The sequence below is a fragment of the Meriones unguiculatus genome, chromosome 3, assembly GCF_030254825.1.
Source record: "Meriones unguiculatus strain TT.TT164.6M chromosome 3, Bangor_MerUng_6.1, whole genome shotgun sequence".
NCBI classification, from domain to species: Eukaryota; Metazoa; Chordata; class Mammalia; order Rodentia; family Muridae; genus Meriones; species Meriones unguiculatus.
This window is the reverse complement of record NC_083351.1, coordinates 30,195,627-30,252,867: the sequence shown is the minus strand read 5'-3', so window position 1 is coordinate 30,252,867 and position 57,241 is coordinate 30,195,627. Positions and strand designations below refer to the sequence as shown.

Below are 57,241 nucleotides of genomic sequence, written 5' to 3'. Positions count from 1 at the left end.
AGCCTGTGGACACCACTAACGTTCACCATAGGTCAGGCATCACAGGAACAGTTCTGAGCCATCTTTGCTACAAGACTCCTCCAAGATTTCCCGCTGGTTCCCCGGAGGCAAGAAACCATTTACTTCTCCTGGATCTCCTCCCGGAAACCCTTGCACTAAAGGGCTTGTCTCACACTGTGCTTTGGGTATGGAGTTGTGCTAATTCACCCACCTGGCAAGGCCCTGAGTTTCATCTCCAGCAAGTGCACACACATGCACACACATGCACACACATGCACACATGCATGCCCTCATCATCACTTATTTGTGTGTCAGGAAACCTCCAACTCCTCTCTCTCCCAATTATCCTGCATGTACAATAGATTATTACAAATGTGCTCGATTTAGAACGCTAGAGCTTACCACGCCTATCTAACCGTATGCTGACAGTCATGATTCAGCCTTGGTCTGTGTATCTTCCTCTGAGTTTTAATTGTTTTGTTTTCAGACAGCATTTTTTTCTTGTTTCTGTTTGTTTGTTTGTTTGTTTGTTTGTTTGTTTTGAGACAGGGTTTCTCTGTGTAGCCTTCGTTGTCCTGGGCTTTGTTGACCAGGCTGGCCTCAAACTCACAGTCAGATGCCTGCCCCTGTCTCCCTGTCTCTGCCCCTTTAATCCCTGTGCTGGGATTAAAGGCATGCACCACTATGCCTGGCTGGAACAGTTCAGACAGACTACATAGTCTAGGTTCACCTCAAACTCATAATCCTCCTACATCTGCCTCTCGAGTGATGGACTTACAGCCATTTGCAAAATCAGGCCCCACCATGCTTCATATTAAGGGGGAAATGGAGGAGGTCAACTTTCAGCTAAATAAATATGATCTGCACCTCCCCAGGCCCCTAGCCATTAGCCTTTGTTGTTGTTGTTTTGTTTTGTTTTTCACTTTTTGAAACAGGGTTTTTCTGTGTAGCCTTGGGTGTTCTGGTTTGGCTTTGTTGACCAGGCTGACCTCAAACTCACAGGGATTCTCCTGCCTCTGCTTCCTGAGTGCTGGGATTACAGGCGAGTGCCACCATACCTGGCTGCTGTTAGACTTTTTAAAGAACATTCATTATCTTTTCTCCTCTATGTGAGGCAGAGTTGGTTTGTGTGGTCCAAGCTGGCCTCACACTCAAGGTCCTCCTGAGGCTGTGATTAGATGCTTGTCCCAGTGCTTGGCTCTTGCATGTGCTCCTGGTTGTTGTAGTACAAATGCCCACTGTACAGATTCCACAAAATACTGAAAAACTTAAACAAGACAAATAGAATCCCCACTAATGATTCGTATCCAACAAAATGTATTTGTAATTTTGGTGTGCTTTCTCCCATTTTCTGTTTTGAACCTATAAAACAAATACTCTGGTTAGATAATATGTAGTCTTTGTGTCTTTTTTAATTTTAATATATTAAAGCATTGTGTGTGTGTGTGTGTGTGTGTGTGTGTGTGTGTAGATGCCAGAGGTTAATGTCAAGTGTCTTCCTCAGTTGAACTCCACCTTATATTTTGAGACAGAGTCTGTTACTGAACTCAGGTCCACTGAAATGGTCATCATGTTCTAGGGATCTGCCTGTCTGAAAAGCATTTTATTATGTCATGAAACTTTCTTCTCTGCTATTTTAATGGTTGTGTTGAATTTTACGACAGCTACCCTTTTGTCCATCCTTTTTGTTTTTGCTTTGTTTTGAACTTACAGTTTTACAAACACTGTGGCACATGCTCTACCACTGAGCTACATCCCAGCCCTCCTCTTACTCCCTTGAGACAGGGTCTCAGTAAGTTGCCCTAAGCTAATCTTGAAATCACTCTATATGTAGCCCAGGCTGGCATTCAACTTGTGGTTTTCCTGCCTCAGCTTTTCCAGTAACTGGGATTAGAGGCAAAGCATTTTAGTCATTTTTAATATCTATCTACAAAAGTATTAACAATGCTATGCATAAAATCTCTGGATTTTGGTCTTACAAAATGAACCCTATATCCATCGAACAATAACTCTCCTTTCCCCTCCCTCCCTACCCAGCCCCTGGCAGCCACTTTACATCTCTTAAAGCTTGACTGATTTTGATACCTTGTATAAACGGAAGCATGTAGTAATATGTGTGTGCACATGCACACACACACATGCATACGAGTGGACCCTCACGTGATTATGCCCATTTTAAGGTTTTTAAGATCTAGTTCAGAATTGGCCCCCAAAGAATACGACAATTCACACTGAGACTGAAAGCTCCTGAGTGTCCATGTAGGCTTCCCATTGAATGTTTAATCTATAGCCCTGGCAGGTCTGGAATTTGCTAGGTAGACTAGGCTGGCCTCAAACTGACAGGTCCACCCTGTCCACCCGCCTCTGCCTCCCAAGCGCTGGGACTAAAGGCCTGTGTCACCACGCCCAGCTGTCACTTAATTTCTTAATGGCTGTTCCTGTGTAGAATGTGTGTGATAGCTTATTGGTATACAAGTCTGTATACTACATCCTTATCTTGAGGAACAGGGGACTTAATAATGTAATGCTCTAAGAATAGTGCCTGGAATATAGGAAGTCCCAAAGGGAAGCAGCTATTGCTACCCTAGCTGGCTGCTCCTCCTCTTCCTCCTCCTCTTCTTCTGCTAGGATCAAAGGAGTGCAAGCCCGGATAGGGGCTTTGTATTAAATACATACATACATATATATATACACACACATATACATATACACACACACATTTCAGATTTCAAAGCACAGTGGCAAACAGGATCCCATTTGATTCTCCTTACAGACCCATAAATCAGGAAGAAAGCAATCATCAATCCTGACTTTTTGGATTAGAACCTGATGCTCACAATTCCAGTGCTAACCATTTCCAACCCCAGGGATCAGATTTTTGCCTTTCAAAGCCTCGCGCAGTTGTCCCAGAAACTAGAAGGCTGGAAAAGCTTTGGTTACTTGTAAGAACAGCCCTGCTCCAGGCCCCGCCCCTTCTGCTCCCGGTCCCGCCCTCCAACCACAGACCCCACCCTACCCACCTCCAATCCCGCCCCTCCAGGTCCGGCCACGCCCAAGCGTGCTTTCTGCGCGCGCGCAGTGGCTTCCGCAGGAGGGACACCTCAGACTGCGGCCCCGCCCTCCCCGGCGCGGCCCGCCCAGTGGAAGGGGAGCGGGCTGGACGCTCCGGTCCCGCGGAAGGGGAAGGTGAGGGTGAACCCCGCGTGGGGGCTGGTCTGCGACGTGGCGGAGGCCGGGAGCCCGAGGCCGGGTGGGGAAGGGCGCGGACCCCCGAGCCGCCATCTTGCTGCGGAGGGGCCGGGCGGGCGGGCGGGCGGGGCTGGCTGAGGCCGCCGCCGCCGGACCGAGTGGCTTGTCCCTCGGCCTCTGAGACCCGGCCGCACCGTACGCCCCCGGGTTGGAGCTGCTTTCTCAGACCTTCTCATCTGGTGCTCGCCCGGCGTTGGTAGGGAAAGGCCCAGAACATGAGTGCTGTCCCATTGTGCAGGAAACTGAGACACAGAAGTGAAGACGCTCGGCTAGGAACGCACAGCAAGGTGCTGGCAGTGGGACCCCCAGGGCACCCTGCCTCACCTGCCAAGCTAGGAAGTCGGGAGAAAGGCTAGCAAGCGGTTCTCTTTTTGTACCATCAGGTCAGAGCTAACCAAGAAGCATACAGAAACCAAACCATGGATCCACCTGCCCGGAAAGAAAAATCCAAAGTTAAAGAACCTGCCTTCAGAGTGGAGAAGGCTAAACAAAAATCTGCCCAGCAGGAGCTGAAGCAAAGACAACGAGCAGAGGTGAGACTAAGGTGGGGGTTCTGTATGTGTGCCTGAGTTAGCTGGGGAAGGGGCTGGAAGACAAAACAGCAGAGAAAACTTTACTAGGGTCCCGGCTTGTCTCCAGGCAGGACACTGGTCCGTGCAGAGGTAGAGAGGCCGTGCAGGTCCAGGATGGTGAAGTGGAAGCCCAGAGCCTCACGCCAAGTTAGCGTCAGAATTCCAACCTGTACCAGGTCTCTGGATGACTCTTAGCACAGCGCTTTTGTGCTAGGGATCTGAGGAAAGAGTGCGAAGAGGGAAAGCAGCGGTGGATAAGGGAGAGCTCAGAGCGGGGAGGAGAATATGAATGAATGAATGAGTGGGAATGTATGAAGTGCCAGTGTGTGTTTGGGGCACACGTGTGTATTGGTGGGTGAGGTGGTAAAAGTGCCTGTTGCAGAAGCCTGGCAATCCAAGTCTGTTCCTCAGACTCCATACGTAGGTGGAAAAACTACACAAAACTGTCCTCTGACCTCCACACTTGCTGTGCATGCACCCATAAACACACACTCATCCACTCCAACAACAGCATTTTTTCAAGTGTCTGCTTAGAGCAGTGTAAAGGCCCGGGCTCCGATCCCACCAGTGTCTTTCTTTGTTCTCTCAACACTTACGACCATTTCAAGGATAAAAGGCTTAAATGTCTTCATTGCTAATGAGCCACATCCAAACACAAGCATTTTAACATTTAGTATCAGTAAAAAGCATGCTGATCTTTTCTGCCTCATGCGTGTGTTTCTTGAGAAATTTTAAAGTATAGAAAATACCTGGTATTCAGTGTCTCAGACTGGTACGGTAGTGGTTAAGTGCTATTGTTGAATTTTATTAAGATAAACAAAGTCACATATACATTTGACGTCCCCTTTGTTTCTTGTCTTATGCCTTTTCTTCCTCTCTGTGGGTAAGCCGTTTTGTTTAATGATTTTTCACTCAAATAGATGAATCCATTATCTGTGCATTACGTTTTGTTTGTACAGCATTTTGGAGATTTTTCATGTTACTCTTAAGAATCGGTTTTCTTTGTTCTTTATACTGTCTACTTTTAAAAACTTTTTAAAAAAGATTTATGTTTAATTATGTGTATGAGGATATGTGAACATGAATTCAGGTGCCCATGGAGGCCAAAGAGGGCATCAGATGCCCTGGAGCTGGAGTTACAGGTGGCAGCTGACATAGGTGCTGAACTTAAACCAGGGTCCTCTGGGAGAGCAGCAAAGGCTCTTAACCACTGAGCCCTCCCTCCAGCCCCTGAACCACCTTATGTAGGGTCCTTACCTGTTCCTCCCGTGAAGGGTGTTGTAATTATTTACAGTTTTGCTTTTTACAAACATTTGTAGTGGGGAAAAAAACTTTTTAGGTGCTTCCTTGGCACCTGTGCTGGAATTTCTGTCACGTGTTTGACTAGAGGAATTACCAGGTGCTATTTCAGTTTTCTAGACATTGCCAAATAGTTTTCAGAGGGATTCAAGCTTGCACCCCTGTTGACAGTGTAAGACACCCCTTGTTCCTTTTGGCCTGTCAGTTGATACCATCGGGCTTTGTTTATTGGATGCGTTTATTAAACAAATATTCAGCTCTGCTGTGGGTAGGCACCACTTTATGGACTTGAGACACATGACTGGACAAGACTGTTCTGCCAATACATTCCAGTAATCACAGTAATTTCAGAGGTCATCTGAAAGCTGTGCTCCTCTGTTCTATGAACAAATGTGTCCTTTCTTTCCCCAGACCCAAACTACAGATCTTAATTGCTTTGTGCTTTAGCTGGCAGTTCGAGGGGTGCCATAAGAAACAGGCCCCCAAACTGCTTTGTGCACACTGAAAGATAGCTATGTAGGGCATTGTTCCTGTCCATACTGGCATCTTCTTGTCTGGCTTCCATTCATTCATCTCATGTGACCTGGGAAAGGATACTGTGAACATCACTTCCTCTGTGCCTCGTTATTAAAATGAGAGTGAGAGGATCTTCCTCACAGTGTTAAAAGAAATAGACATTATGCTGGTGCCTGGCACGCCGAAGGTGTTTGATAACCAGCAGTGATCACGATCTAGAGTCACCATGCTTCCAAGCAGCAATGTGCTTTTACCATGTGGACTGAGAGGGACCAGCTGGTTGTGTCTGTATTTGCTTGCTGAGGTGTCAGGCTGGCTGTGCACACTGGCAACAGCTGCCACCTGTTAGCTCCTACCACGTCAGCCTCAGCTGGGACTGCACATGTGTGAGCAAATGCCAAAGTAGGTGTTACCATTTCCCACTTTGCCGTTGTGAATCCTTCTGGAATAAGAAGTGTTGTGACCAGTGTCCAGCTGTTAATGAGGGCCAGCCTGTGGTCAGAACAGTGCTTTCTACTTTGTGGCTTCCTGGTTTTGTCTCTGTGGTGCTGGGGCTTGAACCCAGAGCCTGTGTATGCTCTACCACTGAGCCACCCACCCCCAGCCCCAGTCTGCCATTTGCTTTCTCCACAGCTGTCTTGCTATTTTGTCTGTGTTCCCTGGAATGGAATGGAACATAAGAATGTGCCATCACCTTCTCAGAGAGGAATGGATAAAGATGCTGTATTCCAGAAAGTTTGGTGTGAAGGAGAGCTGAGAGGCTCATTTGGTAGTTGAAGCAGCTTATCTGTGCTTCTCCTGGCACTGCTGAGACCCTAAGAGTAGCAGACTGAAAGTCTCACTGCTTGGCTCAGGCACCCTGGACATTTTAAATCTTTTCTTCCTCTGTTTATTTTCCCCTTTCTGTAACCATTTTGCCTCTTAATGGGAGGTTTCCAGAATGCTACTAATATCCCATCAGTCTCAGACAGAAGGTAATATACAGATCACAAAGGCTGGCAGGTACCAAACATATAAGGCAGACTTTTCTGCTTTTTAAATGTATTAAAGTATATGTGCATCCAGCCGTGGTGGCGTACACCCTTGATCCCAGTGCTCCAGGCAGAGGCAGGCAGATTTCTGAATTCAAGGCCAGCCCGGTCTACAAAGCGAGTTCCCGGGTCAGCCAGGACTACACACAGAGAAACCCTGTCTCAAAAAAAACAAAGCAACAACAACAAAACTATATGTGTAGCCATGTATGGTTTAAAGAAGAATAAACACCCTCATGTCTACCACTTAGCCTAAGAAACTCTACTTGAAGCCCAGTGGCACACTGTAGTCCCAGCATTTGGGAGACTGAGGTAGATCAGTGAGCACATGAGTTTAAGACCAGCCTGAGTAACATGTTGAGGCCTTGTCTCAAAGAAAGAGAGAGGGGATGGGAGGGGGGGAAGGAAGTGGGATAGGCCCTGGATGCTCAGTGCCCACTTCTGGTCATGTGCCTGTTCACAGAAGCCATTTTAATATTATGCTAATTGTTCTGCTGCTGTTCTGCATGAATTCATTACCTCGGTAGTGTGCACTCCTACATCTCATAACATAAGTCACTTTTTTGCATATTTCTGAATTTTTAGTCATGTGTTACTGTGTCTGGCTTCAAGTTCTTTTTAGTTTGATTGTTTTGAGACAAGATCTCTCTATGTAGCCCTGACTGTCCTGAAACACTCTGTGCAGACCAAGCTGGCCATGAGCTCACAGAGATCTGCCTTCTTCTGCCTCCTGAGTGCTGTGATTAAAGGTGTAATTCACCACATCCAGCCTTTGTTTGTTTTGTTTTGTTTTTAGTTTTGGTTTTTTGTTTTTTTTGTTTTTTTTTTTTTCATTTTTTTGTTGGTTTTGTTTTAGGTTTTGGGTTTTGTTTTGGTTTGGTTTTGGTTTTTTAACAGGGTTTCTCTGTGTAGCCTTGGCTGTCCTGGACTCACTTGGTGGTCCAGGCTAGTGTTGAATTCACAGAGCTCTGCCTGCCTCTGCCTCCCCAAGTGCTGGGATCACAGGCATATGCCACCATGCCCAGCCAAGATTGATTTTTTTTTAACCATTATTTATATATGTTTGTGTGTGTGTGTCCCTGGAGAATAGGCCCTGGGAACTGAACCCGTGGCCTATTTGAAGGGCAGCAGTGCTCTTAACTGCTAGGTCATCTCTCTGACTCCAAATTCTAGCCCTCTTTTGCCTCTCAGATTTTTGTTTTGACAGAGTCTCTGTTATGCACCACTGGCTGTTCTGGAACTTACTATGTAAACCAGACAGTCCTCAAACTCACAGAGGTTTGCCTCTGCCTCCCAAGTACCTGTCAGGTAGCTATATTTTGATGAGTGTTTTGCCTGCATGTATGTCTGTGCACTGTGTAAGTGCATGGTACCCAATGAGTCCAGAAGGGGGCGTTGAATCTCCTGGAAGTTAACGACAGTTGTGAGTGGCCATGTGGGTGCTGGGAACAAACCCGGATCCTCTGCAAGAGCAGAGTACTCTTAACCACCGAGCCCTCTCTCTAGTCCCCAGTTTTATTTCTTAAATTGGTGGTAGACACTATGTTCTGTGACTGGCTGTCTAGCCTACACATTTTTTCCCTACTACATTTAAGTGTCTGTTTTGGCACATGTGTAGGGGTCAGAAGATAACCTCCTCCATCAAGCTTAGAATGGTCTCAAGATTTTCTCTCTAGTACATGGCCTCCAGCAGGCCGTGTTCCCACTGCCGCCTCCTCGGACGTCTACAAATGCCTGCTAAGTAGTTGATAATCCCTACTTCTGCTGCATCCCTAACAGGCCTCATCATAATTCCCAAAGCACGGATAGTCAGGTTATCCCTGCGTACCAATGTCTGCTGTTCTCTAGAACCTCCAGGAGAAAGTCCAGACTCCCTGGCCTGGCACGTAAGGCCCCAGCATTCTTGTCTTTCTCAGGCTCCCTGCTGTATACTCCAAACTGGCACACTTGAAGTTCCCAGAACTGATCCTGTGGGGTTCCTTCACACCTGCCAGGTGCAGTCCTCCAACGACTGGGCCCCTTGCCTCATTGCTGCCTCTTCTCTGCCTGGATGGAAGCTGCCGCCCTGTCCTCGGCACCACCTCCCAGGGCCCCTCTGAGACAGTCCATTTTACAGCAGATGCCTCTGCGGCTGCTTCCATTGTGTGCTAATGTGTCCATTTCTCCCTTCAGATCTATGCTCTCAACAGAGTCATGACAGAGCTGGAGCAGCAGCAGTTTGACGAGTTCTGTAAGCAGATGCAGCCGTCTGGGGAGTGAGCCAGCCTTCCAGTCAGAGGACCTGGAACCTTTGTCTGTGAGCCTCTTCCCACTGTTAGGCTGAGCTGGCCCACTGGAGCCTTACAGAACTAGACAGACTGTGGAGAACTCTGCACTGAACTTCCTGTAGGTAACTTCCACCACTCTGGTTTCTCCTCTCAGAACTGGCCCAGTGCTTGCTGGGTAGATTTTTCATCTAGGACAGCAGATTTTTTAAACCTTTTTTCTATTGTTTGAGAAAAATCATTGTTTCTTGTGAAACTGTGTGTCTTCCCTAAAAAATAATAAAATACAGAATGTTCATTTGTTCTTACTTTAGGGTGGGAGTGCCTACTCATAGAAAGTGGAACAGAAAAATGGAGTAGGTGAGGACTGGAGGCATGACTCAGTGGTTAAGAGCACTGGCTGTTCTTGCAGAGGACCCAGGTTTAGTTCTCAGCATCCAGTTCACAGCCACCTGAAACTAGCTCCAGGGTATCCATCATTTTCTGACCTCTGTGGGCACTGCATTCGCACACACATAACCACACAAAGACACATATTTACATACATATGTGTAAATATACACATAATTAAAAATAATATAGGTCTAAAAAAAAAAAAAGCTGGGCATGGCGATGCATACCTTTAATTCCAGCACTCAGGAGCAGAGGCAAGCAGATACCTGTGAGTTTGACATCGGCCTGTTTACATAGCAAGTTTCAGGGTAGCCAAAGCTACGGAGTGAGACCCTGTCTCAAATATAAACACACACCACACACAGGAGGAATGAGATCCAGTGTCTGTGGGGACAGTGATGTTGGCATTGCCTTGAGAAAAAGGACAGCTCATTACTTCTCTTGAAAGGAAAGAACACAGGAGTTGGTGGATTTGGTAAGGTTAGTGTGGAAGTTCTTTGGAGAGCAAGAAAGAAGCAGAGTGAAAAGGGGAGGCGATGGAGGTTTGATGGGAGTGGGTATGAGATGATAGTCTTGTTCCACAGAGAGTGAGAACAGACATGGCCAGGGACATGTGGGGTAACAACTGGGTGGCAGTAAGGCCTCACTGGGGACAGCACAACACCAAGCAGCTCTGACCAAGGTGTTCTCTAGCCCTGTTGGGCTTTGCTCAGCAGCTAACGAGGAAGCAGAGAAGGGAGGTGCGTGCTCCCTGTGCACGGATTAGAATGATGGGCCTGGCTCTAAGCTGTGTGAAAATGTAAACGAGAGCCAGACCTGGTGGCACACGCCTCTAATCCCAGCATGTGGGAGGCTGAGGCAGGAGGATCAGTTTGAGGCCCGCCTGGGCCACATAGTGAGACCCTAACTCAGTAAATGAGAACTGACAGAGGGTAAGAGGCTTTGAAAGGTGTCCAAGGCTCATGGGTTAGAGTTTCTGTGGCTGAAATTGAGCTTCTCGAAGTACTGGAAGTGATGATCAGAGAAGAGAATGCCAGGAACAGACCAGAGAGGCTGCTCTTACTGGAAATGACAGAGCCTAGAGAATTACTGTGGAAGGCTGAAGTAAGATGGAGGACTGGGAAGCCAGAGTACTGGGATAGTCATCTTCCAGAACCATGTGTGTCAGGATTTGTCAGGTAACCTTGGGCAAGTGACTTCACTTTTTGTGTCTTCATTTCGTAAGGAGGATGTTACTATTTCTGCTTCTCTTGGTTCAGTAAGATGAAGGGAACCATGTCTGAAGTGCAGTGCTCAGAAAACAGCACGCTGTGTGTTACTTCAGACCCGAGTCCCTGTAAACCCTAAAAGGCGCCTTTACTCTCTAGTCAGCGAAAAATTAGAAGCTGTGGTGGCAATGAGGTAATCTGTGCACTGGGAGACGATTCCCATTGTTACTACTGTTTCCGGTGACAATAGACAGGGAGGACTGTAGACCCTTTCCCTTTCCCTTTTTTCCTTCCCTCCCTCCCCCCTTCAACAAAAGGCAGAAAGCATATTCCCTCCTACATGAGCAGGTGGTAGGAAAAAAAAAGAACATACCTGCCTCCCAGGGTTGTTGTAGGCCCTGCTCATCACAGGTGTCCAGTTACACACATAAATCTATGAGACCCTTTACTCCCATTTGAGCTAGTAGCCAGGGCTGAGGGATGGGAAGCTAAGATCCCCCCTTCCTGTGACTGCAGAGTGCTAACTGCTGCTCCAGGAGGGCAGTCCAGGTACTTTTTGGGTTTCATTCTGGGACTGTCCTACCAGGCCTGGAGTCAGGTTTGTGAAGAGAATGTTCAGACTGGTCCCTTGGGAACCAAACACCCATCACCCAGCTGCCTCTTTAGGGGTAGAGGCATAAAGTTCTCTGCCCAGGTTGTGCTTCAGGAGTGCAGTTCATACCACCGTGTTTGCAGCAGGGTTATTGCAGTGCTGAGCAGGTGCTGGGATTAAGGATGTGTGCTACCATGCCTGGCTAAAATTAAAAATCTATTTTTGAAAAGTTTGAAGAATTCTTAAATTTTTCCTTTTATCCATCCTTCATAATATGGATCCAATTAAATGATGAATTCAAGAATTCAGTGAGAAAAAAATGGGTAAAAAAAAAAAAATCATCTTAGGGGCTGGAGAGATGGCTCAGTGATTAAGAACACTGACTGTTCTAGAAGACCCAGGTTCAATTCCCAGCACCCACATAGCTGCTCAGAACTGTAACTCCAATGTGTGACACCCTCACCTAGGCATACATACAGGTAAAACACCAATGCACACAAAATAAAAACAAATTAATTTTTAAAAATGATAAACACACACACAAACCCTCTGACAGAGCTGGAGAGATGGCTCAGCAGTTAAGAGCACTGACTGCTCTTCCAGAGGAGCCAGGTTCAATTCCCAGCACCCACATGGCAGCTCACAATTGTAACTCCAAGATCTAATAGTCTTCACAAAGATACACATGCAGGCAAAACACCAATGCACATAAAAAAAATTAAAATAAATTTTAAAATACATATCTTTATGAAGCCTGACAACCTGAAGGATGTAAATACTGTTCATGACAATAAACTTTTGAACATTTCCCTAAAAACCTAGAGAAAATTACATAGTAGTTTGTACCCTGGCTAATCCCATTGGGAAATTCTTGGGTAGTAGGAAGGAATTAAGCTCACAATTGTAGACCTGAGTTTTCCAAAATTCCAGTTTTCATATGAAAGCCCACATTAAAAAAAAAAAAAAAATGTATTCCAAGCATTTGTCCGTATGAGTCTAGAGAGGCAAAGAGGGTGTGGTATCCTGAAACTGGGGTCACAGATGGTTGTGCCCTGACACGTTCTGACATGCTGATGCTGGAAACGACACCTAGGTCCTCCTCGAAAGGAGCCAATGCTCTTAATTGCTGAGCTGTCCCTCCAACCCCCAAAACTCACAGTCCCCCACCTCTAGCAACAGGATTTTTCTTGAATTGGCAGGCACACTGGGTTCATACTTCAAGAAAGCCCAGTTCGTGTGTTAGCCTTCCCAGGAGGGAGTAAAGCTTCCATGCTACAAGTGAGAACATTGGCTTATAGAGATTAAACATTGCACTCAGGATACCTACAAAAGCAGGAGGTTTCCCTCATGGGATTCCACTCAGACATGGAGAGGTGCTTCCAAAGGGGAATCTCCACCATCCTGGGTGTAGACCAGAAACCTGCCTAGACTCCCTGACTTCATTCATTCACATTATTTACCTTAGGTGAAAGCCCAGGAAGTCTCAGGAAACACTGCTTTCTGGGAGATAAAGATGCTGAATGGTGAGCTGGCAACTGAGCCCCGAGCTGTACCACAAACACTGCTCTTAAAACTTCGAAGGCAGATGCAGAGGAGCTCAGGCGCCACCATGGGGCAAGTGGCAGAATTGGCCAACAGTCCTTTGGATGTCCCACCTGAAGACAGAATCCAGAGTGATACTGGGGCTCCCTGGTTCTTCTCCATGGGGTGAACTTTAGGATACAATATAATAGTGTGCAGTATTTCTGTCTGGTTTGTATTTTAAAAGGCAAAGTGGTATCTGAGTAGAGTTTAGTGTTTGAGAACTTAGAAAAGAAACATACAGAATGAGATCCTAGAAGCCAGATTCTTGGGCTTTCTGTTGGTAGACAGCCATTGTTGAACTAACTATACCATAGCCTGTAAGCCACATACACACACATACACATGAGTGGTTTAAAGGTTAACAAATCCCATATACATATATATATTAGACTTGCTTACAGACCCAAAGATATATATTATATAAATAATGTATTATATAGAAATTTAATTATTATATAAATAATGTAGATAGATGATAGATAGAGATCCATCCTATCATCTCTGCACCTGCCTAATACACCAGGTGATACATTTAGGCTGCCAATCAATTTTTTTTTTTTTGAGATAGAGTTTCATGTATCCAAGGCTGGGTTTGAGTTTCAGCCCAAAACTTATCTTGGAAATAAAAGTCTATCCTACATGACTGAGACAAGTATTACCCAAAAGGGAGTCTGAACCCTGAATAAAGAGAAAGAAGGCTTATGGGCCCACTGTAGGTCGACGTGATTCAGGACAAGAGAGAGCGTGCAACCAAGCGTAAGACAACACGGGTGCCAAAAAAGCTTTAGTGGATAAGCAGGTGTTGGTACGGTATGCTAATCGTAGAACCCACCAGGCCAGCAGGAGTGGTGAAGGTATGGTTTCCCTGCACTAGATCTTAACACAAACTCCCTTGCCCCACAGGGCATCTGGGAAGAAGATATACGAGAGTGACCATATCAGGCAGTAAACGGCGGTGAGCGAGAACGGGCAAAAAAACAGCATGATGATACCTGTAAAGAGAAAAGCAGACACTCAGTTTCATAGAGGGTCTCACGGCTCCTACCCCACTCTCTGTCCCTCTCAGGTCACTCCCAGAGCTGAGGAAACAGCAACAAGAGAAGCAAGAGCCCCATGTTTGAGTTCAGTGTAGTAAGTATATGTGAGCCCCTAATGGAAGCTACTGCACTCTCAGGTCCATTCTGGTGATCTCAGGTCAGAAGCCAAGTCCTGTCAAGGCTGAATTCAAGTTGACCAGAGCCTTTCTATTGGGAGGTGGGTTACTTCCTAGTTGTTTGGAGTCCAGCATGCATGTTACATGCCTGAGACTGCTTACAGAGCGGCTCGACTCCTCCACCAATGACGGAGTGATCACAGTGGCGCACTGCGCCCGCACCATGCAAGGACTCGGTCTGTGCTGCACACCCCGCTTTCCTTCTGGAGTCTGGAATTTGGTCCCTGCTAGGCAGAGGGTGCCTATGTGAGTCTCCGATGACCCTCCCTGGAAGACAGTGCTTCGTGTGAATGACCACAGCTCAGGGCTTGAGGAACGGAGTGTGACTCTGACACCACCTGGAGAGGCTCTGGGGAGCTAGCATCCTGTTTCCATCTGCTGATTCTGCACCACATCCTTGGCTTGTTTGTCTGTTTGTTTGTTTTAGGTTTTTGTTGTTGTTTGGTTGGTTGGGTTTTTGTTTTTGTTTTTTGAGAAAGCCTTTCTGCAGCCTTGGCTGTCCCGGACTCTGTAGACCAGGCTGGCCTTGAACTCACAGAGATCTGACTGCCTCTACCTCTGTGCTGGGGCATTACAGGCATGTACCACCAAGCCCTGCTTGTTTTGTTTTGTTTTGTTTTGTTTTGTTTTGTTTTGTTTTGTTTGCTCTTTTGGGGGTTTTGTTGTTTGTTTGTTTGTTTAGGTTTGTTTGGGGTTTTTTTTGTTTTGTTTTAGTTTTTTGAAACAGAGTTTCTCTGTTATAGCCCTGCTGTCCTGAAACTGGCTCTGTAGACCAGGCCTAGAACTCAAAGATCCAACTGCCTCTGCCTCCTGAGTGCTGAGAATAAAGGCATGCGCCACCACACCGGGCCATATCCTTGTGTTCTAACTAGTCTTAGCTATGAATACAACATCATGCTGAGTCCTGAGGCCCCTCCGAGAAAATTACTGAACCTACATGTAGTCTCAGGTATGCTCAAGACAATCTGAATTTCAGATGAAACACTGTCAGACATAGGGACTCCAAAGTTACTGGCCCATCTATTCAGTACTAGGTGCCCTGCTAGGGAACATCTGCTCAGTACTAGGTACCCCGCTAGGGTAACATCTGCTCAGTACTAGGTACCCCGCTAGGGTAACATCTATCTACTCAGGACTTGGTACTCTGCTCAGTACTGCGGATTGTTCACTTACACTTCACAACACTCCCATGACTTAGAATTACATCTGTTTTTCTCATAAGAGACAGGGAAAGTAACCTGCACAAAAGCCTGATTCAAGTCCAAGTCTGCCTGATCTTTAAAAACTAGACATTCTGCCTCAGTTAACTCAACAAGAATGTAGGGCATCAGTGGTCTCATGACAGGATCTCATCCAGCCCAGGCTGGCCTCAAACTTGCCGTATAGCTAGGGATGACTTTGAACTTCTGATCCTTCTGCCTCCCCCTCCTGAGGGCTGAGATTACAGGTGTGCACCACCCCCGCCAGTGTCTGCGGTACTAGAGATCAAACCACAGGGATCCATGCAAGCTGAGCAAGTATCCTACCAACTGGACTACGTCCCCAACCTGCTCCCATGTATTCCGTGAGATCCCATTAGATCATGACAGGTAACCTAACAAAAGGTCACTTCTGGGGAAAAGCATCAAGAGACGTTAAGGAGATGTGCTAGAGTTGTGGAACACTACAACTGAAGAGTAGTCAATGATCTGCTGAGGCAAGGAGGTGATGTTTAAAGCCAGAGTTGTCCTAAAAAATAGAGGGCATTCATTCTCCAGTACTGCCCATGAGCCAGCTTCTCAGTCTGGAGCTCTGTAGTCTGTGGTCTTCAGTCTAAGGTGACCACTGTTCCCCAGGCAAGCAGAATATCAGCAGCAACAACTTTGAAACATGCACAATAACTAGCATTAACTGGTGTCAGAGCTTATGAAATGCTGTTTCCTCCTTGACACATACAGCAAAGAAACCTAGGCGTCTCATGCTAAGTGTGTGGGTTTATTTTGAGCAGAAGGGATCAACTCTAGGAGCAGTGATCTCTGAGGGAAACACTTGCTATGGGCTAGGAGAGGGGAGGTGGAAAAGATGGAGCAGGAATTGCTATTTACAGTCCAGGACCCTACCAGAGAATTACCTCCTTGCTTCATTCAATCCTAGTGAGCCTGCAAGCTAGCAACTGGGGGCTTTAATTATAGGTGAAGAAAACTGACTTCAAAATGGTGAGGTATTAGCCCAAGTTTATACAACAACCAGTGAGAGCTTCACCTGAGGAACATTTAGCTACACACCCAGGCTCTCCCAGTCTGCCTCTGCCATTTGGGCATAGGGGAGCCAGCTCCCAGAACTTGGACAAGGGTGTGGTACTAATGCCACATAAGATATAAATCTGAAGGAAGCCAACTGTAACAACAGAGTGGATTCACAGCAAAGGAATAATGGCAGAATCTTCAGCCCCCAGTGACGCTTGTCTTGTTCACATGCACACATTGCAAAAGGCAAACAAATCCTTAAAGGAAACCCTAACTCAGGCCAAATGCTGGGGGCATCTCCCAAGGCTGGAACCTACACTTAGCTGCTTACACCGAACTTCCCTCAGTGTCAGCTCTAGCTCCAACACCTCTCAAGTCCAGTTGATTCTCTTCATCCACCACACCACCATCTCCCATCTCAACACCTTCTGGTACTCTGTTGTCTTTTCCACACCACAGTCCAAGTGACGCCTGGAAGCTGCTGCCTAATTTCACCCAAGGTGCTCATTTGCCTTTAGGATCAAATCTCAAATCCTGCCCAGTCTGCCCACTTCACCGGCCTAAGTTTTTGTCACTGGCTTTCCACACATGCACTCATGCTCCCAGTACCTTCTTGGCCTCCAGTCACCACAAAACAGTATCCTCTGCCCGAACCACCCTTCCTACTCGTCTTTCAGATCTCACTTAAACATCCCTCCTTAAGCAGCATGCCCTCCTCTCACATCCCTCAGTCTAAATGAATCACCATCTGAGACCACAGGGTGACCATAAATATGGGGGCAGTTTTTTAAATTTCACTCTATACTCAGGCTGTCCTGGCACTCATTATATTTTGAACTTGCAATGATCCAGCCTCAGCATCCTAAGAACTGGAATTATACACATAAGCCACTATACCCAGCTTTGTTTGTTTGCAATTATTTTTGGCATTCTTATTTGTTAGTTTATTTTGGTTCTCGGTAACTTCCTCCCTCCCTGAGACAAAGACTACTTTAGCAGACTTGACTCCCAGTACCGGGCCCATAGTCATGTGCTCCCCATACCAAACCCATTAACATTAGGTAGATATTTATTGAGCACAGCCTAATCCTATGCACTGGAAATGAGCAGGAAGGGAACAGTCCTAAATGTGCAGGTGAGCACAGTTGGTATTTTCAGACATTAAAAAAAACAATAATAAATATATGTGCTGTTGAATAACAACAAAGTCGATGGTGAAAAGTGCACGAGAGCGCAGTGCACGGGCAATGCCGCAGCGCGACCATAGTGTGACCATACCATGTGGCAGTTATTTGAACTCACCTCCCAAATAAACTACTTTTTTCCAGTTCTCCGATTCCAGGATTTCATCATGTGGGTAGCAGCTCTGGTCGACCATGAACAGAATCATGAGTGAAGCCATGCAGCAGAGAATGAATGTGTTGCCCTTGGTCAGAAGGCAGGTGGAAGCCAAAACACAGGAAGCGTAGGGGCAGGGTAGGCCCTTGTATGTACAGGGACCTCCTCCTAGGGAAAAACCAGGGATCAGCTGCTTCCCGGCTCTAAGGACTTCTATCACTTTGGGTCTCCTCTCTCCCTGAGCTCAGGAGTGTGGCTGTCCTCTGGTTATCCACAAGTACATGTACAGCTTTGGGTTTGTGTTGTTTTCTGAGGGACAGCAGGCACCCAGTGTAGGTCAGGTGTGCCCACACTTAAAGGGTCCTTGGAAGGCCAGTCTGAGCTCAGTGCTGGATTTGCACCCCCTTTCTGTGTAGCCTTAGAAAGGCAGTTTGGCACAGTTTCTGGTGGGGGAACTGGTGCAAAGCAATGCTCCACTCGAAGGTAATACAAAAGAGACAGAGTTGCCCAAGAAGCAAGGACTGGTATCTCCCAGACCAGGGCTCTGGCAATACAGCCCTCCACCTCCAGCAGGCACAGCACTCATGAGGAGGAATAGGAGTCCCTGAGTGAGCCCTGGCCTCTGGCTCCCAGCAGTTTCTCCTACCCCTTCATCCCCACCATAGTCCCAAGATGAACTGGGTTCCACTCACCAGTTGAGCTAAAGCACAGGCGGAAAGAAGTGGTCAACACATAGATGGTGGCCAGGAACCCATTCAGAGGCCCATCCACACCAAGGAGCAGAGCCGAGGCCAGGCCGAAGGTGGTGAAGACAGCAAAGTCATTCAGTTCGAATCCTGCTTAGAGGTCAAGGTTAATCCTAGGCGCATGTTCTGTACCCTAGCCTATCCTGGAGCAGTGACAACAGGGGTGGTGCTGGGGTCTCCGGGTGCAGTAGCTGCTCCCTAACGGTGGCCTATGGAAGGTGATCCCAGTGAACACATGGAAAGCCAGAAAGTATAAACAGCAAGGAAACTGCCAAGTAAGTCAAAGTGAAATCATTCCTCATAAAACCCACAATGACCACAATAGTGTACTGTGGAGTATAAACAGGAACAAAATCTCCACATAAATCAAAAGGAGAGTAGATGGAATTAAAACAGAGAGGCAACTATGATAGGAACTAAAGAGCAGGGCAAGGACCGGTCGAAGATGGGGAAGAGAGGCAGCCTGGCAGCCAGATGGATCTAGGCTGCAGACAGCCTGCTTCCTGGGACAGGACTGCCTCTGCTATTCATGTGGGCATGTGAACAGCTGGGAGTGACTGAGGAAGGCGAGGGGTGATGGCCTGAGATGGGTGCTCCCCAGGGTAGGGATTACAGGGGGCCTGAGGTCTCGACTCACCCAGTTTTTGGCAGATGTTGAGGTATCTGATCATTGTCCCTATTGCCATGTCTAACAGGAAGCAGATCAGAAGCATCCAGGAAGCACAGTGGGGTTTCCTAGAGTGCAGGCCAGCAGGGTAGCTTCTTATAGTACCCACTGGTACCCCCTCTTCACAAATTCCTAAACCCACACACACAAGCACTCCCGAACTCACGTCCCTTCTAGTATAAACTGCTTTAAATGTTTTATACACACCAACATGCATGACTCCCCCCACCAACTCCCAACACATGGTGGTTTCCTGCCCCCCACCCCCAAGTAATCACCAAGGTCCTTTCTAACTCTTAAGACCCAAGTGTATTTGATAGCACAGGGTCCCTCCTAGTGCCTAGTGCAGCCTCTACCTCCATCGCACTGTGACTTCAAACATAAACTACTCGTCTTTTTCTCCACTTGTGAAATGAAGAATTTACGCTACGTGACTTCCTCTCATTTCTTCTCTTTTCCCCGCCTCTCTCCTTTCCTTTTATTCTGCGGTGGCTTCAATAAGAATGCTCCCCCCCATAAGCTCCTATGTCCAAACACTTGGTGCCCAGTTGGTGAAACTGTTTGGAAAGGATTAGGAGGCATGGCCTTGTTGGAGAAGGTGTGTTACAAGGTCAGACTTTAAGGTTTCAAAAGACTCCTGCCAGGGTCTCCCTCCTCTCTGTGCCTCTAGCTTTCAGATCAAGGTGTGAACTCTCAGTTTCTACCTCATGCCTTTGCTCTGTCACCATGAACTCTGACCCTATGAAACTATAAACCCAATTAAATGCTTTTTTTTTCCTAAGCCGCCTTTGTCATAGTGTTTTATCACAGCAATAGCAAAAAGTAACTAAGACACCTGTTCCCTACTTTTTGAGACAGGGTCTGTCACTGGGACCTGGGGCTCCCTGTTTGGCAAGGCTGGATGATCAGTGAGCCCCACAGTTCCTCCCACATCTGCCTCTCCTAGAGCACACCACCACGGTACCCAGCTTTCTTACATGATGGCTAACTGAGCTATCTCCCCAAACCCTGGCCTTGGATTCTTGATCCTCCTGCCCCCACCACACCACCTAATGGCTGGGGTTCCAAGCTTATGCCACCATACCTGGCTAAATTCAAACTTTCCTACTTTAACCGTGAACTCTAATCCTGTGAAACTGTAAGCCCAATTAAATGCTTCTTTTATAAGTTGCCTTTGCCATGTATGGTACTTTTTTTTTTTCCAGTACTGTAGCCTGAAGCTTGGGCCTCACACATTGTAGGCAAGCGCTGTCCCATTGGCTATCTCAGGGTTTGTACATTCTTCCCGTTTTCTGAGCTTTAGTTTAGTTCCATTTGACCTGAGCTTGCCTTCTTTATGACTTCTAGTCTCTTATATGCCTAGAATGCACTTTATCTTGGTGAATTCTCGAAGAGAGCCTGAGGACGGTCTGTAGTCTGCTCTTCTTCAATGAAGGTGTCAGTTACATCCAGACACTGGACGGTACTGACAAGCTTAATCTGCATGCCGATTTTCTGTGGATTAGCGCTAGGTGTTGGCATCCCCAACTGTGGTATGGATCTGCCAGTGTCTCTCCAATTTCTCTTGAGTTTGATATGTGGTAAGGAGCTATCAGCATCTCCCACATTCTCTCAGATTTGATGCTGGCTCTGTTCTAAGTGATTTCCCAGTGTTCCTCATAGCCCACATTCTCCATTGCACCTTGTCTATCACACTGCTCCCAGGTCCCTCTGTGAGCAGCCACACAGCCAAAGCAAACCTGCCCACAGAGGTGCACGACCAAGCATGCTCTGGATTCCATCATTTAGATGACCCTGCGGAAGCAGAGAGCCTGACATCCCCAGACAGCTTCAGCATTTGTTTAGACCACACCAGAGGCTCTAAAGGGGCCTGAGGCTAAAGAAAAACAACAGAACCTACAATTTGGTTAAACTGAGTTTTTCCTGCCACAGCTGGGCATTCTCCCACCGCATTATACTCTAAAACTCCAAACTTACGGATGAGAAACAGACACACAAGTCACATGCTGGTCATGGAGAATAAAGAACATCAGGAGTGCGTCACTAAGGGTTTTTCTTTAAAGAGCTGATTTGCTAAAGGCCTCGAAATAGAATCCAACCTATAGGAACATAAATTGCTCCTGTTTTCTTGGTGGCACATGTAAGTGTGACAGAATTTCCGGGACAGTGATCATGTAAGACAAATCCTATATTCTGATTCAAGAACCAGAAAATATAAACAAAGCCAAGTGGGGTGGCCCACACCTACAGTCCCAGCAGAACTTGAAGCAGAAGAAGCAGAAGTTCAAGGACAGTCTAAGCTGCATAGTGAGTTCAAGACCATCCCAGGCTACATGGGGAAAAGAGAGGATGAGAGGGAGGGGGAAGAGAAGGAAAAAAAAAAAGAAAGAGATAGAGAGGGAGACAGAGAGAGAAAATGGATGTGAGTACTACTACTATGTATCTTTTTTTTTTCCTCCTACAAGCCATTCTGAATTGCCATAGCTGAGGAAATAAGAAAAATTATAACCACAAACTCCTCATGTTACATGGAGCCTGAAGCTCAGATGTAAGCTAGCTGAAGTCACATATCAGAATGTAGCAACATGAAGGCCAGGACCCTGGTCCCTGACTTTGAAGCCATTATACTGTCCCCATCCCAGGGTTGATCCTTTGCCACAGTGGCTAGGTCTCTGGAGCCTGCCCCTACTTCCTCAAGCCATAGGCTCCAGTTTTAGGCTAAGAGCAGGCTGTGCCTGGGACCTACCTGCTGAAGCTACAGAAGATGGAGAAGAGCCCCAGCACCATGTTGGCCAGGGACAAGGCATTAATTATATCCTTCCAGGAGAATTCAGTCATCTGCTCACAGTTGATGGTGTGCTGACCTGTGGTCCAGGAGAGATATACAGAGGGTTCCCAAGGTCAAGGGGTCTCCAGAGAGGCTCCCAAAGACCCCAGTGCAGAAGTGTACCTTCTCATCTCCATCTCACCAACTGGATTGAGGAGACAAGTCAGCAAAGAGACACCAGAGTTAAAGACAGGTTTGGGAAAGCTTAGCAGTGAGGCAGATGAACTCGCATGGCCATCCCATCCCCCTCGCCCTGGCCCCACAGCACAGACATCCTCTCAGAAGCATTCTTGACATCTCAAATGCCTCCTCTGAGAGATGGAGCCTCTTCGCAGACTAATGGCTGACTTGAGAGAAGCTGTGCATCCTCCCTTAAAGACCTCAGGGCATACCACAACACGTGTCCCATCCTGGCAGAAGAAAGGCAGCTTCACAGAACAGACATGGACAGCACTCAGTGGCTCCCCAGCACACACTGTGTTCTCACCTCTGGGCTGGGCCAGCTCAGAGGATGTACTCTTTCTTCCCTTGTTTTAGGAAGGAGGAAACTCAAATTTGGCAAATTGGAGCCATCTCAAAGTTACATGCCGAGTAGAACCAAATCCCAGCTGCTTGTTCCTCAATCTGCTGTTTATGCTGCGGGTCAAGACTCTAGCAGGAGGAGGTTTGGGGGCTAGGACTAAGGAGTTCTCTGGGATAGCCTTACCAGACAGCCTTTGTGTGCTGGGGCAGCCCTGTCAGGGCCTTTGACCTTCCAGGACCCCTCTCCCAGCAGGAGGGAACTAGCTGGTCTACCCATCTTCACAAGCAGTCTTGGCTCTGTTTTCACACCATGTCCAAATAGATGTGCTCCTTACACATGAACTGTGTTCCTCTCTGACACAGGCAATCCCCACTGAAAGGGGTAAACGCATCACATCAGCCACACATAGGAACCCTGCCCTGGAGTGATAGAAGTAAATTCTCATTCTCATGTCCACTTTCTCTTTAAATCCTTCACTCATTTTGAGGCCCAGCTTGACCTCCAGACAGCCTCTCTGGACAGCTCCAGACTCTTATGGCCTGAGCAAGAATTGAGACAAGGCCAGACATGGCAGTGCACATCTTTAATCCCAGCACCTGGGAGGCAGAGGCAGGTGGATCTCTGTGAGTTCAAGGTCAGCCTAATCTACATAGTAAAAATCTAGGACAGCCAGAGCTACATAGTGAAACCCTGTCTCAAAAAACAGAAACAAAAATTTAATGGACTGAGACAAACTATATTCTTTTCAGGAAACCTTGCCAATGCCAGGCATGGTGGCACACACCTGTAATCCCAGCACTCAGGGAGGCGGAGGCAGGTGGGCAGATCTCTGTGAGTTCAAGGCCAGCCTGGTCTGCAAAGTGAGTACAGGGCACCCAAGGCTACACAGAGAAACCCTGTCTCAAAAGAAACAAAACAAAAACATAAACCAAACGAACAAACAAACAAACAACGCTGCCACTAAGATGGGCAAGGCAGGGAGGGGCTGGACTTGGGTCAGGGACTAGAGTATCCCAAAGCATCCATGAAGGGCTTGCTCTTCCCATAGGCAGCCTTAGTCGCTAAAAGAATCAGTAGCTGTGTGACCAAATCCCTCAGGATGAACACCTAAGACAGGAAATAATGAAAGCCTGGGAAAGCTGGGAGGGAAATGAAGGGCTGGCTGCACCATCCCATACCTACACAGCCATCTCTCCTGCCCCAAGGCCAACCCCACATGGGACTGGATACTTCAGCTCCTGAGCCAGGAACCCGCTCGCCTGCCAGCCCACCTAGAAGAACAGCATCCCTGTGGCTCTGCCCCTCAGGGCAGATCAGCAGACACCCAGCAACTGAACATTGCCTCGTCTGTATGTTTTAACCATCTGCCACGCTGTCCTCCCTGCCCACAAAGCACTTGGACACCCGGGATTCCCACTGGCCCTGTGAGCTCAGTCAGCCAAGGGTTATCACCCCTGCTTCTACATCCCAAGTAAGGCAAACACAATGAAGAGGGGAGCCTCGGGAAGGGACGCTCTGGAGTTACAGGGTGAGACTCAGCTCTGCCTTGCATGTCCTTTCCTCTGTACTCGGCCATCTACCAACAAACAGGACGGGACGTTGCTCGGCCTCTATGCTTAGCTTAAGAGAATCCTTGTCGCCTTTGAAGAACGTGCAGCCAGTCTAGTGTCCAGAACAGTGCTTCTCAATCTGGGGGTCATGACCCCTTTGTGGTCGAATGACCCTTTCCCAGGGGTCGCATATCAGCTATCCTATATATCAGATATTTACACTGTAATTTATAATTACAGTAGCAATATTATAGTTATGAAGTAGCAAGGAAAATGGTTTTATGTTTGGGGTCAGCACACCATGAGGTACTAACTATTGAAGGGTTGCAGCAATAGGAAGGTTGAGAGCCACTGGTCTAGAGAAATGAGCCACGAGCATACATGGGGCCCCTTAATTTTACAGATGGGAAAGCAAGGCTTCCAAATGGGAAAGGACTTGTCTCAGGAAATGGTAGAGCCAGGACTTGAATGAAGTTTCCTCTTCCTCAGTTAAATACTATTTGAAAAAATAAAATGCACACACAGTTTCCGGGAGCAAAAGGATGCAGATGGGTATGAAAGGGCTATTGGAGTCCACAGGAATGGACAGCAATCTCCTCACTCCTGCAGCAGATGCTGGTTTAGGAACAATTCTGATGCTTGGTACTGCCAACACAGAGATCGCTGAACTGATCTTTCAAGGAAGAGTCAAGCAGAGGATGCAGGTCAGCATGGAAGAGACACCACGACCATGTGAGCACAGAGAGGCGCTGGCTTGCCTGGGGGAGGCCTTCAGAGGAAGGTTAGAGCTGCAGCTGGCTTTGTGCCCGGGCCCTGAAGAGGCAGATTTGGTCATATGCAGGCTTCCCCAATCCTTCAGTCTGGAGGCCGGCCCCACAGCCAGGTCTCCAGCTCCCACTCTCTGGCTCTGCTGAAACCCCTCTGGAGCCCTTCGTGGAGCCTGGATTGGTCCTCTCTGAGGAGCCTCTGACACCTGCAGAGCTCGGAAGTGCTCCTCTTGGAAGGCTTCTTGTGCTCACCGTGTAACACCTGGCACTCTTTACTGGCTTCGCCTACCTTGTCTTCTTTTCCTAGAGGGGACACAACTTGAATGCGGACTAGGGTCCCCTCTGCCAAGCATGAGGCCTGACAATAAAAAGCGCTCAATGTTAGTTCATACAGTACACCACTGAGGTTCTCTTGGGGCACTGACTCTAATGTACCCGGAATCTAGTCCTCCTCATTGAGGCCTCTGTAAAGCTATTTTTGATGAACCCCTTCAGTGCATCAGGCAACGGCCCAATCCTTAGCTTTTATTCATCCCATTCTTTCCGATGCCACCCTAGACCATGCTTTGCGTATTTGGTAGGCAGAACAAGACCCAAGTGCTACCCTCAGAATATACAGTCTGGATGGAATGGTCAGGAGCTTGAGGAAATGTGTGGTGTGTGTAACTGGGGCATGTTCTAGTTGCCCTGGGTATTCCGGGAAGCGAAATCCAAGTCTAGGGCAAGGGAGATTTTCACCCATGTGGTAACATTTGCCAGGGGCTCTAAGGATGGGGGCGGAGGGGGAGTTGCCAAAAAGAATTAAAAACAAGACACTGGGTGACTGGAGGTGAGGTCGGTGAGGCCCAAGCTGGGACCCTCTGCAAGGTGACAGGGGAGGGGGGGGAGTCAGCTCTCTGATGTGAACAAAATGGACTAGGGGAGAAATTGAGAAGCAGAAGTTGATGGTGAGTGTAAGAACCCACCCCGCGGAATGGCAGAGCTCCCGAGACTGCGAGACTGCGGAGGGTGCCCCCTCAAGGCAGCATGAGCACCCGTGAGGGTGAAGGTGTACTTTCCAACAGAGGTCCCCGTCGCTCACACTGATAACCCCTTCCCTGGAGGCCGGAGGCCATCTCTCGCAAGCCTCCCGCGCGGGTTGTCCAGGTAACCGGGTTAAACCCAATTCTGTCAGATGGCCTGGAGGTCCCTGACCCTCTTTCTTGCCAGCCCCCCCCCCCCCCCCCCGCTCCGTGTCAGCGGAAAATGCTTACCTGGAGATCAGACATTCCTAGATAGAGTTGGGCACCCCCACCCCACTCCGGCAGTCTTTTCTTCTGCCGTTTTAAGGGGGAGGGTCCAGTCCACGTGAGCGTGCATCTATGCGGGTCCAGCCTCTTAACTTGGCTCTTAGCTCACAATCCAGACAGGGGAGGGGCTGCAGAGCCTTTGGACAGAGGCTTCTCAATTTACAGCTCTTGCAGTGTGAGGGGAGGGGCGGGCCATGGAGGAGTCTCCCGGATGGGGGCTGTTTTCTCCATCTTGAACCTGGATAGAGCCATCATTCGCAATGGGCGCAGTGACTGGAGATGGGCTGTGACTAACTTAAAAGACTGTATAAAAGCAGGCTGGGATCCACATCGTGAAAAGCCCCTTGAGCGCCCGCTCCAAGCACGTTTGACCTTTCACAGGACTGCTTTTTTTGTACCTAAAGAGTGATGTAAACGTATAGTAACATTTCTCAGGGGGATGAGGACTTGTGGAATTGGGAACCAAAAACGAAGACCATGTTTTTAGGTCAAGTTCTTTCTGAAAGGTGGTTCTGGCAGTCACCTTACTGGAAGGAAGTATTAAGACCAAAGCTGTGTCGGTGAATGGAGAGAATCCCAGGGTGTGAGGGAGGCCCTGAGCAAGAGCAAAAGCTTTCCAGACAGGTTCTGAATGCACCAGTTGGTTGGATAGTGTGCTACAGAATTTTTTTTCCCCCAAAACAGGGTTTCTGTGTGTAGCCCTGGCTGTCCTAGAACTTGCTCTGTAGACCAGGCTGGCCTCAAATTCAAGATCCGTATGTCTCTGACCCAAGTGCTGGGATTAAAGGCATGGGCTGGACCACCACATGGGGCAGTAAACTTTTTTTTTTTTGGCTTGTTTCATTTTTGTTTTATAAGACACTGTCTCACACTGTAGACCAGGCTGACTTAAAACTGTGCGGCTAAGGCTAGCCTTGAACTCATGTGATCCTCCTGCCTTAGTCTCCCTCTTACTGAGGTTACAGGTCTGAGGCTCCCCAGGCTTAGAAAGTGCTGGATAATAGTCTAAGGTAGGACCTACCCTCATCTGTCCCACAGCCGAACCACACTGAGGCTAAATTGCAGCAGCAAGAGTATCCAGGGCCCAAAGAATATGCAATAGAAAGGTGAGGCTAAGAGGTCATGTGACAACACCATCAGCAAGGGAGAGGAGCCAGCATGAGCTCAGGGGCCATCTGGCAGACACTGGGCTGAGCAAGTTATCTCCCTGGGTCTTGGACTGGCCCTGCCTCTGTGTATCTATAGTCTTACTCTACTCAAGGATTAACTAGTTCATTTACTGTCAACTCCACCATGAAGTCATCAGTGGACCTGGGTTGGGGATCTGGCTTTATCTTAAGCACCTGCTCAATATGTTCAAAGGCCCTAGACTTAACCCCCAGCACCCAATATTAAAATAACTTACAGAGCTGAGACCTGAAAAGAATCTGACACTAAAGTCAGACCTGGTGTCTGAAAAACCAAAAGAACAGGTTGGGGCCAAGAGTGTGCTACAAGTGCAGCCAACGCCACGCCACGGCCCTCTACCGTCTCCGTGGAGGGTCACATGGAGCCTTGGGATGTTTTGACACAGGTGTTGGGATGACTGTTAGTGTTAAAGGATGCTCCTGACAGCCTATGGAGACACTCAAGGGTGGGGAAAAAATCAAGCAGGCACAACAGAGAGCTACCATCTTGGTTGGGCTAGAGACATAGGTAGTTTGGACCAGGAGGAAAGGGCGGAAATGATGCGAGGGGTCAGACATGGGGCTATATTTTGAAGGCAGAGCTGACTGGCATGGGGAGAATATGGAATAAAGAAATGGAATCAAAGATGGCTTGACTTTTTTGAAGTAAATAACAGTGTGAGAGAGATGATCTCAGGAATGCAGAGGAAGTGCCAGGTTTGAGAGGGCAAATTCAGAGTTATTTTAGATACATCAGGTTTATAATGATTTTGTCAAATAGAGATGTTAAGTACAGAAGCAGGACAAATGTGCATGAAGCTAAGCACAGATCAGAGCTGGAAATATGTAGGAGTTGGCAGCTTAAGGGCACTAAAGCCCTGGGAATGGGTTAGAGCATGCAGGGGGGAGAAAGTGCCAAGCACCCGGCCGAGCAGGTTTGGATTCAGAAAAGGTGAAGTAGGAGATGAGAACAGGACAAAGGCCTTCAAGTGGTGGGTGGCCCACTGAATCAAATCCACTTACAACTGCACAAGTCCAATATCTCCAGGCAGTTAGAGGCTCCTCCCTCCCAACCAGCTCCGGAAACAAACCTTACCTTCCGCTCACAAGCTTGCATGTGAGCTTTAAAGCCAGAGCCATGGGCTCAACTGCTTAGCATAACATCAGGAAGTTATTGCTCTGGCCTTGGCTAACCTCCTCTACACGCCAATCACTAAGGCAGCAGCTCCTGTTCTCATCTTGCTTTCATTTGATTCTGAAAACTGAGTGTGTGCACACATTCTCCAAGAGACTGTCCACTTTTTTTTTTTAAATAGGGTCTCTGTCTAGGGCCTGGAGCTCACCAACTAGGCTAGGCTGGCCAGTGAACTACACCCTGCCAATGCTGAGATTACAAGCATGTACCGCCACGCCCAGATTTGTTTTGTTTTTTGAAACAGGGCTTCTCTAGGTAGGCTTCGCTGTCCTAGATTCGCTTTGTAGACCAGGCTGGCCTCAAACTCACAGCAACCCACCTGCCTCTGCCTCCCTGAGTGCTGGGGTTACAGGCACCCAGCCCATGCCCAGATTTTTTAATGTGGATGCTGAGGATCAAACTCATAAACGGTCCTGTTTATACAGCAAGTATTTTACTGCCTATCTTTCCCAGCCAGCCACCCCCTTTATACTTTGAGCCAAAATCTCCCTTACTGTCACCCAAGCTGGTCTGAAACTAGCATCCAGACCCCTGCCTCAGCTCTTCAGGAGCTAGAGTACAGGTTTACACTAGAGACATGGAGCCCACTCTGGCCACACTCACTTCGTGTGTCACCTCTGTAGAGCTCTAGAAGTACCTGCTAAGACATGACTGAGGTAACGTGACTGCAGCTAACACAACCGAGGTAGATAGGACTGCAGTTACAGCTGGACTCAGAGCAAACACAGCTCTGTTTAAACCTGACCTCACCACTGCTATCTGGACAGCCACGGGCCACTCTGAACTGGAAATGCTCCCTCTCAGACCTCATGGGTGACAGGCCACATGAAGATTAAAATCAGATAAAGAGAATACTTGATTGAATAAAAATTCCCTAGACAGTATCATCTCTTCATTTATGACTAACACCATCCATGTTTGGGGACCAACTAATAAGACGGTAAGAAGACAAGCAAGGCCTCCTTTTAGAGCAAAGTCAGTCAGTGGTTTCACCCAGCGAGCCTATCAGAGCCAGCCAGGGAGATCCTTGAAGCAAATACAGATCACTAATTATGTTAGAGATAGAATTCTGTAACTGGGCCCCAGACCTTAGCACAACTGACTCCATGGAGGGACCATCTAGGCTGTAAGACTCAGCACGTAGACAGCAACAACTACCAAAACTGAAACAAAGGCCTAATCCTTCAAAGTTTATGTTTAGTTTAGTTTTGGATAAAATCTCTAAATGTACTAACCTTGCTTTTTGGCTTCTGTAAGTTCTGCTTCTGGCTAACCATTCCTGTATACTAAGTATGTCAACCTAGGACATGGTTTTTGTGTTTAAAAAGCTCACCCCAAGAAAGGCTCACTGCTCCACTAGGACCCCAAGCACCCTGTGTAGTTGCCAGCCAGTTAATAAAGACTTTCTGTTGGCCTATGTCCGAGCAGTCTCCTCTGGCGAACACCCCACAGTAATGACTTTTCTCCCATATTTTGTTGAGTGGGTCAACACACTGGAGCCAGAAATTCAAGAACTGCTTAAGATTTCCTCCTCTCACTCATCTCCTCACATTTCATTAGGTAACAGGGTAGCTTCAAAATGCTCCCCATCACCAGACTGGACGATCCTCATTATGAGCCACAGCACTGTTACACAGCCGTTACTGTTACCCAAAGGGGGAAAGGCGAGAACAAGAACAGGACTAGAGAGACAACTCAGCCCTTCAGAGTGCTTGCTGCTCTTGGAGAGAATAATCCCACGTCTCCAGCCTCTATGGCCACCTGCGTATGTGCATATACCAACCTCCAAGAAAACAAAGTGCTGGCCACTGACTTTTATGGGCACTAAATTCCAGAGATTAGCTCGATGTATGCCTTTAATCCTAGCACTCAGGGAGGCAGGTGATTGCTGAGTTTGAGGCCAGCCAGTCAAATGAGTCCAGGGCAGCCAAGGCTAACAACAGAACCCCAGTCTTGGAAAAATAAAAAAACAACTAAACAAACAAAACCCACAAAATTCCAGAGATAACAGCTCAGAGGAAGTCCATTGTACAACTGATACAATCTGGAACCTCATAGTCCAGTGCTGCTCGCTCCGGCCAGACCCTCATGTCTCTTGCTGGAGGAGGAGTGGAAGCTCCCCACAGCCTTCTCTCCGCCCAGGTCTGCTTCCTGAAGGCCAGTAGTACAGACCCCAGTTCTGCTCCCATCACCCCAGCCAGTGCTCACTCCAGCTGCTGTACTTCCACAGTGGCCAGGTTGCTATCAACACCCTTCATGTTATTTTTGTCAACTGCATTTCTTTTCCTCCATCACCGATCTCTTTAGCTGTTAGAATTTTCTAGGCAGAACAGTCTTACCATACTCCTTATAAAGACCAGGATTACTTTGCTTGATGAGGTTAAAAGCATATCCAATAAATCCCACCCCAAAAGAACCCTCCCTGAATCTCCCCCACTCCAAACAACTTTCTATACATGGAATAGAGCCTTCAAAATCTTCCTGTAGTCTACAATGTCCTTCCCATACCTCCACTAACCTGCTTCTTCCCCTAGCAGACTGTGTACTTCTTTGAAACAGGGCCCTCCAGCCAGTCAGTGGTGCCTCACACCTTCAATCCCAGCACTCAGGAGACAGGCAGGCGGATTTCAGTGAGCTCATGGCCAGCCTGGTCTAGAGGGTGAGTTCCAGGACAGACAGGATACAAAAGGAAACCCATTCTCAAAAAACAAACAAACAAAAAACAAATATAGATAGATAGATAGATAGATAGATAGATAGATAGATAGATAGATACTCCACCACCTCACTCACTCCCACCCCACCCCCCAAGAAAGAAACAGGGCCCTCTCCAACCCTGAGATTATCCTCTAGAACCTGGAAATGAAAAAGCACTTAGTGCCCATGAAACTGTCAGGACAGAAGGACAAGCGGCTGATGAGCAGAACTTGCTACATATATACTCACTGGGTCCTAATTCCTACTTCTGAGTTGTGTATCGAGAACCACTAGACATTATCAATCAATGGCCATTCCTCAGACAGGCAATCAGATTAACCAGGGAAAAGCACTGGCACTCCCTGGTGGCCAGTGCAGGAAGTACATCTTCAATAATGGGAAGTTTCTCTCCTCTGGGTCACTGTTGGGAAGGTCAAAAATGGGGGCAAGCTACATTTTCAGTGGCTCTGCAAGGGAATGAGGAAGGCAGAGCTGGCTGGGATATAGTCAGGTTATTTTGCCAAGGCTAAATGTCAAGTCCAGATCTGCGGCGTCAACACCAACCAATCACAACCACCTTTTGAGAATTCTTTTACCCCAAACTGGTTACTTTTTCTGTATCAAATGAACACTGCAGCTGACAGTTTGATCTAAGATCTGCTCAGGCACTGTGACCTCTGCCTTCTGGTGCTGTGTAATGCCTTCCCTTACATGTGGGTTGGCCTAGAGACTGGCTTCTAAACAGAATCCAGCAAAAGCGATGTCCTTGCTGCGGATGGACTGGGATTCTGCTGGTCAGCTCCCATCATTTCTCTCTGATGGAGACGGTTCCTGTGCTGCCAGGCTGAGGGGACGGCTGCCGTACGTATCATCAGCAGGTAGCCCAGCAATCTCCAAGGAACCAAAATTCTGCCATAGTCAAGTGAGCTTGGAAGCAGGTATTGGGGCCCTGGAAAATCAGGCCTAGCTAAAACCCTGACTGTAGCCTTGTGTCGTCACCAAAATCCCAAGGCTGAAGGCTTGTAAAAGCTGCAAAACCATGAATAGATGAGGGTTAACCCTCTGGCACTTTACCTCCTAACCAACACAGCACCGTTCTTAATCCATCATGGCCACCCAGGTCAGAACCTCCTGAAGACCCGGGCCTCGTTCTGCAATCGGGGTCACCTAAAGTCCCGGTCTGCCTTCAGCTCTGCAGCTTCCCGGTAAGGGGCTTCCTGCGGCAACTGAAGACCAAGCATCAGCATGTTTCTTGTTAGATCTCCGCGTCCTGTGACGGACATTTCTAGCTCACAAGGTGTACTGTTCAGAAGGAAGGCATGAATATCGGGACGTGGAGTATACCCAAACTTGGGCTTCTAGGCTCAAACACATATTCTACATGCTCTTTAGAACATATTACAGAAAACGAACAAAAAAAACCTGAATGTGCTATAAATTTAACTCAGATAAACAAACAGGAAATGAGGTCAAGTCCAAAAGAGCCCACTTAGTCACGAGTTTTAGCCAATAAAGGCCCTATTCAGTCCTTTCTGCTTGTCTACAGTACTAGAGATGGAATCAGACTCACACATGCTGTGTAAACACTCTCCCGCTGAGCTACAACCCCAGTCCCTGTTCAGTTCATGATTTATTCAGTAGCAATAAAAATGAGTTCCACTTGAGCTAACTTATTAGAAGCAATGGCTCGTGCCTATAAGCCCTCATGAGGGAGGCTGAGGCAAGGTTATCACATTACAGGCAGCCTATGCTCATCAGTTTCTGGCTAACCTGGGCTACAGCGGACAGGTCAGTCATTTTTCTTGTTTTGCGTTCCCTCCTGCCCTATTCTTTCACACCCCCTTTCTGAAAAGGTTTACTTTTAAAATGATGTTTCTGTCTATCTGCATGTGTGTATATGGCTCATGGAATTGGAAGAAAGTAAGCAATCTCCTGGAGATGGAGTTACAGGTGCTCGCGAGCTGCCTGACACGGGTGCTAGGAATGCACTCGGACCTTCCGGCAGAGCAGCGAGCACCCTGGACCGGTGACCTTCTCTCCAGCTCTTCCACACTGTATTAGAAATGGTATCTGATGGGTCCGTGCTGTGGTGGTGCCGAGCTCATGCTGTCCTAAAGGACGCTTCTGAGCGGACTCGGGGCAGCAGCAGCCTTCCATACCTCTTCTAGTTTTGAACTTCTGCAAGCTTTCAGGTGACTCCCCAAGCCTGGACTCCTGGCTGCTGCTTTTGTCTCCAGTCACTAGCTGGAGGGTGGAAGGGCAAACCAGGACAGTATCAGGGCTGAAAGTCTAGAGGTAACACTCTCACCCAGCCATGCCAAGTTTTTGTTTGTTTTTTTAATCCTCCTTAGGCAACGCCGGGGTTCCTGGGTCAACCTGAAATTGGCATGGCACCGCCTATGATACCACCTTGGTATGGCAACACCTTCAATACCAACCCAACACTAAAGACAGAAAAATGGTTCCTTTTGGAAAACCACCTACCAACTTGCTAGGAAGAAAGCTCCTCTTTCTCCAGTGTTCTGACTCACGAGAAGAACAGCTGGAGGTGAAGGAAAGCGCTAGCCAAGCCTTTGAAACTGGGCACCAGTGGACCCAAGAAGATCCCACAGGAGTTCTGTGATTCCTTACCACCCCACCTGACAGCAACAGCAGCTACATTCACCAAGGTCATCTTCCAAGTAGTTCATCATTCACCACAATACCCACAGTCCTCATGACCCACCCCCAGGAAGAGGATGCAGACAAGGAGGCAGTAGTGGCAGGCCTTTGTCATGAGGGCTGCTATGTCATCAGAGTCATACTCAGTGAGTCAGTCCCTGGAAGGCGGGCTCAATGCTTGGGGGCAAGGCCACAGGCTGGCTCAGCAGCTTGTCCATCAAGCTGATTTTAGCATCTTGCTTCTCAATGTCTTGATAGGGAGTCCATGACATGTCATGTTGCAGTTTGTAGGCACCAAGGAATTCATGCGGACAGCCTGCTCCCCATTCCTAGAGAGCAAATGAGCAAGTCCTCATCAGGGTGAGAAGTAAACAAGGTTCTTTTCCATCACTTCTTTTGTGCTATTCACCTCAGACTATTTAAACCATTATAGGAAGTTACATTACACATCAGAAATAATATCATTCAAGCACACACAACTTTTCATCATTCCAAGGCTCATATCACCTCATTTTCTAGGAAACCATTGGCCAGTCTACATGCTTACATTTTCATACAAACAGGCCCAGAATTTCTGAAAGGCTGGAGCTGCTTTAAGGTTAAGAATGAATGTGTTTACCTCTGGAGAAATGATGGAAAAGTACTGCTGGCCACTTTCCTGCTGGTATAGATAGTAAATGTTGCCAGGTTTTTTCACCATATTACAAGCTACGTGGTGCAAGTCAGCATCTCTTCGAGCATCTTCCAGCACCTGCCAGTCACACAGGTGTGAAAAATGATGAGTCAGAGGTCGTCAGGCCTCACCCACATCACTCTAACCAAAGCATGCACAAAGCCTGTGGTCTGGTTCCCCAGCAGCAACGACTCACTACTGGGGTCTGAACAGTTCTGAGATGTGAAGATTATACAAGCTGCTATGCTGGGAAAAGCTGTTAAGAGGGATAAGATTTTTAAATGAGTGGGGCGGGCTTGGGGAATTCTGAAGTCCCTCTCTTCGTGGGTCAAGTACATTTCCTTTTAAAAGAAACCCCTCCTCCCTTAAAAAGCCTTATCTTACTGACCTTTCTCCTGGCTAAGAAACAAAACCCACTTATGCTTAAGCTCTGTTATGGTTCAGAGGTCACTGGTCTCCTAAAGGATTCTAGGAGCTTGGCCACCAGTGCAGTGACATCAGAGTTTTAGTCAGGGTGCACTGTTGTGAAAGCCTGGGCTGACACCTGAATTTCTGGCTTCCCTCTCCTACACATGCTTGGCGTGTGTGGGACACACACGTGACCCAGACGGTTCTTCCCAGAGCTGAGCTGTACCAGCACCATGCCCTTCAACCTCTAAACCCGTGGGCAAATTAAACATTATAGGGTTAACCTGCCCCAGGTATTTCATCACAGCAACAAAACAAAATAAGCTAACAAAAACCTCTCGGGCATAGTCCTTGCATTTTATCCAAAATGTCTATATGTTCAGAATATATTAAAAACAAAGAAGGCACCATGATTACAAGCAAGTTCAGCCGGTCTTCCCAAGCAAAGGAGAAGGAAAGCTGGCCTAACCTGCACTGGCCTCGCACGAGCACCTTTCTCACCTTCCTAGCTTGTTCCTGCAAATGTTGGATTTGCTCTGCGATGACTGTCAGCTTGTTAGTAGCATTTGCTCGGATGAATTCATCAGCCTACAGAAGAGGAAAAATCCAAACTGTGGGGTGAAAAAGCAAGAGGCACCTGTGGTCTCACAGAGATGCAGCTCAAGGAATGATGCCAACAGCTCTGCTTCTACCTCAAGTGTTTATTCCACTCCATCACCACGTCAGTTCCCAGCCACCCAAAGGCCCAGCTCAGAAGCCCACCCTTGAATGACACCACACCCAGAAGTAAATGCTCCTTCATCTATCTGCACTACTCACTCTCATCTCTAACACACTGGACTTTGGTGTTTCCATACCCTCGTCTCCAGCCACCAAACATGAGTGCGCCCTCCCCTCCATCCAATGCATCATTCACTCTGCTCTCTGCATGACTAAATCCTCCCATTCTTTAGGCCCCTCGCTTGGTTTTGTTTTCCCATTTTGGGGCCCAGGCTGTTAATGGAACTCACTAACGAACCCAGGCTTAGCTCAAGCTTGCACTCTTCCTGCCTCCTCTTCCCAAGTACGAAGATTACTGATGTGTACCAACACATCCAACCCATTTGTTTTCTATGTTTGAGCATCTTTAAAATAAAGAATGAGTTTTACAAATGAAAATCAAGCCAGATATGGTGGCACATACCTTTAATCCCAGAACTCAGGAGGCAGAGGCAGGTGGAACTCTGTGAGTTACAAGCCAGCCTGGTCTACAGCCAGGGCTATATAGTGAGACTGTCTCAAAACAAACGAAAGAAAGAAAATAAAATCAAAAGATACTTGTGATGCGCTCTTAGCACCTGCTAGTGTAGGGCTCTGACCATCACCTCAATTGGATCACCTGTATCATACCTACCTAAAATTTCAATGCACACATAATACATTTTAAAAAAGGAAGGTGGTAACAGATCATGGAACCATGGTTCCTATAGCTCATAGTTTAAAGAAAAGCATTTTGTTTTTAGGACAAGAAAATCCATATGGCCAAAGATGACAGAACGCAGGTTCAGGACGACAGGAACCTTGTAATTATGCCCTTTCCTTTTCTTTTTAAAAAAAGGCACTTTACTTTTATGTACATGAGTGTTTACATACATGTATACATGTGCACTCTGTGCTTGCTTGGTGCCTGAGGCCAAAAGGTATCAGATCCAGAACTATAGCGGGTGTACGCCACGATGTGGGGGCGGGTACTAAACCCAGTCCTCTGCAAGAGCAGCAAGTGCCCACAAAGATGACTAGGCCGTCACTCTAATCCCTGCTCTTTCTAAAGGACACCATGCAGACCAGAGCCTAACTAAAAAGAAATGGAAGGGTGTGGATGGTTTTTTTGGTTTTAGTTTTATTTACTGTATGTGTATATGGATGTGTAGTATGTGTGTGCCTGGCATCTGAGAGAGAAGAGAACAGTGACTCCCCAGGAACTGGAGTTATGAATGGCTGTGAGACACCAGACGGGTTCTAGGAACCAAACCCGCATCCTCTGCAAGAACCAGTACTCTTAACCGCTCTGGGAGCCATCTCTCCAGTCCCAGAGGGTACTTATGATTACTAAGCACTGATCCTGAGCCCTACACTAGTATGTGTGTATGCATTATCATGTTCAAGCAATCTCCACAGGGGCCAGAAGAGGGCATCTGATCCCCCAGATGAAGTTACAAATGGCTGAGAGCAGAAATGTGGGTGCTGGTAATTGAACCTGGGTCCTCTCCAAAGCAGTCAGTGCTCTTAACCACTGAGCCCTCTCCTCACCTCTCAATCGGTTTTTAAAGTGCTTTTTCTTCAGCTTCTCAAAGATAGATTTTGGAGTCAAAAGAGTAATACATCCTTTTTATTTCACTAGATTGTGGTACAACAGACAAAAGCTGTGTTCTTCTTTCTTTGGTTGAGTCCATGACAGCCACTCAGAGAAACTCAAAGTGTTATCTGCCCAAGATTTTGCACCTGATTACTTCCCTCCAATACCAATCTGAGTAAACAGATACGTGATATTCACCTCTACTTTGCTCTTATCTCTCTAAAAAGGTAATGTTTTATTTAAAAGGGCTTTCCTAAACATTTGAATTTTTATTAGTTAAACAGCAGGCATATTTTTACATGAGAGATTTGGGCACTTTAATGTTCTTGATCAAAACAAGCTTTTGAACACACTCATTATCAAATAAGCTGGTTTATGCAAGAGGGAAGGGACACGGGAATCTTTTAAAGCAGCTAGGCTCCAATACTGAAAAGGACTCTACAGGGAAGGTCTTGCTGAGAGATGAGAAGGAACCTGGAGTTTCCCTTAGACCTAGGAGTTCTCCCACCTCTAACCTCTCATTTTATAGACCCTGAGCTCGAGAGAAGCAATTCGCCCAAAACTAATGTGCCCAAACCTCTATTGCCTTTTCCATCATTTTGCACACCTTATTTTACCTGTCACAGCAACCGATGTCTAAGCTCTAGACACAGGAATTCTGTAGCCACTGAAATTCACCAGGTGTGGCTGCCATCCATGTAATACCCAGCCAAAGGAGGCTGTATAGCCTGAGCTACACAGCAAGATGAAACTGTCTCCAGTTTTTTTATATGTGTGGGCTTTTTGGTTTGGTTTTGTTTTTTTAATAGGAATTTTACCCTGTGCCTTTTGCATGTTGTTTTTGGTGGTACTGAAAATCAAATTCAGGGTTGGGAAAGTGGTCTAATACTAACCTACACCCATTTCTTCAAAGTAAGGAGAAAACATACATTTAAATTCCAAAAGCTCATAGGCAACAGATAAAGACCTTATGGGAAGCAGAATAAAATAAGTGACCACTGAGGAATTTGGGATAGAAGTCTAGCATGGTGGCTCACGTAATCCCTGCACTCGGAGGTGGGGGTGGGGAAGACAAGTGGATCAGTGAGTTTGAGGCCAGCCTAGTGTGTACAGTGAGTTCCATGATATCCAAGACAGTGTAGGAAGAATCCTATCCGTCTCAGAAACAAACAACAGAAAACAAACAAACAAAAAAACCAACACGGAACTGGGGAGAGAGTGATCCTCTTCACGTGCGAAATGAGATGGTAACCTCACTGCAGAGTTCACAGGCTGTCCTGGGTGCAGATGAAATGAGAGGTCCAAGGCCAAAGACGCAGGGTGAAGTACAGGGATGGTATTCCTCACCTTCTGCACCTGCTCGGCGAGCGCCACGAGGTCTAAGGGGTCCCCAACCCGGTGGGTGTGGTAGGGGCTCACCAGAGTCAGGCCGCTGGGGGTCGGGGTGAGCTCCACCAGGGCTCCTGCGATACACACCCGGGAACACAGGCGTAAGTTGTAGCCCTCAGCCTCCCGCGAGGCAGCAGGAACGTAGTGCCCGCCTGCAACCTCTTTTCCCGGGTAACTCCGTCCCACCTACCTCGAGGACCCGCCGCCTCCTGAACCCCCAGATTTCCCGCGCCTTGTCCAGACCGGTTAGGAGCTGCGGGATCCGCCATAACACCACCCTAGCCCCACCGCCCGCAGAGGAGCTCTGGCCGAAGCGCAGGCGCACAACAGCTAGTGCGCGGAGCTTTTTCATTATCAGGCCAATGAGCGGCGCGCCTGAGGTTGGAGGCGGGGCCTCGCGAAGAGCGGGCGTTCGGATTGGTTGAAAGCTAGAGGCGCTTCCTGGCCATGCGCTCCTGGGCTTGGGGCGTGGCTCGTCTCTGGGCGTGGCTTCTGTGGGGCGGGACTCTGGCCTTTGCTCTGGGCGAGCTGTCCCGTTAAGTGGAGGGAGCGGGGCCATGGCAGGGAGCGCACCGAGGCTGCTGGCCGCGATGCTAGCGATCGCCGCAGCTGCCGTCTCGCGGGCCACGGCGGAGTCTGAGCCGGGATGGGACGTGGCATCCCCTGACCTACTTTACGCAGAGGGGACCGCGGCCTATGCGCGCGGGGACTGGCCCGGGGTGGTTCTGAGCATGGAGCGGGCGCTGCGCTCGCGGGCCTCCCTGCGCGCCCTCCGCCTGCGCTGCCGCACTCGCTGCGCCACCGAGCTGCCGTGGTCGCTGGACCTCGATCTCGGTCCGGCCCCCGGCCTGAGCCAGGACTCGGGCGCCGCCGCCCTGCATGACCTGCGCTTCTTCGGATCCCTGCTGCGCCGTGCCGCCTGCCTGCGCCGCTGCCTTGGGCCACCCTCTGCCCACTTGCTGAGCGAGGAGCTGGACCTGGAGTTCAACAAGCGGAGCCCCTACAACTACCTGCAAGTCGCCTACTTCAAGGTGCGACTGGCCTGGAGCCCGGCTGCCGGGAGCGACCTGGGGAACCCGGAGAGCAGAGCAGGGACGAGTCATCGGGGAGGAAAGGGGCCTCTTGGCTGGGGAGCTTCACCCGGGCAAATGCTAACTCTAAAGGTCTAGCCAGTAGTGACCGCTCAAGCTAAGAAGATTTGGGAAGGCTTCCTAGAGGGAACGCTTGGGTCTCCCAGTCCTACTTCATTGCAAGTATCCAAGTGAGAGGATAGGCGCTTCTACAGCATCTTCCTTCCGGTTCGTTCTCCAATCATGCTTTTCCTGCTCCCTATTCCTACAGCAGCGCTCGTTCGGGACGTGGGATTGCCACGTCGCCAGCAGGGGCTGCCTGGCTCCTCCTTGTGGAGGACCCTCTGGGTAGTTTATCTTTTGTGTATTTATATATATAAAGAAAATGACTGCCTTTTGGGATGCCACAGCGCCTTAAGGCCAAGCCAAAAACAGGCTTGGAACAACAGGCCTGTCTGCCAGTGATGACTGGCAGCATGCTATTTCCAGGACCTTGTTAGAGCACTTTGCGTTTATTAGTTCATTTGCCCCTATTTGAGCAGATGCTATTAGTCCCATTTCAGGGGGATGGGCTGCACAGCACACCAAGTATCTACAACAGTTTGACAGAACTTCAGTTGTACCTAAAGAGAGCCTTAGAGATCCTTGGAGACCTCAGATTTCTGCCTGTTCCCTCCATCCCTTCAGGTTATTGGGAAGAGTGCTAGACTTACAAGCCCGGAAAGATTGGGTTCTGACTTAGGTCATGTCCCTTAACAGCACTACTTAAAATCCATTGACATTTATTGAACACCTACTACATTCCAGTCCTTGGACAAGTGATTAAAATGATTGATGGACTCTTTTACCTTGTGTTACTGCTAGGAGTACCGTATTAAGTGCTGACTAAAAAGGTTATGTAGATAGTTGGGGTTGTGGGAGCACAAAGGAGGGAAAGTGTAGCTTTGCCTCAGTTAACTTAGGCCTGAGGAAGCGGTGACACTGGGGAATGGTTATTCCCCAGAGAGGGGAAAGTAGATCGTGATATATTTGGCCACAGGATAGTCCACTGCACAACTTCTGTATGTGAGGGGAGAACAGCGGAAGAGAGTTTAGTGAGGCCGGATTCAGAGGAGACTTCCGTCCACTTCAGGCAACCATCATCAGACTTCGTTTTCAGACTGCTAGTTCTGGAAGCCTGGTGGATAGGTGGAAGGAAAGAGTGGTGACAGCGAACGTGGGAGAATTTGGAGCCCTGTGCCCTAGTCCACCAGAGGAAGCTAGGTGCCAGTGCCGAGAGGGAAAAGGTGAGGGACGGGGGTTCGTGACGAAGAAAGGTGGGAGCAGTGCTGAAGGATTGGGGACAGTAAACTGGGCGTGGTGGCAGGTCATGGAATCCCAGCCTTGGATTCCCACCATGCTGTAACTGTTAACTGCTCTTGCTCCTCTGTTCCCAAATGGTTGCAGCGTTGACTCTTTAGCTCAGGCACTACATTTCAATTTATTTATTTTTTTTGTCTGTTTGCTTGTTTTATTTTGTTTTGAGACAAAGTCTCACTTATAATCCCAGCACTTGGGATCTGAGGCAGGAGGATTGAGAGTTTGAAACTGACCTATATAGCAATACCCCATCACTCCATGTCAGTACATGCACACACATACAGAAACCAACCAAGCAAACAATCAAAATCTCACAGAGTTTGGGTATGAACTAATTTTTTTAAAAATGTCATCCATAGATAAACAAGCTGGAGAAAGCTGTGGCGGCAGCACATACTTTCTTTGTGGGCAATCCTGAGCACATGGAGATGAGGCAGAACCTCGACTATTACCAAACCATGTCTGGGGTAAAAGAGGAAGACTTCAAGGATCTCGAAGCCAAGCCCCACATGGTGAAAAGACATTCCCCACCCCGTGTGTGTGTGTGTGTGTGTGTGTGTGTGAGTGAGTGAGTGTGTGAGCGAGCTGCTAGGTAGTCCTGGTGCTGTGTAGTCCAGGCTGGCCCAAGTCTTCAATATTTAATTCTGTGATCTAATTCTACATATTCTACATGTATACGTCATCTTTTGATCTAACATTTGAATAGCATTTTCATAAAGGATTTATTTTCTTGATCATTTTAGTAGTTTATAAATCAGAACATTGAAGAGCCTGAGGATATGCCATTGATAGACAGGTGTTTAGCATGTACAAGGCTCTGGATTTGTATTCAGCAACAACAACAAAAAAACGTGTATTATATCTCTCTCTATATATATAGATATATACATAATATTCATATATACGTCCAAATATAAGAAACACTCTCAGGGTGACATCACACATCCTAAGCACTCTACCACTCCCCAGTCCCAGAAGAGCTTTTAAAATAAACCTGGACATGATGGCATACACGAGTAATCCTAGTACTGGGGAGAGAGAGGAAAGCACATCAGGAGTTCAAGGTCATCCTCAGGCATTTAGTGAGTTTGGTGCCCTGCTGAGCTGTGTGAGACATTGCTTCAAGGGGCCTAGAGTGGCTTGTAGTTTATTTTTAATTTATGTGTATTTGTGTATGTGTGTGAGAGAGAGAAGTGAGTGAGTTTATGTGGCTGCCCAAGGAGGCCAGAGGAGGACCTCAGATCCCGGAGCTGGAGTCACAGGCATTGTGAGCTGCCCTGTGTGGGAGCTGGGAACTGAACTCAAGTCTTCTGGAAGAGCATGTTGTTAATTGCTGGCCCATCTTCCTCTAGCCTGTGTTGTCTGAAAACTGTAAGCCCTATAGAAACCTGTAAGAATTACAGCAAACTCTTGTCTTTTTTCTACATTGGGAGTTAATAAACGGGGCACTGGGGAGCCTGTTTACGAACGACCTTAATTAAGCATCTGTACTCAGGTTTCCCTTTCCATCCATAGCTTCGAGTAGGAATTAGCACCTCCATGTTAGTGGCTCAGGATAAGGTGAGGGCTGCCTCTGGGCCTGTTTTGAGTACACCTTCCCTCCAGTAGCATGAGTTTCGGCTAGGAGTGCGGCTCTACTCTGAGGAGAAGCCACAGGAAGCTGTGCCCCATCTGGAGGCTGCATTGCAAGAGTACTTCGCGGCCGATGAGGAGTGCCGTGCCCTCTGTGAAGGGCCCTATGACTATGATGGCTACAACTACCTAGACTACAGTGCCGACCTCTTCCAGGCCATCACAGGTACGTGCCATTCAGAGCCTGACTTGACCAAACTTGACCAAACCTCCTAGGGCTTTAAGGTCAAAGTCCTGATAATAATGGTGTTTATCTAAACACCATCTGCAACCTCATCCCCAAATTGTTTGGGTTTTTTGTGTTTTTTTTTTCAAGACAGGGTTTCTTCACATAACTGCCCTGGCTATCCTGGAATCCACTCTGTAGAAGAGGCTGCCTTCGAACTCACAGAACTCTGCCTGCCTCTTCCTCCCAAGTGCTGGGGTTAAAGGCTTGCGCCGCCACACCCTGCTTTATCCCCAAATTTTTTAAGTCTAGGATTCTGACCAAAAAAATGCCTTTCAGAAGCTGGGGTGATGGCTCAGCCATTAAGGTGCCTGCTATACAAACAGTAGGACCAGAGTTCAGATCCCTCAGCACCCACATAAAAGGCAAATATGGCGAGCGGCAGGCACCTGGAATCCCTGGGCTAGAGCTTGGCAGCTGGACAGTCTCACGTGTAGATGAGCTTCAGGGTCAGAGACCCTGTCTTGAAAAAAATGCAGGGGAGAACGATGGAGAAGGACAGCTGGCATCACCTCTGGTTTCTTTACCTGTGTCCACACATCCCACACACATGCGCAAATGTAGGCACGTAAGAACCACACAGATTTCTCTCCACTTCCATTTGCCCATCTCAGCCAGAATCTGACTCCTAAGAAAAATGACAGAATCCTCATCTTTGGTTCTTTTCAGACCATTACGTCCAGGTCCTCAGCTGTAAGCAAAGCTGTGTCACCGAGCTGGCTTCCCACCCAAGTCGAGAAAAGCCTTTTGAAGACTTCCTCCCTTCGCACTATAATTATCTACAGTTTGCCTACTATAACAGTAAGGCCTGCTTTCTTTCTTCTCTCTGATACCTCACAAAGAAGCGTAGCCAGACAGGCAGAGTTTGCAACCACTTGCCTTCAGCATGTCTGGCTTCTGTGTCTATGGGAAGCAACATGCCCAGTGCTTCCTGGGTATTTTCTCATAAGCAAGTGGCCCAGGTACCCAATTTCAACTGGCCACAAGCAGCAAACAGAGGAGCCCAGGGCATCTTGCTTTTGTCCCTCTTTGTACATTTGTAATCTAATTTTGCGTTTGAATCTAAATGAGTAGCAAAAGTCAGGATGTACTAAGGTTGAAAACAACTCGCAGGACATGCCCAGGCCTCCTCCCAGGGTAGAGGGACTAAAAATATCCAGAAAAGATAGCAAAACAAAAATCAGCAAATCAGCCGTTGTTCATTGGGTACCGGCTGCATGCTAACCATTTTAGCACAACATCCAAGAATACATGCAGTTGAGTTGAAGAGATCCCCCTGTCTAGGGGCCCTTGTGCTGTTGTAGTCTTCCTCCTCTAAAAAGCCATGTTGTATAGCCAAGTATCACTTTGCTCTGTCATCATGGCCTCAAGGCTTCTCTGAAACCAGATGCTACATAGCTACTGGTATCCAGGATTAGACCCTTTCCTCATGGTCATTTTCTTTTCTTCCTTTGCAGTTGGGAACTATACACAGGCTATTGAATGCGCCAAGACCTACCTCCTCTTCTTCCCCAATGATGAGGTGATGAGCCAGAATTTGGCTTATTACACAGCCATGCTTGGAGAAGAAGAGGCCAGCTCCATCAGCCCCCGGGAGGTGAGAGGCTTGCTTCAGCGAGGGCAGCTTCTGGCTGAACCCAGTCAGAAGACAAAAGAGTGCTGCCGGTTAAGGGTGGGGCGGGACTTGGGCTCAGCTTGTCACTGGGGTGGGGAGGAGTATCAGGAGTTTGCAGAACATTCCAGAGCCTCACAGCATCCCCTGGGTTTGGATGTGACTTCTTCGCATTGGCACACAGAGATTTCTCTGCCCCGCTTGACACCCAGCCTGGGTGCTGGATGCCATTTGCCCAAAGTCAGTGCTGTTCCCTTCATAATGGGTTTGTTTGTCCACACCTGCTGTTTCTGTGCATTTTTCCCTGTCATTTTCTGTTCTCCCCTCCTTCGCCCAGTGTTTTCCACACCTCCAAAATAAGGAGAAAACCTAGGTAGACAGAATTCCACTCCAAGGGGGAAGCCACCACATAGCTCTGGAATTGAGTCTCCAGAGAAAATAATCCTATTGTCAGCCCCTCCCAGGTGAGAATGGCTTTCTTGTAGTTATCCTTCTTGGCCACTAGATGGTGTGGCTCTCTAGCCTGAAGAAGGCCCTTCCCGGTCTTTGTCTGGCTTGGTTAATACTACAGCCCCCACCCCCACCCCTGTCCTTGTGATTGTATTAATGAACCTGAGAAGGGGAAGGAGAATACTCCAAGTGGTCACATTCAGGTAGGACTCTCCTTCCAGGAAGGGATTAGCTAATACTGGTCTGAGCCCCAGCCCAGCCACACTCTGCCTTGCTGGGTCATTTCAGCCCTCCTCCTTTGTGATCAGCACGGCTGTCCTTTGAGGTAGGCCCTCTGCCTCCTGTACCCAGGAGAACATGCAGATGGAATGACTTGTGCAGTGGCTGTCACTGGTTAGTGGTGACTGTTACCTGCTGCGTGCTTTGTCCCTCTACTGCTCCACACATGACTGACACTCGGTAAGCTCAGTGAGTCATTGTAGGCTAAACAAGTGACGGCAGTGGGTTGCTTCCTGCACGGGCCTTGAATTATTGGTGAGAGTTAAATAGGACAGCACACATGGCTTGGTGTCTGGCATTTGGAGGAGGAAGCCAGTCATTGAAACTCCTTCGGGTAAAATTCCCACTTCCTCTTGGGTGATCACGGTCACCGACAGGGCAGACTCCTTGAACTACCTCACCTTTGTTACTGTCTCTTTCTCTCATCCTTCTGCTGCTTGGATCCTCGTAGGGGACTCGGGGAAAGATGTGACCCCGAAAGGGATTCAGTTCCCGGCCCTGGGTAAGCCCTTCCCCTGAGCACATGTGGGATGTCAGATTGCCGATCTTAGCTATTCTGCAGCAGCTGTCCTTCAGGGAGGGATAGGTCTGGCCATCCTGAGGGGTAGGGGGTGGCCAAGTAGAAAGCACATGGGCTTGAGGACCCACAGCCCTGGGTGTGAGTGTAACGTCGCTTTCAGTCCCACTGCTTATCTTCAAGATGAGGACAACAGTGTCAGCCCAGGAGCTCCCATTCATGAAACAAAGGCAGAAGGATCACAGGCTCAGAGCTAGCCTGGGCTACATGGTGAGGCCTGATCTCAAAACAAAATCGGCAGGCAAGGTGGCTCAGTGGATAAAGGCACTTGCTGCTGAGCCTGATGGCCTAATGGTACAAGGAGGGAACTGACAGGTTGTCCTCTGTCCTCCACCCCCATGCCACAACACGCACACGCATACACACACGATAAATAAATAGATAGATAAATCTAATTTTAAAAAGGTATTTGCCACACAAGCTTATGACCTGAGTTTCGATCTACAGAACCCACAAAAGGATGGGACAACGGACTCCACAAAGTTACCCTCTGACCTCCACACATAGAGGCCATACACCTCAGGACATACAAAGTAAGCAAACAAACATAGAAGAAAAGCGAAAAGAGGGCTGCAGCTGCAGCTCAGTCAGGAGAGAGCTTGCCTAGCGTGCTTGAAGCTCTGAGTTCAGCGTCCAGAGCTTCGAAAGCAAAAGCGGACTCTTGGTGCTGTGAAGCCTGTGTGGCGTTCTGAGCATCGCCAGAGCTTCTGTTTCCGAGACCCGCTGACATCTTCTCCCCACCAGTGAGGCTGAGTTATGCCGCCCACGGGGGTCCTCTTGAGCACAGACGGGCAGCACGTTACCTGTGATGGGGTGAAGACACATAGGGAAGTGTAAAATGCCAGGGACAGCCACCCTAGGGCTGAGTTCTAGGAGAATGTCTGTTTCCTCAGAATGCCCAGGAGCACCGACAGCGGAGTCTGCTGGAGAAAGAACTGCTGTTCTTCGCTTATGACGTTTTTGGAATTCCCTTTGTGGATCCGGTGAGCCGGGGCAGGGGCTGGAAGGGATGGGGAGAGGGAGGCACTGAAGCAGGGGGGTACATGCTGCCTGACTCTGAGGGGAGATGGTCCAGGGCTGAACCTAGCATGGGGGATACATGGTGAAAAGGGGGTCCTGGACCACTTAGGTAGCTTAGGTTCCAAGAGCCTACCTCATCGCAGGCAGAGAGGCAGCGTACTCCTGGAAGCCTTATGTCACACACTGAGACCTGGAAGATTAAGTCACCTACTTGTTATCCTGACCTACCTTAGGACTCATGGACTCCAGAAGAGGTGATTCCCAAGAGGCTGCAAGAGAAACAGAAGTGAGAAATTCCACAGTTGGATCATTCTGACAAAGCGCTTGAGGCTTCCCGAGCCCCCACAGATGGGAACACCTAGCCAGGGGTGGGTAGGTCCAGGCTGGGAAGTTGGGGTGGGATCCAGTCTTCAGTGATGCCCATGCTCACAGGTCAGAACGCGAAACTGCGGTCCGCATCTCCCAGGAGATAGGCAACCTTATGAAGGAGATCGAGACCCTCGTGGAAGAGAAGACCAAGGAGTCGCTGGATGTGAACAGACTGACACGGGAAGGTGAGCCAGCAGCGGGTGGCATGCCTGCAGTGTGGAGGGCAGCCAGGCAGGTCTCCCCACGTTCACCAGGCGGAGGAGCCACAGCTTTGCTCAGCCCACCATATTCCAGCTTCCACTTGTGCAGCAGGTGCTAGGACTTCCTCCACACCCAGCACTCCCAGGAACTGTCATCCAGGCAGCCCTGAGAAGGGGCCTTTGGCTAAGAAGTAAGGCTCCCGTGTCACAGTTAGACTAGCGTAGTCACTGTAAGTATGGGGAGTCTTCCCTCCTCCCCCACAAACGCTCTTATGATCACTCACATTGTCATCAAGAGCCAAAACCTTCCTGTGTTCCCTGCTCCGTTTGCTGTGCTCCCAGCCCACAGTGATAGCTGCCCTCTGTGCTCCTTCTCTTCCCTATCCTTTGCCTTTTCCACTGCTTCCGGCCCACATAGGTCCAAACACTTCCTGTCTGTTCTTGTCCTTTCCTACACACAGCTGCCAGGCCTGCCTTCCAAACACTGGGACCATGCAGGCATCCTCAGTATCCCAGCATCCTCCAGCACATCTGCCCTATGGCTCTCCATACCTCCACGTCAAATGGGATGAGCTGTTTCTGGTCCCCTGATCCTGCACTGGCCTGCGGGTCGCTGCTCATGCTTGTAATCTCTCCTGACATACTTCTCAGCATCTCTGCTCCTAAAGAGGCCTCAGAGAGACCTTACAAATCCTCCTCTAACCTCCCTCCTCCTGTGACTACAATTTGTAAGGGCGCTGCGGCCTGTCTAGTGCTGTTATTGTCTGGCTGGAGAATGGCACCACCTTCAGTTATTAGGCTTTCTCTGTTGTATCACTCACAAGGTCTCAGCGTGTAGATGGGGTTGAGCCGGGTCTCTAGTGCAGCCTGAACAGACCTCTTACAGCTAGAGGCAAAACACTGGCCTTTGCCATTGCTAGGTTGGCTGTGTGCACGTAACAGGATTAGCCTGTGACAAGTCTGTCCAGCCCTGCCTTCTTTTCAGCAGTTGCTTCGCTTCGTGTCTGAGAGGTAGGTTAGGCAGACCGCAGGGCTGTTCTTGTACACAGTACGTTTACTGTAAGCCAGATGCTGCACTGAGCGTCTACCTTGCTTTATTTGTTGGTCTTTACTAATCTGTTGTCAAACTTGAAAGGTAGATGCTAACAGTAATCAGTTAAAAATCAAGGCTGGGTACGATGGTTCACATCTTTAATCCCAGCAGAGGCCACAGATCTTTTAAGTTTGAGGCTAGCCTGGTCTACACAGCGAGTTCCTGCTCAAAAACAAAGTGGGGGGGGGTGCTCTGAAGAGATGGCTCAACCGTAAGAACACTGGCTGCTCCTCTAGAAGACCGGGGTTTGCGTCCTGGCACCCACAGAGTGGCTCACGGCTGTAACTTCAGTTCCAGGCTAATTTCTTCTGACCTCCTTGGGCACCAGGCACACACACGGCACACAGACAGACATGCAGGCAAAACACCCATACACATAAAGTCAAATTTTTATTTTTTATTTTTATCTTTTATTTTTATTTTAAAGGCAAGGTTTCTTTGTTTCAGCTGTCCTGGCTGTCCTGGCACTAGCTCTGTAGACCAAGCTGTCCTCGAACTCACAGAGATCAGCCTGATTCTGTCTTCCGAGTGGTAGGATTAAAGGCAAGAACTCCACCAGCCAAAGTACAATGTTTTTAAAAAAATTTACATCAGAGTGGTTAAGTAGTTGGCAAAGTAAGTGGAGGTTTCAGGGGCCAGACTCAGTTCTTTGATTCTGAAGTTCCTGTTTTAAGTACACAGCATGTGGCTGTTTACACAGGAGGCCCAAGAGCCGGCAGCCGTGGTGGCAGAGTGAGGCGTAGGATTTGGAGTCCAGATCCTGCCCTCCGACTACCGTGCGGCTGCGGGACTGAGTTCTGCCCTTGGCTTTCAGGTGGCCCCTTGCTCTATGAAGGCATCAGCCTCACCATGAACTCCAGAGTCCTGAACGGCTCCCAGCGGGTGGTGATGGACGGCGTGATCTCCGACGCTGAGTGCCAGGAGCTGCAGAGGCTGACCAATGTAAGCGAAGCCAGTCACTGCACCATCTCCCCGATCCACGGGCCAGGGGCCTCTTAGGGGCAGCACTCCCTGTTGCCCTCATCACACACTCCTCATCACACACACACACACACACACACAGCCGCCCTGACTAACTTTCTAACTTTGCCTTATCTTCTGGGCCCATCAGGCAGCAGCAACTTCAGGAGATGGCTACCGAGGTCAGACTTCCCCACACACCCCAAATGAAAAGTTCTATGGTGTCACCGTCCTCAAAGCTCTCAAGGTAAACTCCATCTCGGCTCTCTAGAGCAGGGGAGGAGTTGGGCGTGCAGCTGGTAGGGAGAACTGTCACCCTGCTGGCATTGCAGCTGCCAGCCAGTGAGGATAATCTATGCTGAGGAGGTCTCCTTGTACATCTTGGCTTTTAGACGTAATAAAATCGAGGCAAGCGGGGTGGGAAGGATCCCCAGACGTGTGGGCAGGCTGTGGCTCGGGGCTGATCCTAAGCAGGGGACATGAAAGCTAGAAAGGAGAACGGGGAGGAGGCTGTCAGGTGTGGGGAACAGGGAGATTGCTCCTTCAGTGGCGGGGTGGGAGATGCTCCCAGGGTCCTGACAGCCTATAGAGAGTCAGGGCAGCTGACCACCAGTGTTCTTTGCAGCTCGGGCAGGAAGGGAAGGTCCCTCTGCACAGCGCCCACATGTACTACAACGTGACAGAGAAGGTGCGGCGGGTCATGGAGTCCTACTTCCGCCTGGACACGCCCCTCTACTTTTCCTATTCCCACCTGGTGTGCCGAACCGCAATAGAAGGTGAGCCTCCTCACCCCTGCAGCTTCTCAGGAGTAGGCTGCGGCCTGGCACCGTACTAGACGCTGAGGACATGGAGGAGACGAGGGCATGGTCCCCTCGTGCTGGCTGGGAAGCCAGTGCAAGCATGTTGGCTGCAGCTCAGCACGTTGAGTAGTGCTGAGTATGTCAGCAGCGTGGAGGAAGATCCAGTCAGCTCCCCAAGGGTCAGGAAGCCTTCCAGGGCAGGTGGTGGGAACGTTGCAGGATGAATGTGCTGGTGCAGGTCAGGGTAGCTGGAAGCCTTGCAAGCCAGAGAGACCAGTTCTAAAGACAGAGAAGCTCCGGGGGAGCTGAGGATGCTGCCAGCTTACAGAGAACCCTGCTCAGGGATTTGCGTTATATCCTTCCCCTCCGCCCTGCACTGTGCTGCGAGCCCACCCGTAGTAACTGTCAGACACCAGTCCTGTGTGGGAGCAAATGCCTTTGAGCTACGAGGCCTTGTTCCTTCTCCTTCACATCCCCTTTGCCTTCACACTCCCGAGCAGGGATGAGGCACAGCCAGGCTGTGGGAATCACGTTTTTGTGGCCCAAAGCCAGCTCTGTCCTGCTGTAGCATTCGGAAGACTCCAGCTCTTGACACTCCTTGGAAGGTGGCAGGTGCTGGAAGGCCTCTCTCTCCCTCGGTGTTAAAAGCTCGAGGAAAATCTGGGCTCACTGAAGGAATGTGTCAGGCACTTGACCGTGTGCCACAGAGCCTCGAGGTGAAGTGCTACCACAGGGAGGCAGGGACTGCTGCGAACAGTCGGGGAAGGGCTTGGCAGGGCCCTCACATTTAAGACATGAGCTTTGCAGCTGTGTGTTGAGAGACTGGAGCAGGTGGATCAGACGAGAGGCCTGGAAGCTGGTCGGCGATGACCAAGGTGGGGGAGGGTGAAGGCTGGAAATCTGAAAGTGGCAAGGAGGCAGAGGAGAGAAACCGTGGGAGAGGCACAGAGGAAGCCAGCGGGGGGGGGGGGGGTGACTGGCTGGACCCAGTGAGGTGGCATCTGCCATCCCGCACGGAGTGTGCCAGAGTTTACACTGGAGGAAAGTGTGATCTGCTGGCATTTTACAGTAATCCTGTCCGTTCTCTTTCCGTGCCCTCTCCCTATGTGGTTCTCCACCCACCCCCACCCACAGAGCCCTGCCTCACTGGCTGCGTTTTGCTGCTCTTGTTCACCTGCCCCTCCGCTCCTGCTGGAAGATGGAGTCAATAGATCCTGCACCCACCAGCCTCCTCTACGTACCCCTGTGGTCCTTCCTAGTTCAGAAAGTCTCTAGGTCTTCCAGGGTGAAGGAACTCGGCCCAGTGCCATCTGCCTTCTTGGCACCCACAGTCCTCTGGGCCGCATCCTGTTCACCCCGGAAACTTGTCCTGATCTCTAAGCTGTGGCTTAAACAAAGACTCCTCACAGCCCAATACATGACAGTCCTGTAGCCTCCCATTTTGGGGCACCCCATCCTCCCTGCCCCACGTGATAAGAGAGCATCTCACTGTGTTCCCTATATATCCTACTCTAACATGGGTTACCTTGGCCTCAGAGTCACAGGCTGAGAGGAAGGACAGTAGCCACCCAGTGCACGTGGATAACTGCATCCTGAATGCCGAATCCCTTGTGTGCGTCAAGGAGCCCCCTGCCTACACGTTCCGGGACTACAGGTGATTGCAGCAGCCATGGTGCCCAGGCACTGTGCTTGCCCCTGGCAGTTCCTCCGTGCCCTGCTCTGCCTCCCCACCCTCCGTGCACATGCGCACACACAGGCAGAGCAGGCTGTCGGTACAGGCCGGTCCCTCATCCGAGTCCCCACATAGGAAGAAAGACAGCAGGGAGATCCCTCAGGAAGGGTGTGGGTTGGAGGGCATGCGTGGGTTTAGCACAAAGGCACACTAGCTAGGTGTGATGGAGTCTCCAAAGTAGAGTAGGGGATCTTGCAAGCTGTTTATGGCTTCAGAAAAGCTTCTGGCCTCCAGCTGCTAGTGGAGAGCACACAGAGGAGGGTTCTGGGGAATGGGGCATAAGCCGTGTCTGGATTCCCGCCTTTCTAGCGCCATCCTTTACCTCAACGGGGACTTTGACGGAGGAAACTTTTACTTCACTGAACTAGATGCCAAGACTGTGACGGTAAGTGCTCTCCTGTCCTCATCCCTGGGGACAGAACCCCTCTGGAGCTGTTATCCCCAGAGGATAGTGCATAGATTGACAACTGGGCTTCCCACCCCGCCCCTCGCCTTATACCCTGACCCCAGGCTAGCGGATATGGCAGCTCTCCTCTCACTGCCCTTTGGGTCTTGGTCCTAATGATCCATTACCCTTCTGAGGCTTTTCCCGTTTTCCCTCTCCACAGGCGGAAGTGCAGCCCCAGTGCGGAAGGGCCGTGGGATTCTCCTCCGGCAGTGAGAACCCGCACGGGGTGAAGGCTGTCACTAGGGGGCAGCGCTGTGCCATCGCCCTGTGGTTCACCCTGGATCCTCGCCACAGTGAGCGCGTAAGAGCTGTGGGGAGGGCCGCTTGTCTGTTTCCAGAAGACTCTGCTGTGTCCTCTCCTTGCGTCCTACTGCTAGTGGTCCAGTCATAAAGGAGTCTGGGCTAGGGACCCCCTTTCCAGTGTACTCCCTGCAGTCATGGCTGCCTCGCCCTCCCTGGGCCTTCCTTGTCACATAAGTGGGGTACCTGGGTGGAACTTGATGTGGAATTGTTAGTTCAGTCCTTGGACCGTGCTCCCGCCACCAGAGCTTAGGTCCACCAGGAAAGAGGCGGTCCTAGAGTCCCTGCAGCAGCATGGCCATTGTTCTCTTGGAAGCAGCAGGTGAGCGGGTAAGGACCTCGGGGTTGGGGCTCTGAGAAGTGTTTGCCATTGCAGGACAGGGTGCAGGCTGATGACCTGGTGAAGATGCTGTTCAGCCCAGAAGAGGTGGACCTCCCCCAGGAACAGTCACTGCCCGGCCCACAGGAATCCCCAAAACCTGGAGAAGAATCTCTGTCAGACCGAGAGTCACAACGCAAGGATGAGCTATGACAGCAGCTAGGTCACACATGGGTGCCATTGGACCCATTCGGAGACTCCGCCCTGCAGCCTGGACTTCCCAGCCCCTCGGGGCTGCAGATTAAGGGAGACTTCTGTCTTCCGCCCAGCCAGAGGATCCTGCCCGCAGCCTTCCGCATGGTGCTACTGTTCTTGGAGTGGACATGGCAGGATGCCACTCTGCTCTGGGCTTGGCTGAAGGCTCAGGATGCAGGCCCAGAATCACCCCAGGGCTTAAATAGGCAGCTGCCCGACAGCAGCATGATATTTAAATGTCTGTACAGACAACCAAAGAATAAATGAGTCTTCTTTTTTCATTGAGTGGTTTGTTCCAAGAGAGGAAATATTTCCATTCTTCCACAGAGGCCATGCTTGGTAGCCACTACTCCTGGCAGCACGTAGTGGCCATACAGGAATTCCTATGTAGCCTCAGGCCAAATAACCCAGGTACCTTGGGCTTTTACCATAAAAGGGGCATCTTGGTCCTCACTGTGCCTACCTTCTCCAGGAGCTGGGTGGCCCAGATACAGCACCCAACGTGGCAGCACCTCATGAACTTAAAGCTGTGGACGAAGCATCCGGTTTGTTACTAATCCTCTTCTGGCAGAGAGCAACAGTCAGCGGTGCTCTGGCATGTTAGAGGCAGCCACGTGCTTCCTTCTCTGCTGGCCGCCCTCAGAGCCTGTACCTGAGAGCCTCATGTGTAGGATGATAACTCAGAGAGATCAAAAGCATGGAACTGGAGACTCAGCTCCTCCGGCCACAGCTGGCACCAAGCCCACCACCTCCACCATGCTTGAGATGCCTTAGTATAGAGTGTAGGAACCTGCCCCCAAGTGATCAGTAGTCAAACAATATTTATTTAGTGAGCAGCAGCTTGGTGCTGGGACTATGAGAGGGGCTTAGGCAAGCCTGGTCTTACAGAGCTCGTATGTTATAATAATAAATGTGTAACTATGTATGTGTGTGGTTTGTGTATCTCTAAGCCTTTGATGTAGAAAGTCAAGTCAGGGTCCCAAGAGAGAAGAAACAGCAAGAAGACTGATGAGGGACAGGAGAGATGACTCAGCAGTGAAGAGCCCTTGTTACTCTTTGCTTCCTGGTACCCAGATCAGGTGGCCTCTAGCCTACCCAGTTCCAGGGGATCTGATGCCCTTTTTTGGCACCAGCACAAACATGGCATACATAAATACAAATAAAAACAAATCATATATACATACACACACATATATATGTCTACAGGGGCAGAATGGACCGGTGAAAAGGGTAGTAAATAGATCCTGAAGGCCCCAGCAGGGTTTTGAGTTTGGAGCATCAACATGGGACTAACAGTAAAAGTTTCCTCAAGCCAGGTGGTGGTGACCCACATCTTTAATCCCAGCACTCAGGAGGCAGAGGCAGGTGGATCTCTGAGTTCGAGGCCAGCCTGGTCTACAGAATGAGTAGACCAGTACAGCCAGGGCTACACAGGAATCCTGTCTCCAAAATAAAACAAAAGCATCCTTGGGCAATACATGGAGAATAAACTGTTGGGACAGGAAGAGAGGGGTTGTTGAGTGCCCACAGGGAGAGGAGGAGGCCTGGGTCAGGGCCGAACAGTCGAGGTAATGAAGACCAGGCTTACACCAGTTTCCCAATAGTGCCAACAGGCAGTGCTGAAGGGTTGCATGAGGTCTGAGCAGAAGTGTTGGGAAGTTAAGCCTTCTGGTGACGCTTCCTCCCTTTCCTGGACAAGAGGTGGGGACAGTTAGCTGCTGGAGGAAAGTAATCTGTGGCCAGCAGGAACCTGGGTGGGGTGTGCTAAGAGAGAGTTTGATGGACATACAGCTGATGTTTGAAGCCAGGAGAGGTACACAGAGAAGTCAGAAGTTAGCTCACCTAGAAGCAGTCTGGAGAACAGCAAGAGAGATTCCCCACGTGAGGGCATTTCAAGAAGGAATTGAGCAGTGTGTGGGGAGCCAATGAAGTCCTGAGTGAATGTTCATTGTTAGCCTGAGCATGGCCACATCTAAGACCCCAGAGCCTCAGACCCATGGGAGGACAAGGCCTTCCCCTGGCCTGAGGACAGATGACAACCTGCTGACCTCTGGCTAAAAGCAGCACCTGCAGAAAGCACCAGCTGCAACTTCCTCATCCTGGATGTTGACTGTACAGCACATCACCCCAGAATCCTCCTCCCAGTGACCGCTCCTTTACAGAGACCCTCCTCCTGAGATGAGCTAACCTGCCCCCTTCCTCCTTGGTGCTGTACTTCGTACACTGAGTCTGCAGGCCATCAGAGAACACACAGCCCACCAGATCCCAGGTTTTGTACGCACGGATCTGTCATTTCTTCATTCCCCATTGCCTCAGTCAGGTCAATCCCAAAGCTGTGCAGATCAAGGCAGTAGTGACAAATGGTGTTCAGAGGCTGAACAAGATGAAAACTGAGGGGCTGGAGAGATGGTTCGGCGATTGGGAACACTGAGTGCTCTTTCAGAGGACCAGGGTTCAATTCCCAGCACCCACATGGCAGCTCACAACAGTCTGTAACTCCAGTTCCAAGAGATCAGCACCCTCACACATACAAACATGCATGCAAAACGTCAACCCACATTTTAAAAAAGTAATAAATAAATTATTTTCAAAAAGATGATAACTGAGCTGGCCATGGTGGTGCATGCTTATAATCCCAGCACTCAGGGAGGCAGAGGCAGGCAGATCTCTATGAGTTCAAGTCCAGCCTGGTCTACAAAGTGAGTCCAGGACAGCCAGAGCTGCACAGAGAAACCCTGTCTCAAAAAACCAAAAAGAAAAGGAAAAAAAAAAATGATTACTAGTTACCTGGCAGGGGAGACACCATGAGCAGGAAGGTGGCTTCCCCAGGGCGAGACTCACCCATTGCACTTGGGGTGTGATTGCCCCTAAGATTTTCCCAAATTCGGGAAACTCGACAAGGATTAGGGGAAGCAGATAGAAGGAAGAAGAGAAGGTGGGGCTGGGAAGAGACAGGGAGGGGGCTAAGATTATGAATGAATCAATTAAATGAATGATTTAAATGAATGAATTAAAATGAATCAATTAAAAAAAAAACCTGATTACTGAAAGTCTGGAATGATGGTGGTTGCCAGTAACCCCAGCACTTCAGGGGTGGACACAGGAGGATTAGCGGCCAGGGCCAGGCGACCACAGAGTGAGTCTGAGGCTAGCCTAGACTACGTGAGACCTTGTCTCCAAATAAGAAAAAAAAGGGGAGGGGCTAAGGGTCTATTTCTGTATTTGACAACAGGCAAGTCAGGGAGACTTTCCCAGAGATGTTTTGGTGAGGTGGTGTACACAAGAGATGAACATGGACAAGTCAGAGGAAGAGCAACTCTTAGGAGTTAGCTTGATGCAGAGGCAGAAGGGGAACTGGAAGGCTGGGGAGTCGGCCTCTCAAGCTGAGACAGTGTGTCCATGTGCTGGTGGAATGCTTACTGCTCCTGTTACCATCACGGATCCCTCTGTCTGACCCAGTCTGCACAGAGGGACTAAAGGATACATCAAAGGGGCATGGAGCTGAGTGGTAGTGACATACACCTGTAATCCTGGCAATCAGGGAGGCAGAGGCTGAGGAGTGCTGTGAGTTCGAGGCCAGCCTGGTCTGCAAAGTGAGTCCAGGACAGCCAAGGCTACACAGAGAAACCCTGTCTCAAAAAAAAAAAAAAAAAGGGGGTGTGTGTGTGCTTGGAGCCGGCCTGGGCACTGAGCTGAGTGATGCTCCTGAACATGAAAGTATGTGACCACCGGGACAGGGAGGTAACCCATGTGCTGAGGCTAAGATGCCCAAGAACACTTGCAAAAGAATTCTCACACAGCACCTGACATGATAGAAAGCAATTCCGCATTACAGAACTCCACATTGGTCTTGGCCTCATTTTCCAGAAGTTTCCATATTGGGGCAGATGCCTTTTACGATTTCTTTCTTTCTTCCTTTCTTTCTTTTGTTTAGTTGGGTGTTTTGTTTGTTTGTTTGTTGTTTTGTTTTGTTTTGGTTTTTTGAGACAAGGTTTCTCTGTGTAGCCTTGGCTGTCCTGAACAGGCTCTGTTAAACCAGGCTGGCCTCGAACTCACAGAGATCCACCTGCCTTTGCCTCCTGAGTGTTGGGATTAGAGGCATGTGCCACCACGCCTGGCAAGGTAAGGTGTTTTTAGTGGCAATGGGACCAAGGTAAGTGTGT

At 49.0% G+C, this 57,241-nt stretch overlaps 4 protein-coding genes across 5 annotated transcripts; 2 read left to right on the top strand and 2 right to left on the bottom strand.

Annotated features, from left to right (window-relative positions):
• Positions 1 to 3,064: 3,064 nt before the first annotated feature.
• Svbp (small vasohibin binding protein) lies at positions 3,065 to 9,227 on the top strand. Of its 2 annotated transcripts, none has more exons than XM_021635024.2 (3): positions 3,065 to 3,186; positions 3,633 to 3,782; positions 8,840 to 9,227. In XM_021635024.2, exons 2-3 carry the CDS (start codon positions 3,669 to 3,671, stop codon positions 8,924 to 8,926), a joined length of 201 nt encoding a protein of 66 aa, XP_021490699.1. In that variant the 5' UTR covers positions 3,065 to 3,186; positions 3,633 to 3,668; the 3' UTR covers positions 8,927 to 9,227. The 2 variants fall into 2 exon arrangements, with proteins under 2 accessions (XP_021490699.1, XP_021490698.1); XM_021635023.2 differs by lacking the exon at positions 3,065 to 3,186 and adding an exon at positions 3,289 to 3,536.
• Positions 9,228 to 13,101: 3,874 nt separating this feature from the next.
• Positions 13,102 to 21,966, bottom strand: Tmem269 (transmembrane protein 269). The gene is made up of 5 exons (XM_021635040.2): positions 21,644 to 21,966; positions 18,868 to 18,965; positions 18,177 to 18,320; positions 17,449 to 17,652; positions 13,102 to 13,700 (listed from the first exon to the last, which is right to left on the bottom strand). The coding sequence occupies exons 1-5, from the start codon at positions 21,733 to 21,735 to the stop codon at positions 13,579 to 13,581; spliced, it is 660 nt and encodes a 219-aa protein (XP_021490715.2). The 5' UTR covers positions 21,736 to 21,966; the 3' UTR covers positions 13,102 to 13,578.
• An 11,267-nt stretch (positions 21,967 to 33,233) lies between these two features.
• Positions 33,234 to 38,712, bottom strand: C3H1orf50 (chromosome 3 C1orf50 homolog). Its single transcript, XM_021635006.2, has 5 exons — positions 38,568 to 38,712; positions 38,336 to 38,451; positions 35,155 to 35,241; positions 34,192 to 34,323; positions 33,234 to 33,901 (listed from the first exon to the last, which is right to left on the bottom strand). Exons 1-5 carry the CDS (start codon positions 38,644 to 38,646, stop codon positions 33,716 to 33,718), a joined length of 600 nt encoding a protein of 199 aa, XP_021490681.1. The 5' UTR covers positions 38,647 to 38,712; the 3' UTR covers positions 33,234 to 33,715.
• A 167-nt stretch (positions 38,713 to 38,879) lies between these two features.
• On the top strand, positions 38,880 to 53,363 carry P3h1 (prolyl 3-hydroxylase 1). The gene is made up of 15 exons (XM_021635025.2): positions 38,880 to 39,408; positions 41,166 to 41,318; positions 42,415 to 42,604; positions 43,334 to 43,465; positions 44,122 to 44,261; positions 46,476 to 46,565; positions 46,836 to 46,888; positions 47,035 to 47,156; positions 49,079 to 49,206; positions 49,376 to 49,471; positions 49,850 to 50,000; positions 51,561 to 51,678; positions 52,066 to 52,141; positions 52,365 to 52,505; positions 52,881 to 53,363. The coding sequence occupies exons 1-15, from the start codon at positions 38,935 to 38,937 to the stop codon at positions 53,034 to 53,036; spliced, it is 2,220 nt and encodes a 739-aa protein (XP_021490700.1). The 5' UTR covers positions 38,880 to 38,934; the 3' UTR covers positions 53,037 to 53,363.
• Positions 53,364 to 57,241: the final 3,878 nt, after the last annotated feature.

Coding starts and splice junctions, on each gene's coding strand:
- P3h1 (XM_021635025.2), top strand. CDS start 38,935: ATGGCAGGGAGCGCACCGAGGCTGCTGGCCGCGATGCTAGCGATCGCC. Junction 43,466..44,121: donor ACAGTTTGCCTACTATAACA/GTAAGGCCTGCT, acceptor CTTCCTTTGCAG/TTGGGAACTATACACAGGCT. Junction 44,262..46,475: donor GCTCCATCAGCCCCCGGGAG/GTGAGAGGCTTG, acceptor CTGTTTCCTCAG/AATGCCCAGGAGCACCGACA.
- C3H1orf50 (XM_021635006.2), bottom strand. CDS start 38,646: ATGGCGGATCCCGCAGCTCCTAACCGGTCTGGACAAGGCGCGGGAAAT. Junction 35,242..38,335: donor TCGCCGAGCAGGTGCAGAAG/GTGAGGAATACC, acceptor CCTCTTCTGTAG/GCTGATGAATTCATCCGAGC. Junction 33,902..34,191: donor TTTCCATCATTTCTCCAGAG/GTAAACACATTC, acceptor TTTGCTCTCTAG/GAATGGGGAGCAGGCTGTCC.
- Svbp (XM_021635023.2), top strand. CDS start 3,465: ATGAGTGCTGTCCCATTGTGCAGGAAACTGAGACACAGAAGTGAAGAC. Junction 3,537..3,632: donor GGCTAGGAACGCACAGCAAG/GTGCTGGCAGTG, acceptor TTGTACCATCAG/GTCAGAGCTAACCAAGAAGC. Junction 3,783..8,839: donor AGCAAAGACAACGAGCAGAG/GTGAGACTAAGG, acceptor TTCTCCCTTCAG/ATCTATGCTCTCAACAGAGT.
- Tmem269 (XM_021635040.2), bottom strand. CDS start 21,735: ATGACTGAATTCTCCTGGAAGGATATAATTAATGCCTTGTCCCTGGCC. Junction 18,321..18,867: donor CAACATCTGCCAAAAACTGG/GTGAGTCGAGAC, acceptor ACCTCTAAGCAG/GATTCGAACTGAATGACTTT. Junction 17,653..18,176: donor CCTGTGCTTTAGCTCAACTG/GTGAGTGGAACC, acceptor GTTTTTCCCTAG/GAGGAGGTCCCTGTACATAC.